Source organism: Hevea brasiliensis, chromosome 11 (genome assembly GCF_030052815.1).
Source record: "Hevea brasiliensis isolate MT/VB/25A 57/8 chromosome 11, ASM3005281v1, whole genome shotgun sequence".
In the NCBI taxonomy this organism is placed as follows: domain Eukaryota; kingdom Viridiplantae; phylum Streptophyta; class Magnoliopsida; order Malpighiales; family Euphorbiaceae; genus Hevea; species Hevea brasiliensis.
The window spans coordinates 12594194-12666282 of record NC_079503.1 but is presented as its reverse complement, the minus strand read 5'-3'; the positions used below and the strand labels follow the sequence as shown (position 1 = coordinate 12666282).

General features: G+C 30.8%; 4 protein-coding genes across 7 annotated transcripts; 2 read left to right on the top strand and 2 right to left on the bottom strand.

Annotated features, from left to right (window-relative positions):
* Positions 1-19580: 19580 nt before the first annotated feature.
* Positions 19581-23410, top strand: LOC110649344 (bark storage protein A). The gene is given in 7 exon segments (XM_058129893.1): positions 19581-19833; positions 19836-19988; positions 19991-20035; positions 20113-20180; positions 20285-20440; positions 20546-20792; positions 22972-23410. Coding segments are annotated over 7 exon segments (1059 nt in total). The 5' UTR covers positions 19581-19808; the 3' UTR covers positions 23337-23410.
* A 61-nt stretch (positions 23411-23471) lies between these two features.
* LOC110649343 (protein NRT1/ PTR FAMILY 1.2) lies at positions 23472-27575 on the bottom strand. Its single transcript, XM_058129892.1, has 4 exons — positions 27421-27575; positions 27111-27328; positions 24597-25150; positions 23472-24502 (listed from the first exon to the last, which is right to left on the bottom strand). Exons 1-4 carry the CDS (start codon positions 27539-27541, stop codon positions 23623-23625), a joined length of 1773 nt encoding a protein of 590 aa, XP_057985875.1. The 5' UTR covers positions 27542-27575; the 3' UTR covers positions 23472-23622.
* Positions 27576-52709: 25134 nt separating this feature from the next.
* On the top strand, positions 52710-55666 carry LOC110649649 (VAN3-binding protein). 4 transcript variants are annotated; one of them, XM_058129889.1, is made up of 8 exons: positions 52716-53062; positions 53155-53423; positions 53761-53826; positions 53901-54276; positions 54615-54770; positions 54886-54935; positions 55155-55212; positions 55295-55666. In XM_058129889.1, exons 1-8 carry the CDS (start codon positions 52996-52998, stop codon positions 55525-55527), a joined length of 1275 nt encoding a protein of 424 aa, XP_057985872.1. In that variant the 5' UTR covers positions 52716-52995; the 3' UTR covers positions 55528-55666. The 4 variants fall into 4 exon arrangements, with proteins under 4 accessions (XP_057985874.1, XP_057985872.1, XP_021660007.2 ...); XM_021804315.2 differs by having other exon boundaries at positions 52718-53062; positions 54606-54770; XM_058129891.1 differs by lacking the exon at positions 54886-54935 and having other exon boundaries at positions 52710-53062; positions 54606-54770; positions 55295-55358.
* On the bottom strand, positions 55541-59395 carry LOC110649652 (probable lactoylglutathione lyase, chloroplastic). The gene is made up of 9 exons (XM_021804316.2): positions 59141-59395; positions 58331-58535; positions 58107-58231; positions 57881-57945; positions 57393-57605; positions 57218-57265; positions 56822-56929; positions 56526-56666; positions 55541-55811 (listed from the first exon to the last, which is right to left on the bottom strand). The coding sequence occupies exons 1-9, from the start codon at positions 59331-59333 to the stop codon at positions 55770-55772; spliced, it is 1140 nt and encodes a 379-aa protein (XP_021660008.2). The 5' UTR covers positions 59334-59395; the 3' UTR covers positions 55541-55769.
* Positions 59396-72089: the final 12694 nt, after the last annotated feature.

The following is a 72089-nucleotide window of genomic DNA, read 5'->3' as shown; positions in this document are numbered from 1 at the left end:
GCATGGTATGGACTCAATCTAGGCCCAGAAATGCCTAAACTGTGCTCTGATACCACTAAATGTGACACCCCTTACCCGTCTACAGTGTAGCCAAGCAAGATATGTCACACAGTGTACCGGAACACCCTATTTTAATTCAATCATTTTTATTCTTCCTAATTTATTTTTTTTTCATAGTTATGGAGTACAATTTGTGAAATATAATTCATTTTAGTTATTTATTGAAATCATAAATTTATTTGAGGTTCCGTAAATTTTATAGAAAATCCGGTAGAGTACTGGCTAAAAATGGAGAAAACAGTTCTTCGGAACCTGTGAAAAACACTTCCAATATTTTCAATCAATCCCAAACTCCATTTCATCAACAAAATCTCAATATTTTTTTTTTCAACAATATTTCCATTCTCAATCATTCATCTCATATGATAATCATGTAAAAGTCATAAATAAATATTCACTTTTTCATTCATAAACACAATTTCCACTATTTACATTAATACCAAAATACATTACATAAGTTTCAATTACATATGAGAAAATAAAAGTTAATTACAAAATACCCAAAATGAAACCTAGTGTCCTACCAATGCACTGACGTCGGTGAGGTGACACGGACACTATGCAGAGCTGCAGAAGGTCTCACCCAGTCTGTGGTCTACTGGGCTCTCGGTCGGTCTCTCCAGAACCTACGCGTGGCAAAAGCAACGCGCTAAGCAATAATGCTTAGTGGTGCCAATAATAAAATAAAAAGAAATAACAGAAAATAAATATACAGTGAATGTATTGATGTCTCATTTCAAACAAATTTTCGATGAGTATTTGTAGTCTTACTTATTTTGTATTTGTTATATTCATTATTTCATTAAATTTATCCACTTTCATTTTTGGTTGCCCAAGTAACCTATACTGGATGACTGGACTGGATAAACGGGTAAACTGGCACTGAGTATCAAGTACCTCAGGCCGTCACACCATCGGTCACATATGAGTCTCCCGGTGTGCAACAGAACAGCTAATAAGCTGTAATAACATTAGGCACAAGGCCAAGTCTAAACACAATGTCATAATGGCTAAAAGCCATAAAATCACAGAATGGCATAATGCCATGTGCAGTACTGCTAACTGAACCCAATTGGCATGCCAACCTATCCAAACCAATTTTGCTAGGTGTACTAGGGCATGTTGCACTTTTAAACTTTACAATTCTTGAAATTTAAGTTTAGGTGTTACTATTCATTTCATTAGTCAACTAAAATGTTGACTTTTGCATAGACAATAGGTACATTGTTTCTAATACTCCCAACATACCACATTTTGCATTCTAAAATTATTGGTATTGGTTGCCAATACCATTTCTAAGCTTAGTGTTAGTTGTTCAAAATTTTCAGATTTCAAGCCTTGTGTTTACTGTTCCATTAGTTATTTTTACAGTAGGAATTTGGCAAAATTGTCTTCATGAAAGTTGTTCCTTATTTTGTCTAATTACATTTCCTTTTTTGAATCACTCCATTTGGAGTTTTGTAGCTCAAGTTATGGCCTAAACACCATAACTGGCCGGATTGGACAGAATCTAAAATTTTGGACAAAACTGGTTCTGCTAGATTTGGTAACCTAAGTTTGGTTGGCAATTTGACTATGTTATGATCAGAATTTGGATTTGTGTTCTTCATGAAAGTTTTAGGTCTATGTCTCAGCTTTCTTCTGGTAAAAGTTCAGGTCAATTGGACCTTTCTACACTGAGTTATGACCAAATAAATAAGCATTGTTCATTTAGTCATTTTGCCCAGGCAGAACGCAAGTCACCCGGATTAGGGCAATTTTTAGGTTGATTTAGTTTGGTTTTCTGGGCAGGGTTTCTTCACTAAAGTTGTGCCATTATGTGTCTAGTTTCATGTCCAATTGGTCTTGCACTAATTGAACCTCTACAACTCCATTTATAGCTACCCAAACTTGCTAGACTCATTCTCAGTCCTGCAGGTCAGCCAAGGCAGCTCACCCATACACAAATGCCAAGCCTCAACTCACTTCAATTCCTCATCATACACAGCCAAATGGTCACTAATTGACCATTTAAACTTTCATTCACCAACACATGAACAAAATCCAAGTTTGTGCCTCAAACCCTAACTCCAACAACTAAACTTTTTATACACATACAATCCATGAATTTCAACACCAAAATCATGTTCAATGGCAGCCATACACAAAATTTTTAGAAGAAATTGGCACTAACCTTGACTTAGGCACTTTCCAAGGCTTCAAAACTTCACCTTCTTCCCTTCTTTTTGCTGTCCAAAGCTTGCTCTAGGTGTGAGGATGAGTTCTTGTGAAGGGAGGCTAGGGTTTTGAGGTAGTTTGATGGGTGAACCAAAGCTTGGAAAAGCTTTAATGGAGTTTTCCTTCCTCTCTCTCTCTCTCTCTCCACATTTTTTGGCTGCCCAAAGGTTGAAGAAGCAACTGATTTTTTTTCTTTTTTTCTACCCATTAAGTCATTTTAAATAAGTTAATGACATGTGTCAAAGTTTGATTGGGTGGGAGGATTTTTAATGACATCATAATGATGTCATAATTCTAATTCCTTTAATTTTCTTTCCTTTTCTTGTCTACTAAATTTCAATTTAATTTTTAGCAATATTTATTCACATATTATGTCATAATAATTATTTATTTAACTGGACAAGTCGGCCAAAAATCATCTCTGAGGACGAAATGACCAAAATGCCCTCCGTTTGGCTTATTGAGCCAAAATTGTCTGTACCGATTGAAAAATTTTTCTAAGCATTTTCTTGGCATTCTAATGCCATAGGAACCTCAATGACCCTTCTTTGGAGTCCCAAAAATTATTTTATGAATTTTTCCCCGGGTCTAGGGCTCTTAATTGTGAGAACCGCAACTTCCTACTAGGTTACCCATCGCTAGGGCACCGGCTCATTTAACTTGGTTGTATTTTATTTCTAAAATTCTTCCTAAATTTTTCTTATTAATATTTGAGTTAATTATGGTTCCTCACTTTATTTTAAATATTTTTCTGGACGTTCTAATTGTCTGGACCGACACTGGTCACCGGAATAGTAGAATGTACGAAGTTGCTATAGGGAGGGTGTTACAAAGGGAATGCCTCTTTTTCAACAAATCCTCAACAGGCAGCTTATATTGACAGTACAGGAAGCTGTAGGGTTGAATACTCACCCTATGGAGATGAATATATGGGAGAGCATGTTGTTTATGCAGGTGGCTATCCATAAAAGCAAATGGGGAATCCATATTCAAACACTTATATAACAATATGGAAGAACCACCCAAACTTTGCATGGTCCAAACAAGGCAACCAAGCTTAGAATCTAAGCTATCCTCCTCCACAATAACATTTTCAATAAGCTAGACCCCCTCAGCAAGGATTTCAAACAAGGAACTCTAATCCTCCCCTACCTCCACCTCCATAAGAGCAAAAGTCAAACTTGACAGCAATGACGGAGCAATGCTTAGCAGGGCAAGGCAAGTGGGAGAGCAAATATGAAGAGGATATAAGACAATTAGATCACTTAACAAGCAAGTAGTTCAGGAACCAAGCTAATAGGAAAACTGCCAAGCATGCCTGAGAACCCAAAGGAGTATTGTAAGGCTATTCATTTGAGAAGTGGGAAAATATTGGAGAGTGAGAACAGAGAAAAAGAGTAAGTTGAGGAAAAGAATGAAGTTGAGAAAGAAAATGAGATAAAAGATAAAGAGGAAGAGAGAGTTAATGAGAAAACGAAAGAGAGTGAGAAAGGAGTTGAAAAAGAAGAAGAATATGTGGCACCAAAAGCTTATAGGCCACCACTTCCATTTCCACAAAGATTCCAAAAGGCAAAGCTGGACAAGCAATTTGGAAAGTTCTTAGAAGTCTTGAAGACCTTATATGTGAACATTCCTTTCACGGATGCTTTGGCTAAAATGCCAACTTATGCAAAATTCACGAAGGAAAGTTTATCAATAAAAAGAAGGCTCGAAGATTATGAGACTGTGGCCTTGACAGAAGAATGTAATGCCATCATTCAAAACAAATTGCCACCAAAGCTTAAGTATCCAAGGAGTTTTTCTATCCCCTTTGTGATTGGTAATTTTTCTATAAACAAGGCATTATGTGATCTTGGAGCAAGTGTTAGTCTCATGCCTTTGTCAATCTGCAAAAACCTAAATGTTGGAGATTTAAAGCCCATTACCATTACACTCCAGTTGGCTAACAGGTCCATTAAGTAACCCATTGGAATTATAGAAAATGTGCCTTTGAAGGTTAGAAAATTTTATGTGCTGGTTAACTTTGTGGTATTAGATACAGAAGAGGATATTCAAATCCCAATTATTTTGGGTAGGCCATTCTTAGCTATAGCTGGAGCCCTCATATATGTTCAAAATGGCAAGTTGACATTGAGAATTGGAAATGAAGAAGTAGAGTTCAAGGTTTTTTTAGCTTTAAATAAGCCAAGTGAAGTGGATGACTATTTGAGAGTGGATGTTACAGATGAATGTGTAAGGAAAGTTTTTCAAAAGGAATATCCAACCCCCCCCCCCCCCTCTCCTTGAAGCTTGTCTTGTGCATAATGGTTCGGTTACAAATGAAAATGTGGAAATTACATCTACAGCTCAATTATTAGAGGTTTTACCACCAATTCCACCATCTCAAGTACTTCATGTTGAGGAGCTCAAAGAAGATGCAAAAGATCTATCATTACTTGATAAGAGGAAGCTCCTAAGGTTGAGTTGTAGCCATTACCTCCCAAACTCAAGTATGCATATCTTGGCTCAAATTCTACTTTTCCTGTCATAATTGGTGCTGAATTAAATGAATTGTAAGAAGAAAAATTGCTTAGAGTATTAAAGTCACATAGAAAAGTTTTAGATTACACACATGATGATAATAAAGGAAGAAACCCCTCCATTTGTACGCACAGGATTTATATGGAGAAAAACTTTAAACCCTCCATTGAACATTAGAGGAGGCTGTCCTGACCTATGTGATTAGTGTATTTTTGTTGCTTATTGATATTTATACCTCTTTAGAATGAATGGAAAATGCTTACTGATGGGAGGGTGGACATGGTAACAAAGGAATTCACTGGATGAGTTGGGATAGATTTAGTATGAGGAAAGAGTTTGGTGGTTTAGGGTTTTAAAAGGTCAAGGGTTTCAATGTTGCAAGTTTAGCTAAAAAATGATGGCATTTGCTTCTTTCATTAGATTCTTTTGTGGCGTGAATTTATAAGGCATTCTATTATCCAAATTGCCATTTTTTTTATGCACCTATTGGTTCTAACCCAAGTCATGCTTGGCGTAGTATATGGGGGGTTCGAAATTTGTTAAAGTTTGGATGTTATTGGAGGATAGAATATGGGAATGACATAATAATTTGGCACATGCCATAGGCTACCTAAACTCTGATGATTCTTCTGTTCACATTAGGAACAACTCAGGAAAGGAAGATGCTATAGTGAAGGACCTTATACTTCTTAATAAGTGGGGTCGAATTTAGAGCTTATACAGGACATTTTTAACGATCATGATGCATAGCTCATCATGCAAATTCCCTTAAGTAGTGGTCATTTGAGAGACAGTAGGATGTGGTTATGGGACCAAAAAGGTAATTACTCGATTAGGAGCAAGTACAGATCGAAGCTCAAGGGGAAATGGTATATCACTTGTATCTTGTATTTTTAAGGAGGCGTGGTCTCTTCTTTTAAAAGTGCAAGTGCCCGTGAAAGTTAAGCACTTTTACGGTGGGCTATAATTGGTATTATTCCAGTTAAAGTTCATTTGAGAGTTGATATTACTCTAGAATGTCCCATTTGCGGCCTCCATGATGAAATGATTTTGCATAGTTTACTTCTGTGTAATGTAGCGTGTCGTGCATGGTCTTGTATTAGCATTGGCCATATAAGTAATGTGAGTACTTTAAATAGTGGGTGGAGGATCTATTGTAATGTAGTGACACTAACTTACATGAGTTTTCTTTTATGATTGTTAGGGTCGTAAGGTGCAATAGAAATGTTAGAATCCAAGTCCAATTGAAATTAGGAAGTATAATTAGTTTTGAAAGTTTAATAGAATTTAAATTATAAAGTTTAATAATTAGAGTCCTAAAAAAACTAGATTTTAGTGGCCTATATATATGTGTGTATAGTTGGTTGGCCATTATATGAAATGCATTGTAGAGAGCTCACGAAGTGGAGAGGTGTGTCGAATTCTTTGAGTTTTTGTTTGAGCGATTTGTGAGAGTGAGAAAAATAATTAGTAGTTGTAATTATTTTTCCTTGACAGTGAATTTGTTGGTAGAGTAGGCTTGCGCCGAACCATGTTAAATTTTGTGTTTTTCACTTTGTGTGGGTGTGATTTTCATAACAAGTGGTATCAGAGCTGTGGTTTGAGATATCAAAGATGGCAAGCACAAAATTTGAGGTGAAGTCGTTCGATGGGAAAAATAATTTCAGTCTGTGGCAAAGCACCATGAAGGATGTCCTTATACAACAAGGATTAATTAAAGCATTGAATGAGAAGTAACCGGTAACCATGAAAGATGATGATTGCGATGAGCTTCAACAAAGGGGTTGTGAGTACGAATAGATTAACGTTAGCCTTATATGTAAAGTATAATGTCTTAGAGGAAACTTCACCGGTTATTCTGTGGAAGAAATTAGAGAGTTTGTACATATCAAAATCACTCACAAATCGTTTGTACTTGAAGAAGAAGTTGTACCAACTCAGAATGGATGAAGGTACTAATGTGAGGGATCACCTTAATATTTTTAATAAATTAATTACCCAATTGGCTAGTGTTGGTGTGAAGGTTGATGAAGAAGATAAATCCCTCTTGCTTTTAACCTCTCTCCCACACTCTTATAAAAGCTTGGTGATAGCTCTAACAGTTGGAAAAGAGACTTTGAAGATAAAGGAGGTTATCACAGTTATCTTAGATGACGAGAAGTTTAAGAAGACAGGTAGTAGCAATGAAGGTAGAGCTTTTGTTACTGTTTCTAATTGTGGTAGAAGCAATGCACGGGGAAACAATTGGAGAAAGAATAGTAAATCAAGCTCGAGACCACGAGTAGACCATGAAAATAGAGAATGCTACTACTGTCATGAGAAGGGTCACATTCAATACCATTATATGAAAATGAAAGAAGATCTCACAGAGTTTAAACAATTCAAGAAGAGTCGTGAAAAAAAAGAAGAAGAAACTACTACAATTGCAATGGATGATGGTGTTGATGGTGAATGTTTGAGTGTGGATGATGATAAGAAAAAGGCAAAAGATCCATTTTAAGATGAGTGGTTAATAGATTCTACTTGCTCATTCCATATTTGCTAAAAGAAAGAGTGGTTTGATGTGATTGAAGAGAATGAAAGTGAAAAAGTGAAGCTAACCAATGGGAACAAGATGGAAGTTGAAGGTGTTGGAAGAGTGAAGATCAAACTGCATGATGTTCATGTAAAAGTATTCAATGAAGTGAAATACGTTCCTAAATTTGAAAGGAACTTAATTTCCTTGAGTAAGTTGGATTCTTTGGGTTATGGGTGTTCGATTCAAATTAATTTCCTTGAGTAAGTTGGATTCTTTGGGTTATGGGTGTTCGATTCATAGTGGAGTCATGAGAGTTAGCCGAGGTGCTCTTGTGACCATGAAGGGTGAGAAGATTGATACAAAGAATCTCTACAAATTGGAAGAAAGCACATTGATTGGAAGAATGCAAGTAAAAGCAAGAGACAACATCAACAATCAATAGTGCAAGGAAGTACCGAAGAGAAAATTGACTTTTGTAGAAATTGTGAAGACTAATTCTATTTGACTTGGAGGTAGAGATTGTTAGAATCTAAGTCCAATTGGAATTAGAAAGTATAATTGGTTTAAGAAGTATAATTACTTTAGGAAGTTTAATAGAATTTAAATTATAAAGTTTAATAATTAGAGTCCTAAAAGGACTAGATTTTAGTGGCCTATATATATATATGCGTAGTTGGTTGGCCATTATATAAAATGCATTGTCGAGAGTTCACGAAGTGGAGAGGTGTCAAATTCCGTGAGTTTTGTTTGAGCAATATGTGAGGGTGAGAAAAATAATTAGTAGTTGTAATTATTTTTTCTTGATAGTAGATTTGTTGGTAGAGTATGCTTATGCAGAACCACGTTAAATTTTGTGTTCTTTATTTTATGTGGGTGTAATTTTCATAACAAGAAATGACAAAGTCTGGAATGATATAAGTATGGATGCAGTTCAAATTGTCTAATTGGCAACGTCTGCTCTTTTAGATTGGAAATCAGTTAACGAAGCTCAATCCTTCATTTGCCAAAGCCAAATGTTGTGCATTGTGCTAAATGAAGCCCGCCGACGCTTAGTCATCTAAAATGTAATCTTGATGCTGCTATGGACATATTTATTGGGAAAACAAGTCTTGGTTGTATTCTCTAGGATGATGATTGTTCTTTTGTAGGAGGCTGCATGAACATGGTTGTAGGAAATTTTAAAGCTTCGGAGGCTGAGGGCTTTGTCAGCTCAATATACGTTACCTTGGTTGAAGAGAGGTGACTATGCTCGTATTCACATTGAAACAAATTCACCAACTCTTGTTCAAACCATTAATAGCTCATGTATTGATAGGCCTATTTTGGTGCTTTGATTTTTAATGTAGAAGCTCTTCTAAATGAGCTTAATATTGTTAGGGCCTGTTTGATTTAACTGTTGAATACAGCTGATAATTGTTAGCTGATAACTGTTACTGTTAGCTGATAGCTGTTAGCTGATGATAACTGATTTATATTAAGTGTTTGGTAAAACTATATTTAACTATTGCTGTTGATATGTAAAATAACTAATAAGGGTATATATTATATAATTTATTTTATTATTGAAATAAATATAAAATTATAAATTTATTATATTATATTATTTATTTTATTATTAAAATAAGAAAATAATTAAATTTTTTTAAAAATAATTAAATAACTTTAAAAATATAGATAAAATAATAAAGTAATTATTATTGTTGATAAAGGAAAAACTTATAATTAATTTTAAGTTTTTAGATATAAATAAATATTTTATATTTTATGTTATTAATAAAAAATATTTTAACAAAGATGAAATGTGTTAATTAAAATGTTAAAATTATAAATAAAAAATATAAAAATATTAATTTTTGAGTTAAATAAAAAAGAATAATATGGTCAAAATAAAAAATCAAATCAAATCAGCCATTCGCTTATGAGAAACAGCTTTAAAAATAGTGCTGATATAAACTGCAAATGATGGGTACCATATCAGCTATCTATCAGCTATCAGCTTTATTTTTTAAAATTTATCAAACACTTTAATTCACCTGTTTGGGTATCTATAAGCTATCAGTTGCACCCAACCGGTGAACTAAACACCCCCTTAATTTTTCTTTTGTTTATAAGTCAGCAACTCTAAAAAAGAAGAAGAAGAAGTAGTAGTTAAAGAATCAGTCGGCTCATGTGTTAGCTCAAATTATTGCTCCTATGTCTAGCTTGAATAAGTGGACTTCTCCATCACTCTTATGGATATTCTGTGTTTTGATTTCAATAATATATAATTCATTTTAGTTGGTTTCGAGAAAAAAACTAAATAAGCTCAAAATATAATGTAGACACCATATTTTGGCCGACCTCCGAAGTCAAGGAACTTTTAAACTTTTAACTTTATTATCCGCTCTCAACCGATGTTCCCAATCACGAATAGCTTTACCGGACTCACCGAATGCTCGTCCCTGGAACAAATCGATGTCACGCTTAAGTTAGATTGTTTTTTCGATCTTGTAGTCTTTATTAGATGAGTTCGAATCTACATTGGGTCTCCGGACCATCCGATTTATTCTCTGATCTCTCTGTACAAATATTGCAGAACTTCATTTGGCTAATGTTGTGATCGGACTTCTTGCTTGAATGCCCCAGATATTCCTTAAAATGAAGTTAAGGTTTCTGTCCGGTCTAATAATAGTTCCGATCTTAAAAGCTCACAATCAATGTCAAAACTTTGCAATTTTAATATTTTAAAGTTTCATCCGATATTTGGTCATGACTTAGTTCGATCTCATGTTCACATATAATGTTTTTTCCGATCTCTTATCTTCTGATTAATAGTCGCTTTCAAGTTTAATGATCAACTACATTCAATCAATTAAGTACTCAGATCAGACAATTTGGACGCTTTCCGATCTCATCAAGAAATTGAACAAAAAAAGAGCTTCAATTCATTTCAAAGTAAAAATTTACAAGTCATTCAGCAGGAGGATCTCCCCCAGCCTGCTCCCCAGATACATTATCAGTTCTCTCATCCCTTCCCTCTCTCTCAGGCTCCTCATCGCTCTCCTCTTCAACCTCTGGGATGAGCTGATTCATCCAGGAGAAGTCCTCCTCAAGCTAACACTTCCTCAGCTCGGCCAGGAGGTCATTATGGGCGTTCACATATGCCCCAGCCTCTTTTGTTATGTTTTCCTCTTCCTTGGCCTGGAGCTCCTCTTCCTTCGCCTGCAACTCCTCCTCCTTCGCCCTAAGTTCCTTGGAGAAACGAGCTATATCGGCAGATCGACCAGCTTGAGAAACTTCAAGTTCCCGCCCCACTTCGGTTATCCTCTCCTCGCAATATTTCACCCAATCTTCCAATCTGGCGATGTTATCATTGGAGGAGGAGAGCTGAGCCTTTGCAGCCGAGGCATCCTGAACCACCTTAAGAATCTATTTCCTTAAGGCGTGGGCTTTTTCTCTGATCACATGCTGATTTGCAATAGCCTCCAAGCCCAAACTCATTGTTTGAGTTAAAATATTGTCAATGCTCTCCTCCGTCAATCTGTTCCAATCTTCCTGGAAGCAGATTGAGGCTCCCATGACCTTGGCTAGGCCAAGATTCCCTTGAGTAGAATGATTCCTTTCCAGTGATTGGATGAGAAGTTGAGCTCCCCGCGAAAGCGTCCTAACAATGGGACCAGAATACTCCCCTTCCATATTGGAAGAGATCGGAGGAGGCGGACATTCAATCTGCCGAGGTGGAGAAACGGCGACCTCTACTTCAGAGACCGGCTGCTCTTGAGGTCGAGGAGGGGAGCTCGGTATTTCTACCAATTCTCACTGAGGAGTCTAAGCAGTAATAACAGTGGCCTCCTCATCGCCCGTACCTTTTGGGAGACCTCCCTCTTTCGCTTGCGGCTCTCTTTAGAAGCGTCGCCCCCCACCATACCTGCACAAAGAAGAAGTCAGTGAGTTCGCTAAGATTTAGAGGCTAGAGATATGGATTGTACCAAGACCAAGGTCAGAGAACTGAAGCTCGTAGTCCTCGTCGGTGATCAGCCGCATCATCCACCACTTTAGTTTGGCCATAACCGCATCTAAGCAAGAGAATTTGTGGGTGGACGCCTGAGTCTTTAACTCTTTTACCATGGCATCTTTGTCCTTATATAAGGTGATCTTCTTTGAAATTGAAGCGACTAGGTGTTGCCAACTCCGTGGGATACCCTCAAAGCCGTTCGGAATCTTGCTCCTCAATATAAAGAACCGATTTTTCCAGTTCTTCAGCAAAGAAGGGAGATCGATGAAGAGCCCGCAGTTCGGCTTTGCCTAAAAGAACCAAAATTCGTCATCCTTCCTTCGGGCAAGCCTATGCAGCTCGACAAAGACTTTAGCCGTGGGCTCTAGTCTCTTGGCTCAGTAGAGGCCCCGGAAGGCTACTAAAGTCCATCAGGAGTTCGGATGCACTTGAGCTACCAAGACATGGTGGAACTTTAGGACGGCCTTATAAAATTCATCCAAGGGAAAACGGATCTCGGCCTTCAGCTGCTCTTCGTATACCATGATGAGATCGCCTTTGTCAAAGAAGTGATCGGCTCGAAAGTCGCTATCGCATTTGATCAGTTCAAAGGAGTCAATTCGCAAATTGTACTCCTAACTTATGGATTGGAGATCGGTTTCTCTCAGGATGGATGGTAGCTCATCAACTGGCAGATTTTCCCTTCTCGAAGAGGTTCCTCATTTCGGTCTGGTAGCCGGACCAGTAGCCGGAACGATGGCTGTGCTGGATCGCCTGCCTGATCTGATCACATCGCCTTCTTCCGAGGTCCACGAAAAATGGACAGAAGGCAGTCTTGCAGCTCTTTGACCATCGGTGCCGCTCATTTTCAAAAACAAAAAGGAAAATAACTAAGAAAAGATCTAAACCCTTACCGAAGTCTAAATCGGTGCCTGAAAACTTTTGAAAACGAGAAGAAATGCTGAAATTGCTAGAGGAAGCTCTAAAATGACATAAGGAAGCAAATGAGTCACCTCTCCCCTATTTATACCCGTTTGAGCATTAAATGCTCACGAAGTCCTTAGTGACACATCGATTAGCGGAACCGAGTTGCTTCTTTAACACGTTGCAAGAAGGTTCCAGAAACACAATAAAAAATCGAATAAATGAGGTTGGTTAACCAATGGTCATCAAATTGAACAATTTTTCAAACCCCCGGATCGGCGAATGGCGATTCGTCTAGGGATCAGATCGGATACGCTTATCAGATATCAGAAAAATAACTAATTCAATAACAAAACAAAAACATTCAAATAAAAATTTCATTTTATTTCCAAAAGATCAGATTACATTTGGGCAATCTCAAAAGATCGGATTACATTTGGGCGATCTCAAAAGATCGGATTACATCATTTGGGCTATCTTTCAAATCCGCACTACATTCTACCTAGCTTAAGGCTACTTCGAATGTTAGCCTATGTCAAAGCCTAGTCTTGTGGCTGAATCAAAAGATGTGTTTGATCAGAAAGCCAGCCACAAATATTAGATAGATGTGCAACTCAGATAGGGTGACTATGACTCTCATGATATTGAGCGGAGTCATCACCAATGTCATCGACCAGAACCGAGCTGCTGTCGGGACACCCGATGTGGTTGGAAGCCAAATGAACTTCAAGAGGCGGTCATCAACATTAAGATTGAAATTAGCAGTCCTCTTGTCCAAGATCAGTATACCGATTGTACCAATAGATCGATTCGAGATCGGCACGGTCGTCACTGTCAATCTTGATCAGCAAATTAGTCTGGTTCCCTCACTATCATTAGATGACGCTTTCCTAGTTCTCCGATCGCCGGGGTCATAAATTTTCAGACGAGGGGTGAAAGAAACAGTCGGAAAAAGATCAAAATGGCCATCATAATTAGAACTATCACCGGAAAAGCTAGAATTAGGGAGGTGGTGCATTGAAAATGAACTGAAAAAGGAAAAGTGAGGTGTGAAAGTGATTTCCCATTTGCTGCATATATATAAGGCCTTGGCATTTATTGCATATAGAATCCGAAGCAGATGCATCGGTAACTGAAGAATTTATTACTTTGACCAATGTAAGAGGAAAGATCTAAAATGAGAGAGATCGAGAAATAAGCGGGGACCCGACACAAGAGATAAAGATCGGAAAAGGGAATGGTCATAATAGGGAGATCGGAAGAAATAGGAGACGACCTATAGAGATCGAAAAATGTAGAGGGATTAAATAACTTTTAATTAACTCTCTCCATCATCAGATCCAAGTTAGTTAAAGAATTCGCAGACTCGATCAGATCCTCGCTGCACATCTCATCTGCAGAAATGCCCACCTAGTCGCCAGACGCCAAAACAGTTAAAGCAATCCTGTACATCTCGATCTCCACCGTTGATCACAATCGTAAGGATGGATCCAGAGCCCTCGGATCAAAAAGCGGATAACAGGTTCAGCGCCTTTTATTCCCAGCCTTTGGATCCATTTTGTAAGGCAAGGCCCTGAGCCATTGGATTAAGAGAAGAAAGGACGGATATTCTGAATGGAATCCCGACCATCCATTTTGATTCTCCTTGATTCTCAGACATCAGATTATATCCTTTTGAATCTAAACCCTCCATCTCCCCCTGGCAAGATCCTGACCCTTCATTAAAGACACCCGTTCCCTATAAATACCTACATGCAATACTGTAGAGGGGACGAAAAAAAAAAATGAGAAGGTAGTGATTATAGTGGAAAGACTCTGAAATTTGATTCAGTCTTTAAAAACCAGTTTCTGAGCTTTCAAAGCGTGGAAAAACTTTAAAAACCAGTTTTCTTAAGTATTTTCATCAAAAGGAGCTCTAAGTCCTGAAATTTCCATTTTTAGTTTCTGTGCAACCATTTTCACATCACCTCATTCCCGCCGCTCTAGTATCTGGCATTACCTTCCGAGTTCAACTTCGTTCTGACCTATTCCCATTACTTCGGGTAAGTTCGAGTCCTTCGGCCATCAGCTTTCACCTCTACAAGATTTGTGGATTCCGGAGTCAGCTCATCTGTCTCCTCAACTTTCCACAGGTAAGCGTCTAAACTGTTATTTTTTCGAATATCCTTGTTTTGTTTTCTCTAGTTTTCTTTTGAAATTTCTTTTATATCTAGTCGCACTAAATCTCAAAATAGATTACTAGGCCAATAGTTATTTCTAGTGTCTTTTTTTATTTTATTTGCAAATTTCATTTATCGTCATTTAGTTTTCATTTCCTTCGAGAGTAGAAGTTCAAGTTGCAGGCAACTTGTAAATACTCAAAAGAATATAGGTAGGGGTATATCGATATGAGAACTTTCGGTCTAAAAAATAAAAATGACAAAGGAAGATAGGTGTAGCATAGGTCAGGCAGGTTGGAAACAAGAATAGGTCAAACAAATAATTTGTGAGGTCGGGCCAAGGAACGAGCCCAGGTGATAATATAATAGATCGGGAATCAAGATAAGCTCGGATCCCGAGCGAGCAACTAAAAGAGATCGGATCAAAGAGATCGGATAAAGCGATCACGCGGAAGATTAGCAAGGAGTTCGGTCTTTCATCCTCCCTCTAGTCATAAAGTCCCGTAGGCCAAGAAGAGCTTTACACAAGTGTCCTATGTCTTCGGTACTTCATTCCCAAAAAAGAGGGGTCAAGAGAGACCCTTTACTTGAATCCTTAGTTTCAAAGTTCCTACAAACGCTATTCTAATAAACACATTAAGAGATCGGGGGAGAGTTCTTACCCGAACTCAGTCCAATTTTTAAACGTAATACATTAAGAGTTCGGGGGAGAGTTCTTACCCGAACTCAATCTAATTTTTAGCGTAACACATTAAGAGTTCGGGGGAGAGTTCTTACCCGAGCTCAGTTTAAACGCAATAAATTAAAGAGACCGGAGGAGAGTTCTTACCCGAGTTCTCGATTAAAATTCTCAATACTAAGAGATCGGGGGAGAGTTCTTACTCGAATTCTCGACTAAAATCTTAATAAAATATGTCGAGATCGGAGAAGAGTTCTTATCTGAAATCTCCCGCTTAAATTTTAAACAGAATACACTAAGAGATCGGAGGAGAGTCCTTACCCGAATTCTCGGCTAAAATCTTAATAAAATATGTGGAGATCGGAGGAGAGTTCTTATACGAAATCTCTCGCTTAAATTTTAAACAGAATTTACTAAGAGATCGGGGGAGAGTTCTTACGCGAATTCTCGGCTAAAACCTTAATAAAACATGTGAAGATTGGAGGAGAGTTCTTATCCGAAATCTCCCGTTTAAATTCTTAATAAAATACATCAAGAGATCGGGAGAGAGTTCTTACCCGAATTCTCTTTACTTAAATCCAAACTAAAATATCATAACTTCAATATTCGAATTAATCCCCAACAAAATCCACTACACAACACCTATTTACTGAAGGGTCATTTCATGTACTCGTGTTATTGGGCAACCCTAAATGGTGAAATATCAAATATTCCTTTCATCCGTACAAAGGATTAACATCGTCACTCCAACTTCCTAATTATCAATTTTAATTTATAAAGAGCGTAACATTAAATCTGCTCACCCTCCTTGAGGGACGAGGCGGGTGGCCTAACACCTTCCCCACCCGTATACGGGCCCCGAACCTAGAATCTCTGTCTTTAAAGTGGTTTTTTTCAATTTACCTTTTTTTTAAAAAAATGGTTTTCTTTAATTTCCCTCAAAATTAAAGTGGTGACTCCTCACTTTTCTCACTTCAGTGAGTACTCGTTCAGGTGACAGCAAAAACCCTTACGACATGTAAAATAGATATTTGTACACAAATATATAATCATTAATTTAATATGACTTATATTTTAAATTAATTAAATCAATCAAAAGCTTAAACAATTAGAGGGTTTTAAAACGACTCTTAATGAAATAATAAATAATACTTCTTCAAAAAAAAAAAATAATAAATAATACAATAATATTGTTTGCATTTGATTATCTAATAACTTAAATTTTGATATGGGTTTATGGGATATCTACTTATAAGTGAAAAGTTACAACTTATCTATTTATTTTAAAATTATTTTTTATTAAATAAAAGATAATATTATCTTAATAATTTTAAAAAATATCAATAGTGTTCTTATTTTAATAATTACAACATTCAATTATTCTTTTGGACATTTTAATAAATTAAGTTACTTTTAATAATTTTTATTAAATAATTATTTATTTATTTTTAAATTAATTTATAAATTAAAAAATATATTTTAAATTAAAAATAAAAAATAAATAGCTAAGCTAAATACTTTATAAGTGCTTTTTTAATATGGAGGATTAAGCCAGAATGAACTTCAAGTGTTGCATTAATTTAAAGCTGACTTAGGCTCCGTTTTTTACAGAAAATAATTTGTATATGAATGAAAATATTTTTCATTTATTTAATTATAATGTTAAATTAATGATATATATTTATTTCATGTATGTATAAGTATGTTAACATTTTAATAAGACTATTAAAATTTTGAAAATGAAAATGACTTCTTCTTTTAAAAAATAGAAATTATTTTTTTTAAAAATGATTTAATTTTCTCTTTAATTAAGAAAATATTTTTCTTTGATTAATTTTTCTAAATACTCTAAATATAAAAAGTATAAAAAATTATTTTCTAAAAAAATATTTTTCGTTAAACAAATGAAGCCTTGGCTTTTAGATTGGATGATAAACTTTTTTTTCTTAATCAAAAAGCTCAATATTCACATGACTTAGAGAAAAGATACACTTTCTAGTAAAATCATAAAAATTTTATAAGGACGTGTTAATTTTTGTAAGTCACAATATTATTAGGACGTGCACGTTTGTCAAAAGTGGGCCAGGGTCCAGTTGGAATTTGTTTTCACCGGCCTCAAATGTCTTAATCTAGTCCATACACAGGTAGCACTTGCATATCTACACAGAAGTGGGCCATGATCCATTTGGAACTTTTTTAATTGGACTCGAATCTCTCAATGTGTCCATAAATTTCAGTAATTATATGCTAAAATAATTTATATGAAATAACAGATAAATATTACAATTATAAATCAATATTGATAGATTCAACAAAATAGTTATTTTCTTATATTTTTAATATTACAATTATAAATCAGTAAAAGAAAAATAATTTTAAAAGAAACACTATCATTTTTTTTTTAAATAATTAAATAACTTTTAAAATGTAGATAAAATAATAAAGTAATTATTATTTTTGATAAAGGAAAAACTTATAATTAATTTTAAGTTTTTAGATATAAATAAATATTTTATATTTTATGTTATTAATAAAAAATATTTTAACAAAGTTGAAATGTATTAATTAAAATGTTAAAAATTATAAACAAAAAATATAAAAATATTAATTTTCGAGGTAAATGAAAAAGAATAATATGGTCAAAATAAAAAATAAAATCAAATCAGCCATCAGCTTATGAGAAACAGCTTTAAAAATAGAGCTGATACAAACTGCAACTGATGGGTATCATATTAACTATCTATCAGCTATCAGCTTTATTTTTTTAAACTTATCAAACACTTTAATTCACATGTTTTGGTATTTATAAGCTATCAGCTGCACCCAACTGATGAACTAAACACCCCCTTAGTTTTTCTTTTGTTTATAAGTCAGCAACTCTAAAAATGAAGCAACTCTAAAAAAGAAGAAGAAGAAGAAGTAGTTAAAGAATTAGTCGGCTCATGTGTTAGCTCAAATTATTGCTCCTATGTCTAGCTTGAATGAGTGGACTTCTCCATCATTCTTATGGATATTCTGTGTTTTGATTTCAATAATATATAATTCATTTTAGTTGGTTTTGAAAAAAAAAAAAACTAAATAAGCACAAAATATACAATAGATATTTATACACAAATATATAATCATTAATTTAATATGACTTATATTTTAAATTAATTAAATCAATCAAAAGCTTAAACAATCAGAGGGTTTTAAAACGACTCTTAATTAAATAATAAATAATACTTCTTTCAAAAAAAAATATAATAAATAATACAATAATAGTATTTACATTTGATTATCTAATAACTTAAATTTTGATATGGGTTTATGAGATATCTACTTATGAGTGAAAAGTTACAACTTATCTACTTATTTTAAAATTATTTTTTATCAAATAAAAGATAATATTATTCTAATAATTTTAAAAAATATCAATAGTATTCTCATTTTAATAATTATAACATTCAATTATTCTTTTGAATATTTTAATAAATTAAGTTATTTTTAATAAATTTTATTAAATAAATAATTATTTATTTTTAAATTAATTTATAAATTAAAAAATATATTTTAAATTAAAAATAAAAAATAAATAGCTAAGCTAAATACTTTTTAAGTGCTTTTTTAATATGGAGGATTAAGCCAGAACGAACGTCAAGTGTTTGTATTAATTTAAAGCTGACTTAGGCTCTGTTTTTTTACAGAAAATAATTTGTATATGAATGAAAATATTTTCCATTTATTTAGTTATAATGTTAAATTAATAATATATATTTATTTCATATATATATAAACGTGTTAATATTTTAATAAGACTATTAAAATTTAGAAAAAAAAATAATTTTCTCTTTTAAAAAATAGAAGTCATTTTTTAAAAAAAAGACTTAATTTTCTCTTTGATGAAGAAAATATTTTCCTTTGATTAATTTTTCTAAATGCTTCATACGTCAGAAAATATGGAAAATATTTTTTTCCTTCAAACAAATGAGCCTTAGCTTTTAGATTGGATGATAAACTTTTTCTTTTTTTTATCAAAAAGCTCAATATCCACGTGACTTAGAGAAAAGATACACTTTCTAAGTAAAATCATAAAAATTTTATTAAGATGTGTTAATTTTTATAAGCCACAATATTATTAGGATGTGCACGTTTGTCAAAAGTGGGCCAGGTCCAGTTGGAATTTGTTTTCACCGGCCTCAAATGTCTTAATCTAGTGGGCCATGATCCATTTGGAATTTTTTTAATTGGACTCGAATCTCTCAATGTGTCCATAAATTTCGGCAATTATATGCTAAAATAATTTATATGAAATAAATATTACAATTATAAATCAATAGTGATAGATTCAATAAAATAGTTATTTTCTTATATTTTTAATATTACAATTATAAATCAATAAAAAAAATAATAATTTTAAAAGAAACAGTATCATTCACTTTTTTTTTTCAGTTTTTTATATTTTTAATATTAAAATTTATCAAAGATTCATCCTGAATTAGAACAACAAACATTTTACAAACGCATATATATACCATTTGAACTTGAAAGTTTACTCAAATTACCACTCACTTCTTTTTATTTAATTCTTTTACATTTTTTAACCTTTCACTTAAACACATTATTTGGACCTTACATATATTAAAATAAATAAATAAATAAATCTGCCAGTGGTATGCATAGCATATACGCTCTATAAATTCTAGTCCGAAGCTCTAAAACTCCCAATGGTATCTAAGGATAGTCGATAGAGTGTCTTCCTAGCTTCAGAAGAAGAAGATGGCTGTAGGTCTGAGAGTTGCTTTGCTTTTGTTTATGCTGTGATGATGCTTAGTGATTTTCATCAATTAGCAAATGGAGCAGTAGCATCTGATACACTAGAACTCATCAACAAGGCCAACGAGGACGGCCCTTATCTAGGTTTGGTCATTCCAAACCTTTTTGAGATGAACCCTCTTCTTAATCTCCAAACTTCACTGCCAGTGATCTCATTATTGATTTTTCTGGTAATATATTTACATGATTTAATAATCTGTTGCACGTTCTAGTTCTGCTAGCTAGCTGATCTCTCTTTATGCTTTAGGAAGGAGATTTCGCTTTGGAACCATAGGTGAAAAGAAGGTGATATTGGTGATGACAGGATTGAGCCTGGTAATAATCTTCTAAGCTTGTCTTTCTAGCAGATTTACAATATATGTGCGTCGTTTTTAATTACTTCCTTCTTCTTCTTTCTTGGGTCTGCACTGCACATGCAGATAAATGCAGGCATAAGTACACAGCTTTTACTAAGCTTTTTCAACATAGAAGGGGTAGCTCACTATGGAATAGCCGGAAAAGCAAACCCATCTCTCAATGTCGGAGATGTAACCATTCTCCAATATTGGGCACATGCCGGCCTCTGGAGCTGGCAGGTATATATAAATATTTGGACTTTTCAAGTGTTGGTGTGTTGGTGACCTTAACTAGCTAGCTCCTAGCTATGGAGTTTGAACGCTATGCGCTTGGTAATTGAGCAGAGGCACGGAAAAGGTCCTGAAGATGAGCTTCCCCTAGAATCAAATGGCGACTATACAAGGGATGTTGGGAATATTAAATTTGCAAACTACACAGTAAATGTCACTGGCTGTAGCTCTTACGATAACTTGCTAAACAACGTCTGGTACCAGCCTGAAGAATTTTTCCCTGTAGATGGAACTCCTGAGGAGAGACAACATGCCTTTTGGGTTCCTGTTGATCTTGCTTACTTTGAAATTTCCCGGACTTAGAGGTAACATTTCTACTTTGCATACACATATCAGATCTTGTGGAACAAATTTATTATAAATATATATATATATATATATATTAGAAATTGAGATTAATTTAGTTATTAACAAATGAAACTTAAGAGATATAATTATTTTAAATTAAAAATAATAATTTTTAATTTCTAATAAATTTAAGAAGGCAAATTTTAGTTTATTAAATTTTTTTTTTCCCTTCCTGGCCTCTTCTTTCTAGCATGGAAAGGAGCAGCGTGCTTTCTTAGTTTCTTGCATATTCTTTTATTTTTCATACTTTATTCATGTTTCAGTCAAATCCATTTTATATTATATATTCATGCTTTATTCATGTCTCAACCAAACAAGAGAGACTTTTATTTCATTAGGCTCCAACTGAGATTAAAGTTTTAAATTGAATTATAGCTTTAAAAATTATTTTAATATTATAAAAATAAAATTTATTAATAAAAAGATTATTTAGTTAAAGTTACATTTAGATGCAAGACTCTAAAAAAAAAAAAAATTAATCTTTAAAAGAGGATTTCATTTTCTTCTTGCTCTGTATATAAAAAAAAAGAAATTCTTTTTTATTTGATTTTCTATTTAAATAAAATTTTTAACTCATATATCTATCTAAGGGTTAATTGTAAAAAAAAATTAAAATTTATTAATTTTTATAATTAAACTCTAAAATTTGCATAATTATCAATTAAGCAATTATATTTAATTCATGTATCAAATTGACCTGACTATCAATAAACTATTAGTATACTTAACAGAAATTTCATGTCATCTGTCATATTATCTATTACTAGAGAAATCACGTTAGAAACCATAAATTAGGGTTAATTGTAAAAAAAAAATTAAAAAAAAAAACTATTAAGTTTGTAACTTTGTGCAATTTAAATTTATATAATTATCAATTAAACCCTCACATTTAGCTATGATTAACTAGGACAAATTTATTTTATTACTTTTTGATTCAAATGTCTAAATTTGTCCTTATAAAAATAAATGGTCCAGATTAAAATGTATCTAATTTTGTTTTTATTATTATGGTCAAGATTAAATTCTAAAAACTTTTGATGGCTGTGATTAATTTTTTTTTTCTTTTTTTAAATTAAATTTAAATTAAAGTTGAAATAAAAGTGCAATTTAAATTAAAATTAAATTTCAATTAAAAATAAGATGAAGTAAAGTAGAAAATTAACGTTAAAATTAAAACTAAAATTAAAATATGAAATGAAATTAAAAATTAAATTAGAATTAAAGCAAAAAAAATGAAAATAATCATTTTTTAATTTCAGATTTTTTTTAAAAAATTTTTTTAAAGTTAAACGTGAGAATTTAATTGACAATTATATAAATTTTAGGGTTAATTGTAAAGATTTGCAAATTTTATGATTTTTAATTAATCCTAATTTAGATTTTCTGGTGTAGCTTTTTTAGTGATAAAATGACAATTAATGTGGAACATCCGTTAAATATGCTAATGATTTATTGATAATCGAGTCAATTTGAAGAATCAATCAAACTTGAGAGATTAATCAGTAATTATGTAAATTTTAGGGTTTAATTACAAAAATTGATAAATTTTAAATTTTTTTATAATTATCTAAATAACTTAATTAAATATAGATGAAAATGGTATTAACTTTTAAGCATAATTTTATAATTTTGCTTGGGAAAAAAGCATAATTTTCCGAGGTTATTATTAAAATTTATTTTTTTTTAAAAAAATTTAAAATAACATTCATAAATAGTTAGCTAACTTTTAAATATTTAAACTACGTTTATATAGCAGAAAATAATTTACATATAAAAAAATATTTTTTAATAAAAAATATTTTTTATTCTTAAATTATAATATTAAATTAATAATATATATTTATATAATATATAAGTGTTTTCGTATTTTAATAAAATTATTTCTACTTAATAGAGGAGTTTTTTATAAAAATACTAGAAATACTAAAAAATAGATAAATATTTTTGGTAAAACAAAAGGAGCCTCAGTGTCAGTTCTATTATTCTGTATAAAATTTAAGTGAAGCAAACATGCTCAAATAAGAAATATTAATATGCTTTTTCAAAAAAAAAAAGAAATATTAATATGCCAAAAAAAAAAAAAAAGTATCGTATGATCATGAATTTACAGGCATATCTGGTTGCTTATATTGATCAGGACTTGAAACTAGAAAACTGCTTGAACTCGACAACGTGTTTATCGGTGGCCCCAAAAGTGGTGACAGTGGCACGAGGAGTAAGTTCAAGCATTTACCTGGATAATGCAGCTTATCGAAGCTTCATATATGATAAATTCAACGTAAGCCCTGTGGAAATGGAAACTGCAGCTGTTGCTTTGATATGCCTGCAGCAAAAGATTCCTTTTATAGCTTTTAGAGCTGTCTCTGACTTGGCAGGAGGTGGATCTGCCCATTCTAATGAGGCTGACACTTTCACCTCTCTTGCTGCCAACAATTCTGTTGCAGTTGTTTTGGAATTCATCAAGCGTTTGCCTTTGAACAAGACCTACGATGCCTAGAGATGAATATGGATCCTCCTGGTTCTTAGCTTCAGGTTTATTTTACGGAATAAAATTTGCTAGTTGAATCTTAAGTTCTTTCCAAACTTAAATATCACTCTTCATGTGGTGGGTTCAAATTAGAATAGAGAGAAATGTCAAGACTAAAACTAGCTATAATCTACATATTCCTAAACAGAAACAAAATAATTATACAAAATTCCTAATCCAGCCACCATAGAAAGCCAAATATTCAGTAATCATGCTAAACTATTGATGAACAACTTCTGTTCCTAGACCTTAATAACTAATCAATGGTCATCTCTCTTGTAGCTTCATCAGGGTTATTATACCCTTCTCCCCTGCAAGGACCATAAGCCTTGCTACAAAAGAGATAATATGAGAAGTTAACCAAGCCCAGACTAGCAAGAAGCCAGTAGTAATAATCATAGTGACCCCTATTAATATTGCTTGATACCCAACTCTCCTCTCCTCCTCTCTTAGTTAAACTATCAACACTAGTCATTATAAAACTTGCAACAATATATGCCGCAGAAAATCCCATTTCAGCTAAAGTGACAGCTATACTAGACATGGATTTGGGCAACTCAGTGTAGTAGAACTCGTTCTGTCCAATTGCATTGAAGGCCTCTGCCAATCCACCTAGGACATGGTATGGCAATAACCACAGTGCAGACATGTGCACCACAGCATTAGGGTCATCTGAAAATCCTTCCCTGATTGCAGTTTCTCGCCGAATGCTCTCTGCCATTGCTAATGCTGCCATGGATGTGGAAGAGAGTAGAATCCCAATTCCCATTCTTTGTTTCAAGCTGAAACAAACAGGTTTTCCCTTGAGTTTTGATGCTAGAGGGATAATTACACGATCGTAGAGACTAATCCATAAAAAAATGGAGATAACCATGAAAACGCCGAAGGAGCCTGCAGGAACTTCAAATTTTGAAGTAATGTGTCGGTCCATGGTAGATGCCTGGAGTACTGGAAACGAGCCTGGGCTTATAGTCACAGACATCATCATTCCTGTTGACCATATTGGGATTATCTTGATAATTGCCTTTAGCTCTTCTACTTGATCTACTGTACAAAGACTCCATGGATCTGAAGCGCTTCCATCTGGGATCAGGTCTTCTTGAGGGTTTCTGATAATGCATGCTTTGTTTAGATACCTAAGACAGGGTTAGAAAATCCCATTAGAAGATGCTTAATCAAATTTTCGGTTTAGAATTGCATTACAAGAAGCAGTTTACTATTTGATGATACCTGAATTTCTCACTTGGAGCAAGAAGCAATGTATCCTTCCTACTATGGTACACTTCATTGGTGGCTTGGGTTGATGATGGAATGCTTCTATTTTTATAGGCAGCAACAAAAACTTGAGCAAATCTAGTAAGCAAGCTTGACTTGGGTAGTGATGACTTGACATAAATGGGAGAAGCTAAGAAGAAAGAAAGAGCTGACATGATCATGAGCACCACAGGAACTCCAAACCCCACCTTCCACCCCATCACTTGTTGAACGTAAACAACACAAGTCATGGCAATAACTACAGAAAAAGAGACTATTGCATAGTACCAGCTGAAGAAGCTCTCTCGGATTTGTGCATTTTTAAGGTTCTCTCCCTTCCCTAGTTGATCAGCCCCAAAGGCTAAAGAAGAAGACCTTACTCCACCGGCTCCAATGGAGATGAGCCCAAGAGATGAATATAAAAACAGAAGCTGTAATGTTGTGGCAGAAGGGCAACTGTCACTGAATTGCACACAAGGGGCTGGCCTTGCTTGTGGAATCACAGTTGTTAACCATAATAGAAACATTCCCTGTACCATGAAATTTGAAGGAAATTATATATGAAGCCCAGATTGAACAGAAATTAAAGGGTCCATGGATCACCATTCCAAAAGAAAGAAAGAAAAAATCTTTTACCAAAGAAAACAAATTAAATTGATAAAAGGAACATAGAACCCAATTGGCTGGAAATAAAATACATATTACATATCATATGAATTCATTAATTACCAAAATACATATATATAAATTCAATGCACACATCATATCACTATATTAATTACTATTTCGAAAATTGAATTTGACAAGTGGCCAACTAGTTAAACTGAAATTGAATTTGATTTACCAAGTTTGCTATTTCAATTTATATTTTAATTATTCTGACATAATTAATATATTAATTTTAAAGTTTTAGTTATGGCCTAATGACAATAAATTAAAGATTTTCTATGCATTTTAAATTTTATCTAAAATTTTTAATTTTATCCATTTGATTTTGAATTATTAATAGTTATTTTAACTTTAACAATAAAATTATTTAATAATATGTTAGTTCCAACCAAATATAAAAAACGATAATTTTAATTTCCGGTTAAAGTATTCTAAATTGAATTTATGTGATCCGATTTAAAGATTTTTTTTTTTTTTAAACACGATCTGCAGATAATTTGAAACCAGAAAGATTGTGATTTGTGAATGAATACGGCTCCACCACTTGTCATTTTCTTTTTTTTTTTTCTTTTTTTTGTGAGAAGGTCTAGCCATTTTCATTTCAGCCATTTTTTATTTTATAATTAAATAATAGCCCAATCAAAATAAATATCAAGAATAGAATCATTACCTCTCAAAAAATATATATATATTCGTCCTTTCGTTTTTTAACTCTTTTCTCTATCAATAAATTTTTCTTTTTTTTTTTTTAGATTATCATTAATCTTTTCATTTCATTCCATTTCTCTTTTATTTTTTTTTTTCAATTAGTTTATTATTAAACTTATTTTCTCTATTTCTCTGAGATTGATAATGTGGTGTTTATTAATTTTATATAAATTCTCAAAGTTAATTTATCATATCATGTAACTATTTACATCAAAATTACTTAAAATTTCAATAATTAATATAATTTCTGTTATTGTTACTATTCAAACTAAAGTGAGATTTTTGATGAAACTGCACTGTCTTATCAAATTTTCATAATTATTTGAAAGAAGCTAAAAAAGTGTATAGCTAATACACTCAGTATATGACACACTCACATTTTCTAAAATGTTAGTCAGTCAAATTATTTTACAAGCAAACACTAATATTATAATACTAATTATGGTAAAAATTTTCAATCAACAAAATAATAAGTATCATAATACTTATCGTGCATGGAAATGTAATAAATTGATGGTAAAAGTGAAGTGTAATAAAATTGGGAAATTTTTGCCTGAGCCAAACTCAAGATAAACATTTGAAACTAATTAATAGCCCACCATCATATATCTTGTTTAATCGATGGTAAACCGGGTTAGATAATAAAAATCTAATAAAATAATAGTGACCTAAAATGAAAAGGAATGAAATATAAAAAAAATTAAAATTTAATTATTATTATTGGTATATAACATAGTGACCTAAAATGAAAAGGAATGAAGTATAAAAAAAATTAAAATTTAATTATTATTATTGGTATATAACATAGTGACCTAAAATGAAAAGGAATGAAGTATAAAAAAAATTAAAATTTAATTATTATTATTGGTATATAACATAGTGACCTAAAATGAAAAGGAATGAAGCATAAAAAAATTAAAATTTAATTATTATTGTTATATAACAATAACAATAATTTTAAAGTCAAACTAAATAGTGTATGACTATTTATTAACGTGACCTCACCTACTGTTGAGACTCCATTAAGTGTAATTTACTGGTTAAAACGAAGTCGGTTTAGAAATCAGCTGGAGTGGGTGGAAGTGCAAACTGGGATTAATTAAATTGAATTACCAGGAGGCTAACAACAGATCCAAATCCGATCATCGGAAAGCGACCGACGTAAGAATCAGCGAGAAAAGCCCCAATAATTGGCATGAGATTGGTGGCAGCTGACCAGAAGAAGAGGATATTGGCTCCCGTAGCTGCCTCCAACCTATACTCTCTCGTCAAATACAGAATCATGTTTGGCAACAGCCCGAAGCTTGCCACCTTCTCAAATGCCGAATTTGCTGCCACAAAATTGAAATCATCAACAAAATTCCATGCAGGTATATACGAATTTTCTTTTTTTTAATTTCTTGAGAAATATGTATATACGTACCTACAATGAAAGGCAAGGCTCGGAAGCCGCCCTTTGGCACCTTTGGGTTGCTCTTGTTCGAGATCAGCGGCTCTGTGACGGTGATCATGTTGTTGTTGTGTGACGGTGATGGAGTTTCCATTTGATATTCTTCTGAACACTTGTCTTTCAGTGAGGAAGTAGGAGGGAGTGGGTGGATTTCAGCGCATGCAAGGCATCAGGAAGTGGGTGGATTACGAGGTCTATGGCCATTTGGCGGATCAATTTATGGAGAAATTCCGTCCCCACTCTATGCATGGAAGAAAAACTTATTTAAATGTAGACAGATTTTTATTGGTTAGACCCATATTAGCATTAAGCTCAATAAGTCTGTGAATTATATATTTATATTTTAAATTTATGAGGTATTAAATTTAAATAATATATATATATATATGAATGAGTCCCTAATAATATATAATATTTTATAAAATAATAAGTAATTAATAATTTTTTTTTTTGAAAATATAAAAGTAATTATTTATATAAAAATTATTTATTTATCTGCCATTTATATTAAATGTTGAAGAAATCACAGTGATATCTCTAATTTATGCAACAGTCTTTGCATGTGTTACAAATGTAAATAATAATAATATATTACCTTTTTTTAATAAACATAGAAAGTTTATTTTTTTTTTCTCGCTGTGATATTCCTTATATCCATTTTATAATTAATATAAGATTGATCTTTTGGAATTCATGATTATCTTTTTAAATAATATTTTTTCTAAAAATTGAATATGAATTCTCCCATTAAAAACATATTATATTAATGAAAATTATTTAATTAATGAAAAGAGAGCAAATAAGAGGAAAAAAAAAAAAAAAACAAAGATGAATAGTCCAACCCATACACCCAAGCCTGAAAAACTAAGAGCCAATGCTGATGAAAAAACCCTATCAGCAGTAAAAAACAGAGGAGGAGTCCAATAAGTTGCCGTTTGTGCGGTTAAGTACAAATATGAGTTGGCTATTTGTGAAACTTACGCTAACGAAAACATCGGATGATCTTGTACCACTAATCCCATAGGGAGAGAAAGTCAGCAACGTAAACAAAAAAAGAATAAGGTTCAAATTATTTTGTATTTATTGGGGGGTTTAATTTAATTTATTTTTAATTTAATTTAATTTAATTTATAAATTTTAATTTATAATTAAATTAATTTAATTAATAAAAAATTATAATTATTTTTATATTATATAATTAATTAATAAAAATAAAAATATTATTTTTATTATTTAATATTATTAATTAAACTGAAAATATAAAAAAAAATATTTTTATATTTTTATATAATTAATTAAAATTAAAAATTATTATTATTCCAATTAATAATATTAAATAATAAAAATAATATTTTTATTTTTATTAATTATAAAATAGAAAATAATATTGTAATATTAAAAAATGATTAAATATTAAATAATTTATTTAAATAAATTATTTGATATATAAACAAATTAATTAATAAATTATACAATATAAAAATAATATTTTAATATTAACAAAAGTCATTTTTTAATATTATTTAAATATTTTTATTTAAATAATATTAAAAAATGACTTTTGTTAATATTAAAATATTATTTTTATATTGTATAATTTGTATAATTAAAATATTAAATAAATTATTTTTATATTATATTTTAATATTAAAAAATAATATTTTTGTTAATTATAGCAATTTAAGCATAAATCAAAATTTATAGATTAAATTGAATAAAAAATGAGCTAAATTAAACCTCCTAATAAATACAGGGGTCAAATTGAATCTTATTTCTAAACAAAAATGGATTTGTCATTTTGAATGAGATTTAATATTAAATATATAGGAATTTTAAATCAATGGAATTTTCATAGGAATCGACGGGATCAATGGTATTCAAAAACTTTAGATGGGATATATAATTCGCAAAATAAAATGTTGAATTTAGTCCTGGGAAAATTTAATTTAATTTATTTTTAATTTTTTTATAAATTAATTTGTAAATTTTAATTTAAACTTAATTTAATTTAAAAATTAAATTTTATAGGGTAAATTTCTTAATTTAATTTAAATAAAAAATAAAATAAAATTAATTTTTTAATTTTGTGATTAAATTTCTTAATTTAAATTTAAAAATTAAAAAATTTAATTTCTTAATTTTCTTAATTTTTACGTTAAATTGAGTTTAAATTAAAATTTATAAGTTAAATTAAATAAAAAATTAAAAATAAACTAAATTAAACTTATAAGTAATTAAACTTTAAGTTATATATAAATTAAGCAATTCACTAAGATTAAATAAATGAGCGAAAAGTCTATAAAAAATTATGAAAAGAAAAAAAAAAATATATATATATATATATATATTGATGTAAATCTATCTTTATTTAAAAATTTATTAATATTATTGATCGATCTCGAGTTTTTGTCTATTCCTTCAAGATAATTTATTATATTTTATTTTGTAATGATTTGATATTTTCTCCATAGTGAGATTTGATATTTCCTACTTTGAGACGATCTATTTTTCTTTTTATATGTTTTATATAAATAATTTATCTTATATATTTTTTTATACAGGATAATAGTAGTATGAAATTTTATATTTCAGATTTATATTCTATCATTCATTTAATAAAAGTCTTTCTATTTTTAAATTTTTTTAATTTTTATTTTATAAATTTTAATGCAAAATTTATTTAAAAATATAAACTCAATCGTTAAACTAATAATTCAATAAATCAGTAATTTTTTTTTTCTTCAAAGATTGGAATTCATTGAAAAGGCATTAGAATGACAAAGAAAAAAACAATAGGTATTGAGATGATTATTGTAGATGAAAGAACAAATTAAACAAACAAGTTTTAGTTTTCTATCTAAAATAGTTTAATTTTATACCTAAGCCCATAATAATCTTTTATCTATCTAAATTGTAAATTTAATTGTTTTGGTAAATATGACAGAGCGAGCAAAAACGAACCAGTAAACGACAATTCGTATATTTCTTGAGGCGGGTCGCATGTCGTATTGGCTGGATGGCTTGCTTGTCCTGCCATCTAGAATTAATTGGCCTATAAATATATATGTGGTCATTTTTCTTATGGCATGGCACGTAGTATTTATCATTTTTTATTGGTAATTATTTATTAAATTTTATAATTATTATTTAATATATATATATATTAAAACTGAATCTAAAAAATGGATCTATAAGAATCTACCATCTAATTTAAAAGGATGCTTCAAAATATTGTCATGTGTTATAGTTTATTTTTTTTATCTTTATTTTTATATTTTTTTATATAAAACATTAACTTATCATGCTAAATTTAATTTTTTTAAATATTTTCAAATTTCAACCATTAAAATTTTATTTCATATAAAAATATATATCAATTATTTAAATTTTTTTTACTATATCTTTTAAGAATTTTAAAATTTCTATGGTTATAATTTCAGACTATAAAATATGCTCATTATATTATATATCTCTAAAAGTTTTGTATTTTTTTAATTAAATTTTTAGTCAAACTAGAAAAAAAAGATGAATTATTTTTTCAAAATTATATATATATATATATATATATATATATAATTATTTATAAAATTTAAAAATTTATTTTTAAAAACATTTATTATATTTAAATCTAAATATTTTAATAAAGATACTTTAAAAACTATCACGGGGCATGTGTTTTTTTTTTCTACTTTATTTATTATTTATCAGTATATGTCAACTAATTTAAAAAAATAAAAAATAATATATTAATTTATTTATTTATTTATTAATAATTAAAATAAAATTATAATTAATTAAAACTTTTATCATTAATAAAATTTTATAACATAATTATGAAAATATAAAAAAATACACATTAAATTATATTATTAAAATAAAAAAATAAATAATCATGATTAGTTATTTTTTGAGAGATAGCGATACAACAAGAAACCTGATACATTTGCACATAATAAATTCTTTATATATACAGCCATAAAGCTAGATTCTAGAAAAATAATTGTGGATTTTAATTTTTCTTTTAAAGTTTTATACAACTTAACATCAAACATATTGTCACCAAAATTTGTTAATTTTCAAAAAGATTTTATTGTTTATCAATTTATTAATTATACATATTTTAATTCTTTTTATACATATATTAATAGTAGTTTTCATGATTATTTAATTTAAAATATAATAAAAATACTTTATTCAAAAAATAATTTATTTTTTATGAAATTTTTATATTTTATTTCATAATTTATGTAAATTAATATTTATTTTTTATAAATTACAGAAAATATATTAAATTAATAAAAAAATAATATTATTTATATAAATATTTTTTTTTGTTGTTAATATAATAAAAAAATTAAATTACTAATAATGAATTGAATTATCTTATTTTAATAATAATGAAAATATATAATATTATTATTAATTAAAAATAACATATTATTATGATATTTTTTAAAAATACTATATCTAAGTTTAAATTCTTTTTTATTAATATGATACATTTTTATAAAATAATTCTTTGACAAAAATAATTATCACTTTACATAAATTTGTAATATAAAATAAAAAAATTTTATAAAAATTCAAATTTTAAAATATCATCATTTTCTATTAATATAATAAATATTAAAAATGTATACTATTTTTTAAAAAATAGATTCTATAATTTTTATACTGTAATTTTATTTGTTTTTAATCATCTTTATTTATAACTACATTTTTTATGTAATTATATTTATAATTTATCTTTGGAATTCTACTTCTATATAAAAATATAATTAAGTGATAATTTATGTATAAAAATATAAATATTTAATTAAAATTTAAAAATAATTCTATTAAAAATTAATGATAATAAAATATAAATAATCAAAATATTAGTTATCATTGCATTCAGTATATAATTATAATAAAATAAAATATTCAAAAGTTTAAGAAATATTAAATTAGAAATTTATAAAAAAATTAATAATTAAATATATTTAAATAAATAAATTTTGAGAATGATAACTAATAACTTTAAAAGAAATAATAAAAAATTATGTAAATCAAAAAAAGATTTAAGAGAATTTAGGTAAAATGAAAATACTTAATAAGAAAAGAGTGCTTGATGTGTATTAAATGTCTCGTATGACATACTATATATAGACAAATAAATGAAAACTATTTAAATAAAAAATTAATTTATAATTAAATATTATTTAATTAAAAAACAATAACAAATATTCAAATTTAATTTTTATATCAGTAAAATATTTTTTATTTATTTAGCTATTTTAATTAAATCATCATAAATTGACCATAATATTAATAATAATAAGCATTAATTAACTTTCAAAAAGTGAAATAAAAATAATATTAAATTATTAATATAAAAAAATATATACTAATTATAGATAAGTCAAATCTCTATATTTTATTTTTATAACTTTTTATATAAATTACACTTTTTATCGCTTAAATTTTTTAATAAAAATAATAGAAAATATAACAATATAATAAAAATATTTATTAAAAGTATAAAATAATTTAAAGTTGATTAAATTATATAATAGTTGATTATGAGATCACAAACTAATAGTCAATTTTCTTTAAATTAAGCCATCAATGACCTTTATTATTATTATTATTATTATTATTATTATTATTATTATTATTATTATTATTATTTTAAATTATTATTATTTTAAAGGGTAATATGTGGTAAATAATATTTTTACATAAATGAGTTTATAAAAAATATAATATTAATAATTTTTAAATATTAAATTTAATCATAAAAGGTGTTATTTTTTTTAAGATTAAATTTTAAAGAAAATAATAATTTAAATAAAAAATGTTAAGATGGTATTATGAATAATAATGATAATTAAAAGAGAAATAAAAAAATTAAATAATAATTAGTATTTATAAAATAATATAAATAATTTTTAAATATTATATTTATTAACAATATGTCTTAATTTTTAAAAAATTAAAATTTAAAATAAATAATATTTTAAATTATAAATGTTAAGGCAGTATTATAAAAAATAATGATAATTAAAAGAGAAATAAAAAAAATTAAATAATAATTAGTATAAAAGAGAATATTTATTATTGATTATGAGATCACAAATTAATGGTCAATATTTTTTAAACTAATAGCCATTAATGACTTATTATTATTATTATTATTATTATTATTATTATTATTATTATTATTATTATCTTTTAAACTATTTTTTATTTTAAATTATTATTATTATTATTATTATTATTATGAAAAGAAATATGTGGTAAATAATATTTTTGCATCAATAAATTCATAAAGAAAACTAACATAAATAATCTTTAAATATTATATTTAATCATAAAAGATCTTAATTTTTTAAAATCAAATTTTAAAGAATATAATAATTTAAATCATAAATGTTAAGGTAATATTATAAATAATAATGATAATTAAAAGGAAAATAAAAAATTAAATAATAATTAGTATTTATAAAATCACATAAATAATTTTTAAATATTATATTTAATTTTAAAATATCTTAATTTTTAAAAATTAAATTAAAAAAATAATAATTTAAATCATAGATATTAAGTTAGTATTGTAAATAATAATGATAATTAAAGAGAAATAAAAAAGAACTAAATAATAATTAGTATAAACGAGAATATTTATGGAATGCAACATGCAGTAAAATTTTTAAATAAAATGTCATGTATCATTTCCTAGAGAATATCTCTTTGCTTTATTTATATATATATATATATATATATATATATATATATATATATATTGATTTATTTATTTATTTATTTATATAAGCATGAAAACTTTTTCCTTTGCTGATCAAATAACAAAAGTGATCTTTGATAAGATTATGATATTTCCTTTTTCTTTTTTATCAAAGATCCTATTAGTTTGGCTTTTATTAAGTTTTTAATATTTTTAATTTTTAATTATATTTTATAAATATAAATAAAAAAATATAATATTAATAAACTTTCTATTATTTTAATATTTTTATATTTTATTCTATTAGATTTATATATTAATTACTAATATATATATATATATATATATATATATATATATACACTCTAGCCGTGTCGATCTGGATGAGCTTCTCTGGATATCCATGCAAGCACCCACTTGTTGGATTGTGGGTTTTGAGTGCCATGTGGCAAAGCCCAATTTGGGTATGAATAATTGAGAGGCTAATTGATTCGTTCTCTTTATCTAGGTTTTAAATCATAAATGACCCTACCATCTCCATCAAGCAAGCGGAGGATGGTGCTCATGACCTGCCAATTGGAAGGGTTTAAAGTTCCAAATCCATATTTGCAGCTGCTCTGCAAATTACACAATCTGCCATCAGAGAGAGCCAATCTTTTTGACCATTGAGAAAAGAGGCAGTTGGGCATATTTGATATTTGAAGGCTTGAGCCCACCAAATAAGATGAGAAGCTTGTTGAAGACAATTAGACGTGGGCGATGATTAAAAGTAATATGATATAACTAATAGGGAATAAAGAATTGAAACCCTCAGAAATCATAACAAGTATCATTTCCTCTCAATTTCAACCATGAAAGCTGCAGATGATTTGTGTAGCTTCTCATGAGAGTTTTAAGTTTACTAATATTATTGTACAATAAATAACAGATTAGAAGGGCCATCTAAGACAACTACAAAAATAAATTAAGCTCAGATGCCTCCAACCCATGAATCAGCCGACAGAACTAGTTGTTACAACTGTTGAGTCTATCATTGTTTGATTTTCCTATCATTTCTACTTCTCTTTCTATATTCTCTCTTCTCCATGGAGGACTGCTTCTTAATTAACAAATTGCACATTGCAGTGTTCACAGCTTCAGCAGCTGCTAAAAAACATTCTCCTCAATTGAGACACTTCCCTGCAACTTCTCTAGTAGTTTCTCTGCTCCAGGTAGTTCGTCATCTCTCATCATAGTTAACTCATGGCCAACAGAATCAGGATTACTTCTCTTAAAACCAGAAAGAACCCTCACTCGAACCAAGGAGTTGCAATCAGAACCACTCAATTTAAAGAAACCAGTTACCATCCATAGTAATTCTGCATGAGAGCTACTCTCCAGGCTTGTAGGAATGAAGCTCTCTCCCATGATAGAAACCGCCTATAAGAGTCATATCAGCTGGAAATAGAAAAACCTTATCTATGTCGTGTATTTCATGCTTATACATATATGCTCAGAATTTACTATTCAGATTCAGCCAAAGATTTTTCAAATTCATTGATGGACATCAATGCAAATATTAAGCAAATCCGTCTCCAAGGAATTCAAAAATTTACAAACTAAAAAATAGCATCTATGCAGCTGTATAGATGGCAAAAAAGATGAGAGCTGAAGAACTGGACAAAGGAATCAGTGATGTCTATTAAGATTACTACACTAACACCAAAATGATAATTGAAATTTTAGGGTTTAGAATATATTTTATTGCTAATAGTACGTTAAAGTCATTACAATTTTTATTAAAAAAAAAAAACCATTGTAATTCTTAGGATAAGCCTAATTAATAAAATGGATGAATGAAATTTTTTTCCAGATTAATGGTATTATTTTCTAGTTCAAAATAAAAATATTAAATATTAGCATTTAATCACAATTGGGATTTAGGTGCACTAGTTCGCGTTACCCCTTTCTGACTTGAGGTTTCAGAGTTCCATCTCCACTGATGCACATTTCATTTCAAAAATTTTTAATTTGGTAAATGTGGCTTCTGGTTCTGCCGCAACTACCAGCTATGATGCACGGAAACTGCAAGGCGTGGCGTTTTCCGGTGTCGAAAACGTTTCCGACACGGAAACGGCGAGACACGGCTGAGAGGCGTTTCGAGGCTGTTTCCGCAATTTTTAAAAGCCGGAATCGCGTTTCTTGAGTTGAAAACGCGTTTCTTGAGTTGATAAAAAAAGAAGGTTTTACACAGACAGAGTCAATCTAGGAATCGCGCCAAAGAAGAAGAAGAAGAGGGACTTATCCATTAGCTTTTTTCTTACATGCTCTGCCTTTTATAGGTTTTTGAATCTTAAATTGTTAATCAATGGTTGGATTTTGTGGGTTTTTGATGCAAATGTTTTTTGGTGGACTCCGATCTCGTTTCCCGATCAGGTGAAGAATAAATAAAGGGTGAAGGTACATAATACATGCCATTCCACTGCATGATTGTGAGGCTCATGTTAAAAGTAACAACTTTAATAATATCTATATATTAAGTATATTTGTTTATAACTATAAAAGTTTGGATTTCATAATATTTTATTATATTTAAGATAAATAAAAACTATTACAAATAAAAATTCACTTAAAGTAGATTAAATTCAATTCATAAATGAATTAATAATTCATATCGAGTAGTATTAAAATATTTTTATTTTTATTAACAATAAAAATTGTAAAAGTAAATGAATAAATAGAAGCATATGACAAAATTAAATATATTAAATTATTTATTTTTAAAAATTTAAAGGTTGAAGTATTAATTTGAAGGAGAAAAAACAATATATATATATATATATATATATATATGTATATATATATATATTTTTTTTTCTTATATTTTTATTTATTATATTTTAAAAAATGTCGTTTCTCCATTTTTAATTCTGCATTTTCTTGTGTCCGTATTTCCGTGCTAGATAGACTACCAGCAATGAACTGCCCTGACCGTCTCAATACTTGACCAGGCAGACTAGTTCATGGTTCAACCAGACAGTTACTGGTTCGTAGACAGGTTCTCTTCTCTGGTTTAATAATAAACAGAACCAAAAAACCTGTCAGGTTACTAAGCTTTCCAGTGGAACCAGCCCATCTGGTTCGAGTTTTAAAATATCAGTTAGGTTCCTTACCTTGATGACATTGAGAGCCGGGGAAGAATGGTCACAGTGTAACAGAATTATTCCTTGCAAGCTAACATAAGATATGTGTAGTTTAATACATTGAATCAACAGGCTCACATTTCAATACAGAAAAAGGATTAAAAAGAAATGCAGAGTGCCTATTGATCGGTGATGAACGCCACTACATTGACAAAACTAAATGTCAAATTATAAAGGTGGAATACAAAATGACAATATATATAATATATGTTAAGTTAATTTATTAAAATTGATTAAAAAATGTAATTATCAATTAAATAAAAATAATAAATAAAAATCAAATTTATTTTTTTTTCTTATAAATATAACTCCTTAGTTAATTATTTTATAGATAAAATCTACAAAATTAATTAAAATTGTCTACAATTTATTTAAAAATAATTTAAAGTTAATAGATTGTGGAAACATATTATAATAATATAATAATTTTAATAAATTATATTTAGCACATCGAAACATAAACGTAAAGCAAAAACACATTTTTCTGTTTTTGAATTTTAACATTTTTATTTATTGAGTGTCTATAATTTTATCTAGTTAAATTGAGTCCTAAAGATTTATTATTTTTATTATTTACCTTTTTCTAATGAAAATTAACCGTGTGTAATGCATCGACTGTACGAGAGTGGAGGAAAAAAAAATTATAATTAATAATAAGAGTGAGCAATATTTAGTTTAAACCGTAAAATTAAACCGAATCAAATCAATTTATTTCATTCAATTTAATTTTTAAATTTATTCGGTGCGATTTAGTTATTTATTTTAAGAGTTTTGGTTTTTTTTCAATTTTTTAAATAAAAATTTGAGAAAATCAAACCGACAAATTTATACTCTCCAATCCACTATTATTTAACACCTTTGGTATCAAATCAAAATTTCCCTATCTTTCTTCCTCATTCAGCCTTGCCTTTTCCCATTCCCTTGTTCTTCTTGCTTCTTCGTCTTCTTCCATTTCTTTCTCTTGCTTCTTCTCCTCCTCTTTGTGCTTAGTGAGATCTACTCCTCATCCCATCACATCTTGTCCTCGACTCCCCACCCTCGCATAGCAACTTGTGAGCCTTCAGCCCTCTTTGCTCCATCTCTCTCTCTAATCACCCAAGACGCAATTGCTCCTACCAATCAAGAATCAAATATGGAGTGGTGCTTGCGTGCAACCCATCCTTGTAGTAGGTCACCCTCGATGAAATCTATGTATTGCGTTTCTTGATTCTACTACTGTATGGAAAGATCAAAGAATTTGAAAAGATCAAAATCCTACTAGGATTTTGAGTTATGATTCTAACAATCTCTATTTTAACTCAAAATCATAAACCATTACATACCTCAAATTCTTGGGTACCTTCAATCATCACATCTTTATGCTTGAGCTTGAACCATTCAAATCATCAATCTCTTCAATCTTCATCTTGGCTGTAACTTGCTCTTTTTTTGAAAAATCTTCGCGTCATCAACTTTCTTAATTTTGCATCAAGAGCTCCACCTTAAATTCAACTCTCCACCATATTGTGACTTTCCACATGTCGTAGCAGCTCCACATTCAACTAAACTCACTAAGATCATCCCATGCCCTGATATCAATTTATTGTACATCGTTGAAGGGTATAAACTATAAAAAAAATAAAGCAAACACATAAAACACTAATATTTATATGGCTCATCCTCTCAACATGGGGCTATATCCACGGACATGCTATCTTCCACTATTTTTAAATAATAAATCATCAATTATAAACTCAAATTATACTATCCATAAACCTAATTATACCAAAAAGAATTCACATTACATCAAACTGCTCATAGTAAATATATTAGTTAGTCATTCTTAGTCTCCTCTAAATATAACCCAATATATTTACTATTTTAACTACTACACCACAAAGGGTGTCTTCAACTATATGGACAAAAGTCCTCTCACTAATGGACAAGAATTACTTTCTCTTGAATTCTATGCCCTTTCTTCACCTTAGGCCAAAGCCTCTTTCCCTCCATAGGACTGTAATGGGCAGAAGCCTCACATCAATGGGCAGAGCCAAATCTTCAACAATTGATAAAGCTCCTCTCTACAATTAGCGATAACCTCACTCCATGAGCTGAAAGCCAAATAATCTTTTCTACCATTCTCATTCCCTTAATCCTAATATGATTAGGAGTCCCACTCAATTTAAAAATATGTAGAAGTTCTACTATATATAGGAAATATTTCTCTATCTTATTAAGGAATATTTCTCTCACTCAAAGTACGAAAATATCTCTCCAAATCCCACTAAGATTTTGAGTCATAATTCTAACAATTATTGTGGGGCTTTCATCCGTTGTCACTACCTCTTCTCCTTTTGTTAACACTTTATGGAATTTTTCATGCTTGACCATGTATATTTCCCTTTGGCAGATATTTTGCGCTTAATCATTTTGATATAAAATTGGTTAATTGATGACTGCAAAGTCATTGGTACAATTGACGCGAAATGAGGATAGTTTATTAAATACCATTCTTCCAATTGATGTAATGGATTTTGGAATCCTCATGTCCTTGCTGAGGTAATTAATGTATTTCAAATATCTTTGTTACAACTTGCTGTGAATGATGAATTTGTTCTGAACTAGATCAAAATTCTTTTTTCTGCCATGATCAGCTGTCTACTGTAAGTTAATTTATTATTTCTATCAATTTTCAAAGATATCTGTGTAAGTGAGAATCATTTGTGATGTGTATTTCAAGTAGATTTTGAAAGTTGAAATTGGTCCTTGCAACTTGGAAGCCGTCAGTAGAATAGCTCTCATTATTTAAAATTGATGCTTGAAAATGGAAGATTGGCAGGCTGTTATTCAGTGAGTCAATTAGGGTTTCCTCTTCTTTTTTGTGGGGTCGGGCGGGGGGTTTGTGCCATGTGTATCTGTTGCTTACCATTTTCTTTATCAATGAAGCATGCTTCATTATTATGTTCATGAGTTTGTAACTACAGAATTACAGTATTCAAAAGTGACAAATGAGCCAAAGAAAGATATGCAAATTACTGCACTGTGGCTTAAGCTTCTGTTTCTTCTTGTAGAGGAGGCTGCTGATTGGATTAGGGAACATATATTAGTTAGTTGTTAAATAAAGCAATGGGTTGAATCAACCGAAGTGATTTATTTTGTGGTTGAATCCATTGCTCAATGGAAGAACTTTTTAATGCCAGATCAAGATGCTGCTGGTTTAGACCCAGCTGAGTCTTCTCCCATTGCTAATGATTTATATATATATATATATATATATATATATATATATATATATATATATATATATATATATATATAACCCTGGTATTGTGGACTTCGCGTATGTACTTTTATTTCGTGGAAATTCGATCGTCGTTCGGATCTGCAATTTCGGGCTGAGCAGATAAGCTGTTGGAACCATTTCAGAACCTGGTCAATATTATAGGCTACCCCATCATTTTTAGACGTTCTAGACGCATTCCAGTTGTCAGATTTGGCATAGGTAAACTCGAACTCTACATTACTCAATTTTTGCCTTGTACTGGGTTAGAATAAAATTTATAAAATATTCGTGGATGATAAGAAAATTACGATTCCTATTGCAATAGCCTTATAATATTGTTAAGGACCGCGAGACAGGTTTATAGAATTTTTAAAGTTAGTTTGGATAGTTTTTGAAAAATATTAGTTTTGAAGTTTTATAATTGAGTTATCTGATATTGTGATTATTGCTTAGTTGAAGGGCCCAAGAGGGGCCATATGATGATGATGAGATATGGGTTGAGTTTAGAAGTGTTATTTGAACCATTTTGCAAGTTGGATAGGTCATAGGTAGAGGGGAGACTCTGCTAGATTTTTAGCACAACTTAGGGTGTCTTTGGTATTTTCTAAACTTGTATTGAGTCAAATATATTAAATAATTGAAATAAAATTGTCAGGTGAGTCGGAACAACCTTTCTCCTCCGCCCAGCCACCACAGTTACCTCGGTTCAAGTTTGTGAGTAAAATATTAATTTTAATTGTAATTTCGATATTATTATATGTTCAAGCATACCCATGCATCACTTATAAATATGTATCTATGTAGTTAAACACTTGGCACATTTTATATTGCATTCATAATTGTTGAAGTGCCATGGATGTTGTTTGTGATAATTTCGAGCAGTGTGTGTGCATGGCGTACGTGTGGTATGGTATTGGATATGGACAGGATGGGTAGATACGGCTTGAGAGACACTTGCTGGGACCCAGTCCTTCGGGGTAGACACAGCTTGAGAGACACTTGTTGGTACCTTGCATTTGGTTTATGAAGCGAAAGTCCGGCTTGAGAGACACTCGCTGATAGAGGTTGGATTAAGAGGGCTGTATAGGGGGATCAACTCCCATATATGTATTACTTGACAGTGTTGGGTGTGTGAGTGCTCCAAATTGCCTTTTTATTTTTGTGATATGAGAATTATGACGATGTTTCATTTTACTCCACAGGGTGCATTAGCTTTAGATAGTTACAGAGATTATGATTAAAATTGGTATTTTACTCTCTGAGTTGAACGCTTACTCCTGTTCATCTATTTTTCCAGGCTACAGGAGGATTATTTGTTGTGGCTAACCTGCTCTTCTTCTTCGCAGGTCCATTAATAGTATTTAATGTATTTTGTACAATTGAGTTAAATTTTAGACTCCGCATGTATTAGAAGCACTTATTTTTATTTTGGGCCTGTATTATAAAAGTTATGTTGGACCTGTAAAATTATTAACTATATGCATGATGGGATTGGATGAAGGAGCTGAGCTCTCCAATTTATTATATATTGTATTTACAGGTCGGGCGAGTCAAAAACTCTCCGTTGAATGGTCCATTTTATGGTCGGACTCTGTCCAGTTAAATTCTTGAAATTGGGCCCAATTGGGCCTTAGAGTTGGGTTGAGGAATAGTTAGACTTACTACGGGCCTCGGGGGCTTTAGGCTAGCCCAGGTCCTAGTGCCGGTCTGGCCCATAGGTTAGGTCGTGATAAAAGTGGTATCAGAGCTTAGGCTTTAGATTCATGAAAAAGTGTGCACCTAGAGTTGTCACATGCAGAGTATAGGATTCTGTTTCATCTTTTTTCTGTAATTCTTCATTTCTAGATTCTGAGTTATTCCTCGGTTAATATAAGAGTGCTTCAGTTTAGCACCTCAGTTTTGTGAAGTACATAGAAGTGTGAAATAGAGTTAGCAGACATATTGAGGTCTGCCATGGAAATACATTCTCCAAGAAACACTATATTTCTATCAGTATGGGCCTAAGTGTTGTGCCTATTTGGTGCTAGGCACGAGTACATAAAGGTAAGTTTTGATAGTATAATTGCACTAGATAAGGGTGAGGATACCACTGCTGGCAGTCGTCAGTGGATGACCCATTCAGAGTAAGTTTATGATAATAATATATTCAAGAGAGATAAGAGATTAGGAGACCTAGTCTGTCAGGATGTATCATAGTAACTATACAATATTCTCGATATCTGCTCTGTACGCTGCAGATTACAGTACCGACATGAGATTATTATGTAGAGCTGCGTGTATCCCCGTGGTGCTCTATAATGGGAGTGTTTGCGGATGGCCTCTGTTTTGGTACAATTATGCCAGAACAAAGTTCTATATCTACAGAGGAGTTAGGAACTCTTGCTTAGGGATCTAGAGCTAGAATATTGAAAGGTCACAGTTGGGTGGTAACTAGAGTCAGTAACTCGGTTGCCCTAGCATGAGCTCGAGTTACATCAAGAGTTACCATCAGACCAGAGGTTGTAGATTAGTTGCAAAGTAAATGTGACATCTATAAAGTGAGACCATTTGGTCTTCGGTATGGAATTTTGGATGGTTTTTGCAGTAGGACAGACATTTTGCTTAGAGCTAAGTGAGAATAGTATATCTTGTGTATATCAGCAAGGTGTAAAGTACAACCCTACTACCTAGGGAAGGTCGAAACTATGAACTGATATTTACAGAGCTATGATATGATAAGAGAGTCATTAATTTGACATGGTTTTGGCAAGGTGGTAAATGTAGTACCTTTGTTGCAGTAAATTAGGGTATAGTCCTATCTTTTCAGAAGGGATCGAAGGTTATTACTGATAATGATGACTTAAGGAGTAGTGTCCCAGGTGGGATTGTAGAGTGAGATAAAGAGTTGTTAGCTCAGGTGTTCTGGAGAGGGTACAAGTTCCATGTAGGAATTATAAGATGTAAGATCAAGATGTATGTAAGCCTTTAAATTGAATGACGGGTTTGGATACCTAGTATTTTAAGTTTCAGCTAATTAAATGGATATGAAAAATTAGAGTTGCTACAGATCCTCTCCCTAAGGTAGTAGGGGGTAGTATGTAGTCCAAAAGGGTAAGAATAAAGATAACGCAGGAGAAGTATGACTGTTATTCCCTAAGTTTATCCTTAGCTTCTTAATGCTTAAGACTAAAGTATACTCCAAATAAAGTAAAAGAAAAAGAAAAAAGTTAGCATCGATAAATCATAGAATATGTATATATATATATAAAGTGCGGTTCAAATGCAGTTGGAGAGATAGCTTGAATACCAGTAGAAGTCAAGCTAGGGTGGTTAGAGTATCAATTCTGAGTAACATTAAGGTATAGATGACGTGGTAGGGATAGTGGAAAGGTATAAGTTTCTGATATGACAATCAGGTTCAAAAAGAAAATAGAGCTAAAGGATGGAAGAGTGAAAGTTTGGATTTGAGTAAGATAAAAAGAGTTGGTTAAAGAATAAACTGGAAAAATATATTAGGATAAGATTACGAAGAATAGAGCCAAAATACCGAGGAGGTGAATGTGCTTCTAAGAAGGGTAAACGAGATAAACAAAAAAAAAAAAAAGGACAGAGAGCGTAGAAAAGGATGGCATTAGGAAGAACATTGTTAAGTTATGAAACCCAAAAGTAAAGGATTTAGAGCAGGTCATAATTGATGTAGTATTAGGAGCCTGAGCGTAGAGCTTAGAGTTACAGGATCTGGATTAGACCTTATTTTTTTTCTACCCCCAAGGTAGGATAATGGGGCAATGACATAAGAACACTTTTGGTTGTTGACAGTGTAATGGAAATTAGCTGAGGTGCAGGACCAAAGTAGGTAGTAACTGTTGAGCGTGCTGTGGTAACTTGAATTGTATTGTCAGATAAAGATGCAAGATCAGTAGGAGTAAGTTAGATAAAAGTCAACATAAGGGATATAAATATGCAAGATGAGGGATAATGTCACAGAGGCTTGATACTAAAAATTAGAGTGGTGAGACCTAGAGTCAAAAATTAGAGTTAGATATATATTTTCAGTGTGATCGATAGAATAATTATGTAAAAAAAAAAGAATAATAAATAAATAATAATATGATAATATGTAGCAGAACGCTAATAACGGTCAGAATAGGATAAGATAGGTATATGTGTAATTATAAGATATTGAGAAGTACATGGATTAGAGAAGTGATTGTTGGTAAGATTGGAGTAGATCTGAAAGAATCTGTGAGTGCTTTTATCTTCTAGAATATAGCTAAGTATAAGGAGCATTGGACAAATAATTATAAGTATGGAAGACAAATGGAGAGTAAAAAGGAAATAGTAAATTCTAATATGATATGTCAGGCAGGACAACAGTATAACAAATGATAGATGCAACTGATATCTTATAATAATGCACAATAATTACAAAGAAATAATGAAACAAAAAAGGGAGACCAAGTGGTATGAGCTAAATCTTATTTATCAAACAATGGTATATCATAAATGGTGGGAGAAAATTTCTTCTTTTTTCAAATTGGCTCGTGTTTCGATTCTAAGAGATTATGTTAAGAAGAGAGGTCATGTCAAAGTGACCCAATTAATTGAAAATTTTATGGGCATTAGTGCATATCCAATCTTTTGAGGCGAAAATAATGATAATGGTGCACCTAATGTTAAATATGAAAGAATGATCAGAGATGTGACAGGAGTTAAATCGAGCTAGTTACTAGGGCTTACAACCCTTTTGAACTATAAGCTGGAGGAAGTGCTATTTGCTAATGAGTTAAAGCGAATGAAATTGTTGCTAATGGAAAAAGTTGAGGCTGAAGTTTGGAAAGTTATGGACAGTATATATGATTATATTAAGAGAATGAACACATGAAGTATCTTGTTCAGAATTAAGGCATGGCACATATTTCCCACAGCCGTGTTAGTTCAGATGGTACTTATAATTCCTGGGGCTCCTATCCATCCAGGATGAGCAATTTCCTACTAAGGCTGGCAGGAAATGATAATGTTCTGATAGGTAAGTTGGGAAAGGGGATACAAAAAGAATTTTCTATGGTTAATTACAAGTGTTACGTAATGCGAAGAATGTGCTGGTAGGAGTCAATCATAAAGTTACAATTCTCGAAGTAATGGAACTAGTAATCAAGATAAGACTAAGAAATATATATAAAAAAAAAAAGAAAGTTAAAGTTGATGATGGGATGGACATCCTTGAAGGAAAAGGTATAAGGGTGAGATAGGACTAAGATTAAGGAATAAATCCAACATGTTGAAAAGATATCAACGATAGCAGAAATAGGAAAAGAAAGTGGATAAGATCCAAAAGACAGGAAGAAAGCTCGGTAGAGCTAGTTATAATGATGAGGATAAGAAGGAATAGGTATGCTAGGAACACACTAAGAGATGTTTGAAATAAGTTATTATGAGATGATAGATTAAAGGAGTAATAGAGCCTCGATCTGAGTGCCAATGTGTCAGAAGTAGGCCACATACTAAGAAGCTTTAGGAAGAAGTCTAGATATTTCCATTTCAGAGAAGGAGTGGGAAACGATAAAGTTGCATTAACTGGGTTATCAGGGAATACAAATACATTTGTCCTATAAGGGAAGAGACCCAGTTCACTTTCCAATATTAATAAGTGGTGTAGGGTACGCTTGACACTTGGATGGAGCTCTCCATAACTAGTTACATAATATGGACAAGAGCTGGTCTAAGGACCTTGGTAATGAAACAAAAGAGATTGAAAATTTGAAGTATCATGGGAGTGAGAAGATTTATAGGTATTGACCATTGAGGTCATAGGACAAGTAAAGGTTTCGAACGAGATGTATATGATAGGTGCTACAGGAAAGCATTCATAGGATACTATAGGATAAGGAACATAAGTCATGTTTTTGGGAAACAGAGATTATTGAAATAAAAGAATGAGGACTGAAGTCACCAAGAGACATGTTGGGGCATAATAAAAGTGAGGTAAGCGCCAAAGTTGATTAAAGTTATCAGATATCAAGTCGAGAGTAGTGGAGTTATAATGAGTACTAGAGATGACAAAAAAAAAAAAAGAGGGGTAAACGAGTAGTCAGATGTGATGGTTTAGACTCAGAAGGAGGATGGTAGCTGGCATACTACGACAGGGGTAGATAGACATAAAAATTTTTAACCATCCATGCAGATCCAAGGCAGAAAGATGTAAAATTTGCAATGGGTGACCGTGTTCTTGAAGGTTTCTCCTATGAAAAGGGTTATGAGATTTGGAAAGAAAAGGCAAATTGGCACTCCGTTATATAGGACCTTTTAAGATCATGGACAGAGTGGGAGCAGTTGCCTATCAGTTAGAGTTGTCATCAAACCTTTTTCATGTCCACCCAGTATTCCACATTTTCATGCTTAGAAAGTATGTTCCCGATGCTTCTCATGTGCTGTGACCAGAGACAGTGGAGTTAAATGAGAATTTGATCTTTGAGGAGCAACTAGTAGCCATAGTAGACTATCAGATGAGACAACTTTGGTCAAGGCAAATCCCTATGGCTAGTCCTATGGAGGAGTTAATCTATGGAGGAATGCACTTGGAAGTTAGAGCGGGATATGCGCAGTAAGTACTCATAAGTTTGATATGCAACTACGTGTCATTGTTCTGCCTTGTGTAAAATTCGAGGACGAATTTTTTATGAGAAGGGAAGAATGTAACATCCCTAATTTTCAAATTATTATTATTATTATTATTATTATTATTATTATTATTATTATTATTATTATTATTCTAACCCTGGTATTGTGGACTTCGCGTATGTACTTTCATTTCGTGGAAATTCGATCGTCGTCTGGATCTGCAATTTTGGGCCGAGCAGATAAGCTGTTGAAACTATTTCAGAATCGGGTCAAAATTATAGGTTACCTCACCGTTTTCAGACATTCTGGACGCGTTCCAGTTGTCAAATTTGGCATAGGTAAACTCGAACTCTACATTACTCAATTTTTGCCTTGTGCTGACTTAGAATAAAATTTATAAAATATTTGTGGATGATAAGAAAATTATGATTCCTATTGCAATAGCCTTATAATATTGTTAAGGACCACATGACAGGTTTATAGAATTTTTAAAGTTAGTTTGGATAGTTTTTGAAAAATATTAGTTTTGAAATCTTATAATTGAGTTTTCTGATATTGTGATTATTGCTTAGTTGGAGGGCCCAAGAGGGGCCATATAATGATGATGAGATATGAGTTGAGTTTAGAAGTGTTATTTGAACCATTTTGCAGGTTGGGTAGGTCATAGGTATAGGAAAGAGTCTGCCGGATTTTCAGCGCAACTTAGGGTGTCTTTGATATTTTCTAAACTTGTATTGAGTCAAATATATTAAATAATTGCAATAAAATTGTCAGATAGGTTGGGACAGCCTTCCTTCTCCGCCCAGCCACCGCAGTGACCTCGATTCAAGTTTGTGAGTAAAATATTAATTTTAATTGTAATTTCGATATTATTATATGTTCAAGCATGTCCATGCATCACTTATAAATATGTATCTATGTAGTTAAATACTAGACACATTTTATATTACATTCATAATTGTTGAAGTGCCATTGATGTTGTTTGTGGTAATTTGGAGCAGTGTGTATGTGTGGCATGCGTGTGGTATGGTATTAGATATGGACAGGATGGGTAGACACGACTTGAGAGACACTGGCTGGGACTCCTCATTTGGTTTATTAAGCGAAAATTCGGCTTGAGAGACACTCGCTGGCAAAGGTTGAATTAAGAGGGCTGTATAGGGGATCAGCTCTCATATATGTATTACTTGACAGTGTTGGGTGTGTGAGTGCTCAAAATTGCCTTTTTATTTTTGTGATATGAGAATTATGACGATGTTTCATTTCACTCCACAGGGTGCATTAGTTTTAGATAGTTATAGAGATTATGATTAAAATTGGTATTTTACTCTCTGAGTTGAACGCTCACTCCTGTTCATCTATTTTTCTAGGCTACAAGAGGATTATTTGTTGTGGCTAACCTGCTCTTCTTCTTCTCAGGTCCATTAATAGTATTTAATATATTTTGTATAATTGAGTTAAATTTTAGACTCCGCATGTGTTAGAAGCACTTATTTTTATTTTGGGTCTGTATTATAAAAGTTATGTTGGACCTGTAAAATTATTAATTGTATGCATGATGGGATTGGATGAGGGAGCTGAGCTCTTATTTGAGTTATGACATTTTGATTATGTGGAGGGTGAGCTGAGCTCCCAAATTTATTATATATTGTGTTTACAGGTCGGGCGAGTAAAAAACTCTCCGTTGAATGGTCCATTTTATGGTCGGACTCTGTCCGGTTGAATTCTTGAAATTAGGCCCAAATGGGCCTTAGAGTTGGGTTGAGGAATAATTAGGCTTACTACGGGCCTCGGGGGCTTTACACTGGCCCAAGTCCTAATACCGGTCTAACCCATTGGTTGGGTCGTGACATATATATTTAGTAAAACTGGTTTAGATTGATTCATGTTTTATTTTTTGGTTATTTTTTATTCATATTTTAATTTTTCTATCATTAATAGAAAGAAAAATAGCTTTATTACTTATTACAAGGATTGTATAAAAAATATATTATACCTAAAATCTATCTATAGTTTATGCATAATCGATGAATCTATATTTATTTATCTATAATCTATCCTTAATTTGTATAAAAATACAAATGACAGGGCTAATTTAAATTTACTAGGGTTTGAATGCGCTGATGAACATTATTAAATTATTTATTCTGAATATATTATACTGACTTAATTTCAGTATGTACTCATCTATAAATTTTGGATGTAGAAAGGAAAATATTAATTTAATTTAAAAAAAATTACATAATAAATAACTAATTAAATCCTAGTAGCCAAATCTAAGTTGAGTCCACTTAAATGAGATCACACCTTTATTATTATTTTTTCTAAAAAAAAAAATTTAAGTATTAAGGACGTAACGGTTTTAGAGTGCAATTAACCTTAGTTTTATGGTTTCATTGGGTCAGTGCCATGCCAATATTGTCATCAGGTTATTTGTCAGGTTGAGTAGAGACTTTTGGATAATAAAAATGGATTTATGTGAAAAATAATTTGTATATAGAAAATATATTTTATAAAAATTATTTTTTTAGAATATTTTTTATTATTTAGGTTTTATTTGTTTTTGTATTTTTTTAGTATTTAAAATACTCAAGAATATTAATTAATGAAAAATATTTTTTACTCAAAATAAAATTAAATTATTTTTAAAGAAAATAACTTTTTTATATAAAAGAATATTTTTTATTTTTTAAATTTTAATAATTTAATTAAAATGTGAAAATATTTATATATAATCAAATAAGAATATATCATTAATTTAACATTAAAACTAAATAATGTAAAATATTTTAATAAAAAATAATACTTTTTATATATAAGTTATTCTGTATGAAATAAATAGAATCTTAATTGTAATATAAAATTAATAATATATATTTATATTATATAAATATTTCAATTTTAATAAAATTGTCAAAAGTTAAAAAAATAACTTTATGATAATTTTTTTAATTAAAAAAGTATTTTCTGTTGATTATTTTTATAAGTATTCCAAATATTAAAAAAATGTTTTTTATAAACCGAACGGAACTTTAATATATGGTCCTGTAGAGATTTGATGATGCTGATGGATCATGGGTTTTCTACTTTTCTTTTCCACAAGAAATAAAAGAGATTTGTTGTCGGTCGCAGAAGATTGATATTTGGAAAAAGGTCCAGAAAACAGGGGAGCATGGTGGGAATCAAATCCTAGTCATTGAATTAATAATTTTTTTATTTTTTTATTTTATCAATAAAATGGCTAGACAGTGTACACATAGTTTAATTAGTATTACATGCTGAGACCTTTGATAATATATAATGGGCAGCATTATGGGTGAAAATTAGGATCTAAAATAAGGGCAATTGCATGTATATAATATTATTATTATTTTTTAGCCATAAAACATAATAACCCTTACCAGCCTTTTTGAATGCCAAGGCGAGGGTAGGGGAGAGCAGTTTTTCGTTTAAACTGAAAAATCAAATCGAATCGATTAATTCGATTTAATCAGTTTGGTTTTAAAATTTAATCGGTTCGGTTTATAATTTTAATAATTTCGATTAATCGGTTTGGTTCGATTATTTTTATAAAAAATCAAAAAAATTGAACCGAACCGAAATTATTAATATATATAGGAAATTAAAAAAAATCGAATCAAATTGAATCGAACCGAATCGAACCGAACCGAAATAAAAAACCGAACCGAACCTTAAGATTTTTGAGTTTTGATTTCTAATTTTTTTTGTTTTTATGTTTTTATTATTTAGATTTAATGTTAAAAATATAAAATTTTATAAATTTCGGTTTGATCGGTTTAAAACCGAACCGATATTTATCGGTTCGATTCAGTTCGGTTTTCTCTTATCAATCGATTCGGTTCGATTTTTAAAATTTTTTATTTTCGATTTTTGGTTTTATCGGTTCGGTTTGGTTCGAAACCGAACCGACCGATTGCACACCCTTAGGCGAGGGTGGATGTTGAATTGGCTAAAATGGGAAGTGGAGGATAAACCATTCTAATTGTGAATTAGATTGAGATCATATTGGAATAATAGTTTTGATTCATGAACTGATCCAGAATTGAAGTATAGGAGGTTGATTTTAGTTTCTCACTCTTTGACTTTGAATCGAAAGTTTCGAATTAAAATTGACTCTATTTAAAAAATTATTTTTTAATGTATATTTAAATTTAAAAATTAAATAAATAATGTCTAAAAATTTATTATAACTTGATAATACCATATAATGGATTGAAATCATATCAGACCGTAATGAATTAAAATCATTTCGAATTAAAACTGATTTAAACTATAAAATTGGCTAAATCAACCGTTCAGCCGAAAATTAAACAGGAATTGGCCCTCGGCTAGGTCTAGTGGAGGAGATGGGTTAATTTCTAAGGTAATGAGAAGCGGGTCCTTTGGTATGATTAATGTGTTAGACATGATGAAAATTCCAGCAATGATGAAAAGTATTTGCAGGAAGATAGATCTCCTCTTCTTGTTGGTAATGGTGGGTCTGCCTTCAATTTCACAAAACTCTTCAAGGTATGATCCCGTACAATGCTTATTATTATTTTTTTAAGTAGAAATTGAGAGAACAGATATTTAAATTTTATTCTATTAAGCAAGTAATATATTTTTAACTACTGAATTAATCAGTTTAAGCTTATGTTCATTTAGAATTTTTTTTTTCAAATTTAGATATTGATTTTTATCACAAACTTGAAAGAGGAAAAAGAAAATATGATATTAATATGAAGTAGAAATATAGATTGGAAGTGGACATGGATTCCTGACATTGTTTCCCAATTTTGAGTCCTACCCTAGACCTCAAATTCAGAAATGTTCCAACTCCTTCCTTCTTCTTTTTTCCCCTTTTTTCTGGCTGCGACAGAAAATACTGCCAAAATTTTCATTCTTTTCTACTCAAAAAGGTTCCTTGGGTATATGAATGGTTAAAAGAAAGCAGAAAAGCTTTGAAGTTGAGTGCTTTAATTAATAATTACTTTGAAATACTTTTTTTTTACTCCTTTTTCTTGGATGTATTATTAAGAACCTAGCAAGCAGGGATTTCCTTTTGTCTCAGAGACTTGCAGGTATGGGTCTATGGAGAGGGTCCCATACCCTGTAGAAAATCCTGTAAAATTAATAGATAGTGATGGCATTGGAAAAACTCCTAATGGGTCCTTCCATACTAATAGAAACTCCCTTTAGTCTTACCATAGCCATACATACATAACAGAGGCATTAACTAATTTGTTTTAGTGCAATGCTGCTAAAATTATTTTCAGAATAGTCAGATTACAGAGTTAAACTTCAACAGAATTCAGTAAAATTAATATATTAGGGGCATTATTTTATTGATGTTATATTTTTTAGCTTTATCAAAGGGTATATGAAGCAATACCCATAAGTTTTAATAGTACTAGAGTCATGTTGGTGTGGTTTTAAGTTTGAGTTTTAATGAAAACTAATTATCATAAAGAAGGGTATGTGAACAGATAATGAAAGAGGGATAAAGATGACGAAGAACCATAGCAATGATGACCCAGCCACTCAAGAAAATTGATTTTTAGCTCTTTTTGTGTAGAACATCCAAAGCATATACTAGAAGCTGAGGACAAAGATGAACTGCTCTTTAACAGAGGCCACTTTCTCTAGTACATAATATTAAATCTTCACTTTTTTCTTCACTTTCATTTTCCTCATTAAAGAAATAAGCAACTTCACTTCATTTCCCATGTTAAATATCCAACTATTCTCCTTCTCTTCATTAGCTTTCTTTCCTTCTTAGCATGAGAACTTGCACAGAAGGCCTAAGTGCAGAAGAGTCTGAACCTAGTGGAAATAGCAAGCTCAGAAGTAAGCTTCTTTTGATGATTATAAAGCTAGCTGTTTTGGTGTAAATGGAGCTCTAATTGTATTTGTTCTTTTCATGGGTTTGTGTAGTTCAGTGAGCACTAGCAGCACAAAGAACTTATTACAAAAGCTGGAGAACATTGATGAAAATGGTCCTGCTTTTTGGCAACCTGTCTCATGTGATGCGCCTGAAACTCCTACTGAGTCCATGGAGTTTCTTGCTAGATCATGGAGCCTTTCAGCCATGGAGCTCTCTAAAGCACTTTCCAACACTCATGTAGCTTCTGAAAACGTTAAGAAGCAACCTGGGTTCTCTGCTCAAGCTGAAGAGCAAGGTGCAAGTGCTAAAGAACCCAAAGAAACTGTAAGATCCTCTAGCTCTACACAACTTCTTGTTCTCTTTGTTTTCACCGACTTGGATGGAACAGGCAACATGCCACTAAAGTCTACAAGCTGCTGTAAATTTTATCTAACGTGTCCATATCTACAACTGTTTGAAGGGAACTTTACATCATTTCCGCGACAAAAGTAAAGGGAACCCAATGAACCATGAGTCAACTTATTGATCCACAGGAACAACTCCATAGCATAAAATCATAAATTCCTGCTTAACTCAAGCCTGCTTTTATGAGAATCAAGCATTCAATTGAATAAAACTGTTTAACAAAATATTACTTTTAAAAGCCTTATAATCTATGCAGGAATTGTTTTTACTTCATCAATCACTCAACCCAGAATTCCTTTCCAGTCGACCGCTCAAAACTGGGGTATCTCATTATTCAGTGTTGTAAAAATGATTAACAGTATCAGTGTCATCTTCATTGACCTTAATGTTGTGCAGCTATCCAAGAGCATAGTTAAAGGGAGAACAATGGGAAGATGGTTGAAGGATCAAAAAGAGAGGAAGAAGCAGGAGATCAGAACTCATAATGCACAACTGCATGCAGCTATATCCGTAGCAGGGGTTGCTGCTGCTGTTGTTGCAGCTCTAGCTGCCTCAAATGTGATGTCAGCAGAAATGGCTTTCAACCGCCAGAAGATACATTCCAAAAAACCAGCTGCAATGGCTTCAGCAGCAGCTCTGGTAGCATCTCACTGCATCGAGATTGCAGAGGAAATGGGTGCTGATCATGACCAAATCATAATGGTTGTCAACTCTGCAGTTAATGCAAGGACTAGTGGAGATATCATGACCCTAACAGCTGGAGCAGCTACAGGTATCAGAAAACTTCTTCAATTACTTCTAAAACTCAGTTATTCTATGATTCATATGCTCAGTTAACACAATGTCAACCAAATTTAGCAAACCAAACAACCTTACCAAATGGTGCTGCTAGAAACTATGGACAAAAATATAAATAATGATTCTAGGTAGACTAACAAGACAGACTGAAAAAAAGGTCAGGCTTGAATACAAATTGAACTACTAAAATGAGAAAGCAGGAAGAAAATGAAGCAATGAAGCATTAATTTTTCTTGAGATGTTTCTAATAACTAGACAATAGAGAATTGTCTAAATTAAATAGAAATTTACATGAGCTGGCAGCCTTGCTAGGAGCTAACACTCAAAAAGCGAGGCTGCAAAAGAGGCATGGAAGTACAGCCTTTGCTCTGGTGGAGGAAAAGGTTGAAGAAGGAAAAGAATCTGACATCTTGGCAGCATTGAACTTCGTGACTAGAGGGGGAGAACTGCTCAAGCGTACAAGGAAAGGTACATATTTTCACATTTATACCATATGGATTCCTATGTAGAGGTAAAGTCACATTACCAAAATACATAAAAGTGAAGCAACTGCCACTAACCATCATGTAAATGTTGATGGCAGGAGCTCTCCACTGGAAGCAAGTTTCTTTTAACATCAATTCAAATTTGCAGGTACACCATGAGACACTTAAACCACACAATTACATCAAATGATCAAAACTAATGAATTTCAGCAATTTTCAAGTTTAAAGAGGAAATAAAAGCTATCTGTAAATTAAAAATAGCTCCAGGAAGTTGAGCTACATAATGAAATAGATACAGTACTTCTTTTTCTGTGTATTTTTATTCTCAGAAAAATCAAGTGCCAACTAGAATTTGTTATATAAACAGGTGGTAGCTAAAATGAAAAGCAAGCACATGGCAGGAACATTCACAAAAAAGAAGAAGTGTAAGCAACCTCTCAAATCCATAGCTATAAATACCTCTCTCTCTGTGCACGTCCACTGAATCGAGCCATGCTGTGATTACAGGTGTAGTCTCTGGAGTATACAGTGACATACCAGCACGGCCTGGAAGAGGGAAAGAAGACTGCAACGAGGAAAGAGCTTACTTTGGGATAAAAACAGCTGAAAGAGTGGTAGAGTTTGAATGCAGAAGCAAAGATGACAAGCAGATGTGGACTGATGGGATTCGGCATATGCTGAATTGCTGTACCAATATAAAATCGGAGGCAACTTTCAATTGCTGCAAAACTAGCTTTTGACTTTGCAAAGTGATTAAAAAGAAATGCATATCTCGTACTTTCTTGAAATTGAAAATGTAAACGCACTTTTAACTATTGTTTGTCATATACAAAGCTGAAGGAAGGAAGGGCCTATTGAATGAGATTGGCCATGGGCAAATTCTAGCAAAGGGCTATTTCTTGCGACAAAAATGCCTATTTCCTAAAAGGCAAATTCCAAAGAGACAAAACTGTTATGAATCTTCCCATGGATTGAGACTTGATCATTCCAGTTCCCTGAGAAAATCGACATTATCAACCAAGACCTGCAAAGAGGGGGCAATAGCAAGCTTATGTGGTTAACCATTGAAAAATAATAATAATAAAAAAAATAAAAAAAAAAATTCTCAAAAGAGTTACTACTGAAAGAAAAAAGAGACCAAACTATTGATATTAAGTTGATTTTCTTCACATTAAAATCTACAACTAACAATTGATTCAAGTAAAATTCTGTTCTGTTGTTCACAGTTAAAGACAAAAAATATCAGCTGATGTGGAATTTTTGGAAACAATTTCATTACTAGGGTATGACACATGCTCCACTAGATTTGTGAGGTAACAAATATAGCCTTACCGTTGACTCTATCAAGGTTGAGCTCAGAACTGATATCCACAATTCTACAAAAAGCTCAAAGCTCATTAGATTTTAAAACCTATAATCATCTAACAGATATCAGAATTGATATCTACAATTCTACAAAAAGCTCCAAGCTCATTAGATTTTAAAACCTATGATCATCTAACAGATACCTTTCCTTCTAAATTTGCTAATTATCTACAGAGAAGTTTCAGTTACTTTTAAAACATTAATTCAACCAAAGTAATAAATAGTGATGCCAAATTGCCAATTAAGAATAGAGAGGACTTTTTAAATGGTTATAGAAGGAAAATAAACCCTTTGTCAGCAATATTTAGGAAAAACCCATCACGAAGAGGATTGTGAAAGTTCAAGAAAAAGCCTCGAAAAGCAGAAGTTATACCGATTTCCAACCATCAGGGTCCAAGCATGCAGTAATCTTGGTATTAATCCCTGGTAAAGGTCCAGGTTCACGAATAATGCTTCCTCCACAGAGTTCAATCGCTTTGGCACTCTTATAGACATCATCTATGCCTACTGCAATCTGGTAAAAAATATAAAAATTCAGAATAATAATAATTCAAAAAAAAATCCAAAGAAGAAGACAAATGTATTGCCACAACATGCACAATAGGCAAGAATGACATGGACACCATACAAATTAAATTATTGAACTTCGTAGCAGGGAAAAGAATTCACCTGTGTATAACCATTTCCTTTGTCATATTCTGTGATCCCATAATTATATGTCAGCTCCAGCACGGCATTTTTATCTTCTGGACCATACCCCATTATGGCTATTGCATACTGAAAAGGTCAAAATAACAAAAAATTCAATTAGAGTGGCATAATATATGTCCACATATAGACAGGAGGACAAGGAGAAAGATTTTTGTAGAGAAGAAATTGGTTATATCAAGCGATGCTGAATCAATGGCAGAGTTGTTGAAAACCATGAACTTTTGGAAAGAAAAACCAGTGGCTCCATAACTTAGATTAACATGGACAATTCATTCTACAGGCATAACAAGGCAAAAAACTTTAAAAAAAAAAAAAAAATCAATGAAATTTGTAGCTAGACAGGCGTCAAATTACCTCTGATTCTGGGTTCTCTCTTCTTTGAAGAAGCTGCATGCCAAAGGCCTTCAAATTCAGGAAAGACAAGTATCAGAACTCCAGGCAGTTTATGTTGATGACATCTGAAGAAGAAAGTACGACTGCTCTAATTTCAGTTTGCAGCTACTGACATCATGCATTACTGTTTAATTACCTTCTTGTAGAAATTTACAGCGCGATCAAGATCACCCACTCTAAGCATTACTTGGCATAGAGGCTCAGGTGTAAGCCCCCTCTCCAAAAGCTCAAATTTATAACCATCTGGATCTTCAACAAAAGCAGTCATAATACTCCCACCTTTAACAAGACCAGGTTCTCTAGTAACTTTGCCCCCCTTTGCTTTCACAAGATTTACTGTCTTGGCAACCTAAGTTGAAAAGGATCAAGCACATAAATAAATTGTACTGTGCGAGGTTCCAACTTCCTATGAGGTGAAATGGCAAATATTAGTTGAATATAGTTATCCGAAATGAATAGCCATTGCCAAAGCATCGCTTTCATTGGAAGTTTGAACTCTCAGTCACTCAAAAGGAAGAACGCATGGTAAGAGACAATAAAAAGAAAAGTCCAGAGCAAAAGGCAATTACACTAAGGAAGTAATCAACCACTTCTACTTAAAAGCTTCAAGGAAGAGGAACTTACATCCTCAACTGCAATGCCAAAATGGCCAAATCCAGTTCCAATGTTGTACTTGTCAACTCCATAATCTGCATATATTATGAATTAAAAAAATTAAAAAAAAAAAAAGAAAAGAAAGAGAAGATCCAAAATCATACACGTGATGACCACAAAATATAGGAGTGCATAAACTATTACCATACAAATTGAACATATAATACAATCAAATTGATAAAGGATAGTGTCTTACTATAAGTAAGTTCAACAGTGAAATGAGAATCTTCAGGTCCATATCCAAGAAACGCATTTGTATATCTCTCCTCTGGTATGTCACGTTTTCTTAGCAGTTTCATCCCCAAGCATTCAGTATAAAATCTGCAAATTTCCAAAGGTTAATTAGCATCATGTACAAACCCTACATCATTGGATTAGAAGTATGAATTGTGACATAAATGAAGAAGAAAATAGGCATACTTTATTGTCTTCTCCAAGTCACCAACTCGATAAACAACATGAAGCATTCTTCTTTTGTCCTTGTTAACCCACTCTAATGCATTTTCCTCAGCAACCGCAGTGTTCACTGGTGCCATTTTTGGAGAGGTGCTAGGTTTCATCATATGTACATCTCCGCTTAACAATTTAGATGCTTTTACACCCAACAAGTGGGACTCAGGGATAGCTGGATAACCATTCCAAGTCTATTAGCACAGAAGAAAAATCGACTTCAAGCAAGTATCTAAAGCTGGACTGAACCATAGACTACCGAATCAAGTTGAAGTCATCAAAAGTTATTACCAGAAATTCAACATAAGGCCCAAGTTTAATATACTCTTATTCAATATCTACTATTTTCTCTCACTCTCAATTTTATCAGAAGCTTAACAGGGGTCACCCAAAAATCTAAATCCTTTCTAGATTCTATGGTGTAATTCACAAATAGCTCATCAATCACGCTGTACAAGTTCTATGAACTCCAATTCGTCCATGCTATGTTCATTAACAAGAAAACATGTAAAGAGAGAAACAATCATCATTGAACCGCGAAGAAAGAACCCACCAAGATTAACAGAACCACCCCGCTTATTTGAAATACGTGACTTTATAAAACCCAAACAAAACAACTCAGTAGATAAATATCAAGACACATCCTCTACAGACTACAGTTCCCTTCTTTGGTATTCTCAGCAGCAAAACAGATAATTTGAACACATATACAGTCATTTAGTAGTTTACAGACTACAGTATTTTAGTAAGACAGAAAGGGCAGGCCTTAGAGTTGCTTACCGGCACCGAGTTTTAGGAGAGCAAGTCTTCTAGACGGATTCTGATTGAAAGAGGCTACATTATTATCATTGGTATTGTTTCCATTCTGCAGAGAAGAAAGCTTAAAAGAATGTGAGCGAAAAGAATCTTTCTTTATCTGCGTTGACACGCTGAGAGGAGGAGCAGGAGGAGAAGAAGAAGATGGTAGAGCCATTGTCCTTGGCGTTTTCTTCCTACGGCTGTATCGCTCTCTGTTTCTTGCCTGTATTATCTGCTGCCAGATAGATTCAAATGAAAAGCCCATATTAAAATCTATTTTTAATATTTTCATTAAAAAAGTAATTAAATTCAAACAAGTTATATAAACCAATATTTTATTTTAATATTTATTAAAAAGGGTTGATAATAAAATTTATAAAGAATATATATATATATATATATATATATATATATTTTAATAAAAAGGGGTGAATTCACCCTTTTTTTTTTATGGTGATCCGCCACTATTAATTTCCCTTGATGCTGAATTTACTAGAGTTCTCCAGTTAAAAGTGATAATGTAGATGAGAGAAAATTGTATGATAAGCAAAATTATTTCTTTTTTAGCCACATTTAGGTTTTAATGTATAATTTAAGATATTATTTTATTATTTTTATGAATTCCACACAATAAAAATTAATTGATTCTGGGTCTAATTCAGTTAAAATAAAAAGTTAAATAACTTAATTGGGATAAAAATTTAGTTTAAGGATCCATTTCAGTTTTACTAAGATTTTTTTTTTAAATCACCATGTATCTGAAATTTATTGGCCCAATTAATTCGAATTCAAGTCAAATAAGTCTAGATGTGCAAAATGCTCCCTTCTAAGTTTTAAAAGTGCTCCGTACCTATAATTTGAATTCGATACCATTAGTTAAAAGATAAGGGATCCTTACATTTTACCTCATCTCTTAGGAGTTCAGTTTTACTAAATTTTGATGGGCTATATTGACTCTTTTACCATAAATAATATTTTGTTTTTGAAAAACTTAATACATATGGTTTAGATATAAATGAAAATAATTTAAAAAAAAAAAACCTAGTTTTTAATATAAGCCTAAGGGTGTATCATTACACTTATAGTGGTTGGTAAGGAGAGACTCGAAGTAGGCTGTATAACTAGCTAATTAATCTAACACTTATAATTTTACATTTATTTTGTGTTTAGGTAATAAAATTTGAAATAAGGGATTTAAATTTAATTTTAATATAAATTTTTAATAAATTGAGATTTTAAATATTATCATTCTATTAATTAAGAAGAACTTATAAAATGAATTTGAAATGAAATTATTTTATAAATTATTTCAAGTTCATATCTAAATAAGATGTTTATCACATTTATAAGTCTAATATATACTCATGACTTCAATCAATTAAACAAAATATATACTTTTATCAAATCCTAATATCATATTTTAAATTCTCTCATCCAAACACAAAATTAAATTTTCAAGTTAAAATCCTTGATTTTTATAGGATGGCTCAAATGGACTTGCAAGGCTTTGATCCATGAGCACCCCATAATCAAAGTCTATTTTGATGTGTTAATGAGCTTCTTTTTCAAGATTTACTTGTATATTTCTATATGTTGGTTTACCATTCACATAAAGATTAATTATAATTGCCTCTTTAAATAATACATTTTTCAATGATTAAATATAAGTTTTTTCATTGAAAATGTAATAGATTTTACGATTACACCCAACACTTATTAGTATATAATAGATAAACTTTAATTCTTGAAATTATTTTTAAAATTATAAAATCTTTAATTAAATTTTTTTATACAGAGAATGCATACAAAATTAGGACAACACATATCTTATAACAAAATAATGATAATTTTATGAAAATATACTAAATTATATATCTTTTACACAAACGTTCCTTTTATAAGCAATATGAAATTTTAAAAAATCAATCTCTGCGTGTGCTGAGACACTCAGGTGATAATATACAATACCACATTATTCTAAACTTTAATTCAAATCATAATAGATTTAATTATAAAAAAAAAATTAAAAAAAACTATTTCCATGTGAGTATGGGTAGTGATCTGGTAATGACCTGTCATCACGAGGCTTGATGTGTTGTCAGCAGTGACGAACAAAATTTCTTGGACTTTTCTCATTGACTTCAATCGGAGAAACGTATTCTTCTTCTGCAAAATGTTTACAAATAAGCTCAATAATTGCCGGCTTTAATTTTCGACCTCCTTTCCTCGATGCTGATTAGGAGAAGATCTGCAATTTCCGATTAATACATAAGAAGAATCAGCTGCAATCAATAAAATAAGTATTTTATATTCATAATTTGCAAATAAAATTGATTAAAGTAATAAATAATTAATTAATTTTGGATGAAAATTGAGCATACTCTTTTTATTTATTTTTATTTACCGTTTAAAATTTTTATAAAAAAAATAATTAAATTATTTAAAATATAATAAAATATTTTTTCATTTAACTGAATTATTTTTTATTTTTGTTGAAAATCTAAATTTGATATTGAGAATAAATAATAATTAAAGGTGAATATAAGTAATTGGATTGTAATAGTTAATTATTTTAATGTGTAAAATAATTTAATCATTTATATATGTTTAAATTAAAATAATTTAATATATATTTTAATGACACTCTCTTCAAATTTAATAATTTTATTTAATTAAGAGAGATATAGAGATGTTAAAATAAATTTTAAAAAATTATATAAGTAATTATTATGTTTTATAGAGATATGAGTAAAATTGAAAAAAAAATAATAATCATGATTTTCTCAAAATAATAAATAATTATAGATAAAATAATTTTTTAAAAATAATAAACAAAAATAATAAAATTTAATTTTAAAAAAATTATAAAATTATTTAGAATTCATCAAGTTGATGTGGAAAAATATAATTTTAAAACTGTTTTAAAAAAAATAATTTTTAAATATTAAATAACAAAAACATGTTCAAGATTTTAAAATATTTTTAAATGAACTTGATTTATCTTTGAAAAAAAATTGAACTTGATTTATCATAATCATAAGCATAAACATTTGTTAAATATTAAGTGTATATTATAATTTGATAAAGTGATATTGATTGTAATAAAATATATTTAAATAAATTTTTATTTCATTAAATCAATTTAATTATATTAGACCAAATATATTCTAACTGCGTCCAAAATTTTATTCCCTTGTGGAAACTTCCATCCTTTTGCTTTAGAGATGGCTTTTCAATATGGTTAGGCCGCGCAGCCAAGAAAAAAAAAGGTCAAAACCAACGTGCAACCTTTAATAATAATAATAATAATAATAATAATAATAATAATAATAAATTAAAATTTTTCAGACAATCTAAATTTCAAGTTCACTTAATTTAAAAAAAAAAAAAAAATTCGCTTAGATTTATGATACTAGAGCATATATCCCCTTTGTCCCATAAATATAAGCTTCCTTTCTTTTTTTTTTCTTTTTTTTTCAAATTATAAGTTATTTTCTTTTTAAAAATAATAATTATTAATTAATTTATTAATATACTCCTATATACATGTTCTAATTGTTTAATTTTTAATGAGGTAATATGAGTAGAGAGTGTATTAAAAAAATGCTAAACAAAATTTATTACTTTAACTATATTAATTATATTATTAATCAATGAGAAAAAAGAAGCAAGCTTATCTTTGTGAAATTGAGGAAGTATTTTTTTTTTATTTGACTTTTATTAAATTGAATTCAAAATATTAGGGTAATTATCACTTGATATCACTTAACAATATAAATAATTTTATAAAAATCATTCAACTTTAATTTTTTTTTGTTAAAACTTATTTAACTTCAATTTTAGTATCATTAAAGTCATTGTGATCGGCTATTACAAATTTTCAAATTAAAATATATTAATTTTTTACTTACAATTAATCAATTTTAGATATTTTTTTAATATCATCACTCAATTTTAATTTCTTTTTTAAAATTCAAAACTCCAGTCCTTAATTTTAATTTGAGTAACATATAGTTCCTATTACCTATAACTGAAGATTTACAAGTTTCTATGTAATACCTCAGCAATTTCTTAAATATATAATTTATTAAATTGATTATTTTAATATTTTTTTAATATATATTAAGATTTATTTTAAAGTTTAAAATTTAAACTTTTATTATTGAATTTGAGTGTATTTATGATAATACTATTTATTTGTAGTTTGAAGGAAAAAAATTAAAATAATTGGTGGCAGCATGTAGAAAATATAATTATTTCAATTTTTTCCTTTAAATTACAAATAAATAGTATTATACTAAATATACTCAAATTTAATAGCAAAAAATTTGAATTTTAAACTTTAAAATAAATCTCAACAAATATTAAAAATATTAAAATAATCGATTTAATAAATTATATATTTTTTAAATCTCTATAGTATTACATGATGTAGTTAGTGTGAATACATTATTGTAACTGTAAATATTTGAAATTTATTAAATTTTTATTAGAAGAAGTGCAATTATGAGATTTGTGAAGAGGGAGAAATATATTTTTTATTTATGATAACCTATAAATCTACAATTATAGGTATTACAGACTTTAGGTTTATTTAAATTGAAATTTTGTGAGTTTTAAGTTTTAAGAAATAAATTTAAGTTTAGTGACAATACTGAGAAAACAAACTTAAAGTTAAGTGATTATAAATGAAAAATTTGCTCATTTAACCTGAAAACTTGCAATAGCTGATCATAATAACTTTAATGATACTAAAATTGAAATTGAATGAGTTTTAAGAAAAAAAAAATTAAAGTTGAGTTACTTTTATAAAATAACTCATAAAATTAGGTGATTTTGATTAATAATTACTCCAAGATATTACGGTCCTTAAAATAATTTTAATATTATTAAATTAAAATTCATCCATAATATCAAAGTATTGTTATGTGATTTTAGCTGGCAGAAGTAATTATAATTAATTATTTTTGAATAAATAAAAATAAATAAATAAATATATAAAACGAACAACATTAAAAGTAAAATTTAGAACTCTAACCATTCGAGACAGGAATTAGGGATTTGCAATCGATCTGTTCATTTATAAATTAAATTGCACTAAGAAAATAAAATATCAAAATGTATTTTTGGAAAAATTAAATCGAATAAAAAAAAATTAATCGAATTGAATCAAAGCTAAATAAATCAATTCAGTGCATCGATTCTTTAAATTTTACAAACCAAATAAAATCACAACTTTCTACAAACAAAAAAAACTTCAGATTTCAACTAAATCAACCTCACAAATCACAATATCCACAATACCCTAACCTAAAACCCATTTCTCACTCACAAGGATACTAAATTTATTGAAATCATTTTTCAATAGGTGAGTTCTTTTCTTCTTTTTTTTTTTTTACTTATTAAAGCTCAATTTAATTCTCTTATTATTTTGTAGTGATTCTCGTGATGTGAGAATTTGAGAGAGATAAGTTTTGGATTATATTAATTAATCGAGTTTTATTTTTCAAATTATAGTTTTCATTGGGTTCATATAAATGTGATTCCTATTATTGGTATTCTTTAAGAAATGAATGTCAAGAGTTGGTGTTTCCAAGATCCTAAGAATTTTGATGCCTCAATATTTGAAGGAAAAGGATCTACTCCTCATTCATATGTGTTTACACCAAAAATAATTATTTTTAGGCCTAAGAGTTAATTAAATTAATTTTTGTGAAATTAATTTAATTAATTTTATTTTATTAATTTAATTAATTTTTGATATGAGATAATTAATAAGTAAATTAATGGTAATTACTGAATATTTATCTGAGATAAGGAAGTTGACGACAGTTTATAGCGGCTCCAAGCAGTTCAAAGGAGTGGACAAGTAATTAAGGGCAATCGCAAAATGAGACAGAATGTGTTTCAGAGTCTTCCAGGAGTCTTCTAGATACCTACATGGCAATTTGTAGCGGTTTCAAGCAATTCCAAAAAGTGGGCAAGTGACTACAGGTAATCACAAAAAGTGACAGTGGGTTCTAAAGTCTTCTAGGAGTCTTCTAGATACCTGTAGGCAGAACTATAAAAGTCAGATACAATGCAATCTGAGAAGCCCAACACCAAACAACATCATACAACAACAACAACAATAACAGACTCCAACAGTCTTTTATCTTTATTTTATCATTCCCTTAATTTTTCAAAACTCTTGCATTTAATTTCAAACCTTGTACTTTCCTTTTAAGTAATCAAAGCATTCAATTCTAGTTCACTTGCCTTTAATTACTTGTTATTTGTGAGATTAACGAAGTTACGTATAGTAGATTCAGTTCCCATAATCATTTAATCCGAAAAATCAAAGAGTAATTCCATCTGGCATACTTGCGTATTTTCTAAGCTGTTAGTCTCCCAAATTATTTTTTGAGGAAACAATTTTTGGCACACCCAATGGAACACATCTCCTACAGTGTCAAAACATCATTCTACACCAATTTCCATTATTCTTGGCCAAAAATTAGCAAACAATTTTTGGCATGCCCAGTGAGACGATTCTCATGCTTCACTGCTATTCACATTCTTGATGGGGCGTTACGAAATGCCTTATAGTGATGAAGAAAAACTTGCATCAACCATCACTGATGCATTGGAGAAAGGCATAAGAAGGCGGATGGATATAGCTCTCGATAAAATTAATGTAAATACAGAGAACATTATTTTGTTGATTCAATCATTGGCTGAAAAGTTTAATTTGTCTATTCTATTACTTTTTGATGGCCATACCTCTAAGCTAGAAGAATTTGACATAGTACCTAGAGGTACTAGGGAGCCCGAGAGGCAGGTCCAGTCTTGAACTCTTTAAGGCAGTGCAGAGGAAAGCCATGCCAACAGCGAGGAAAGATACCAGCCACCCCATAGGAGAGAAGAATAAATGGCTAGCCAAACAAGAATACCAATTCAACTTAGCCACAATAACGATAATTTGTTATTCCCACCTAAGTTTTCAGTAACACTAACCTGATCATTTGCTTTAGTGTTTATGATGCAAAGGTAGTTGCAAGTCTTCAGGTGGTACTAGCCCCTCAGTAGGTGCAGATTCTCCAAGTGACCTTTGGCTCGTTTGGCTCAGAGAGCAATAACTTCAGAGGGACTACATTGTCTGTTATGTAGGATCTCCAAACAACTGCACCAATGTCCTAGGTGATGGAGGGAAAATTTAGACTTCAAGTTCTCACAACTTCTAATGACTAATTCCTTAAGTTGGAGGAGCCAAACTTGACTTCCAAGAGTATTAGAGAACACGGGAACACCAGCTCAAAATTACCCTAAGGGGCAGTATAAGAGGAATCAATATTCCCATAGTCCATATTTCTTTTATAACAATCACAATTGCTCCAATTTTTAAGATAACGGTTCAAGTAACGCGATTCTGCAAGTCCAAAGTCATCGCACCTTGCAGAAAATCAATGGGATAACACTAATCAAATAACAGTCAAGGTCGACCTATGGCCTCAAGTCGACTTTATAGCTTTTCTTAAGAACCCTGCAAAAAATGGAATAGACAATGCCGACATAATGGCTAAAGTGTAATTGAGTAGACATTGTTGCCACTTATGCAAAATAAATAGAGGAATAATATAATAAGTAGACTTCATGGCCACTTTCATTAATAAATAAAAAGTGAAAATATGACTTATTGTTCAATAAGTACCCAAGTGATCAAATGTATGCTAAATTTATTACATCAAAATACAATGATTATAGCATGCAAGAAAGTTCTTGGAGGAAGCTTTGAGTCAGTAAGTAGCTCTAAAATAAGGCTAGATAGACAATTCCCCAGTATTTGATACTCGCACTTGATGAGGAAGCACTAGAGACCTACACTTACATTCTCTATAAAAACAAAAATGAAGAAATAAAGTGAGGCACCTGTGAAAAGCACATGAGAAAATTAGCTCTTCAAGTATACAATGGTCTTAGGAGACCACAAGTAATGATAAGAACCTTAATAAGAGCAAATGAAGGTTAAACACCTACAGAAGTACCTGTAGAGCTATCAAGTTCTAGGTACTTGCACCTGTAGAGACACTTGTGAGTCAACAAAGGTACCTGGTCAACAAAGATTTTGTCAGAGTCTTCTCTGCAATACAAACATCCAAAAAATTAGCTTTTCAATATTTAGCTAATTTCCAACACAATAATCAACACAACTTGCAGAGGAAGCACATAATATAAAATGGAGCAAAATTCATTCATCAGGCATAGAAGTGGCAGAAGTACTTGCACCAGATGCTAGTATTTAAATGCAAATGTTGAGGTATTGTAGCAAGGGAACTGGTACCTATGAAGCTGTAAATACCTGCGAGGTGGTAGTTACCTAGGTACTTGCTGGCACTTGTGAACCAGAAGGAGGGTCTAATGCCATATCTACAAATATAATAATATAATGAGCATTCCCAAGCAACAATAGTAAAGCAAGAAATGTAGGTACTAATATACAAGTTTAAAATTAATACTTATATTTAACAGATACAGACAATTTACAGGCACCGATTGTAGGTACCGACTAATGATTTATAGGTACCTGCGAAATTACTAATTCTAGAAGCAATCAGCATGGCCCAATCACATTCTCAACCATCATTGAACATCAAGAATCTCAAAATTACCAATTCAAGCAAGATTAGTAAGGAGAATACCTTGAATCAATCATAAGAAAGAGGAAGGAGAATCAGCTAGGGATGTATCGATCAATGGCCGATGAGGTATGGTGCACCGATGATGAATTGATGAGTAGCCAATTGGATGGTGATGCACCGACAAGATAAAGCAAGGGAAGAAGCTAACCCAAACGACAATTGGAGTGCCATTCCAATCCAAGAATCGACAATGGGGAAGGCAATCAGAGATTGAAATTTTGGCAAGGAACTTGAATCGCACACGGATTGCGCGGAAGAAGAAAGGAAAGAGAGAAGAGAGAAAGAAAGAGATGGAGTGCCAGCAAGGATTTTGAATTGCACAGTAATAGCATGTCGAATGGGAGGGAAAGAAAGGAGAGAACAAGAGAGAAAGAGGGAGAAAGAGAGAGAGAGACAGAGAAGGAGAGAAAAGAATTGGGTCCCTTTAAGTGATAATTAAGTTAATTAAAGAGATAAGTGTGCAGTAATTAAGAGGTTTACAGTGATTAGAAGTCTGTGGGAATGATAATTTACAGTGATTAGAGTTCTATTAGAAATTAAATTTTTATTGGATAGAGTTAGCTTGAATTTCAAATTTTCAGGAGGTTTACAAGTGATAATTGATTATTTTTAATTTTAAAAATAAAATCTTGTCCACTTGGGGGTAATTGTTTATATCAAAAATAATTATTTTATTTGTTAATTATTTTTAGGCCTAAGATTAACTAAATTAATTAATTAAATTAATTTTTGTGAAATTAATTTAATTAATTTTATTTTATTAATTTGATTAATTTGTGGCCTGATATAATTAATAAGTGAATTAGTGGTGGTTACTAGATAGTTATCTAAGATAAGGAAGTTGATGGCAGTTTGTAGCGGTTCCAAGCAGTTCCAAAGAGTGGGCAGGTAACTACAGTTAATCGTAAAATGTGATAGAATGTGTTTCAAAGTCTTCCAGTAGTCTTCTAGATACATGCATGGCAGTTTGTAGTGGTTTCAAGCAGTTCCAAGAAGTAGGCAGGTGACTGCAAGTAACCATAAAACTGTGGCAGAGTGGGTTCTGTAGTCTTCCAAGAGTCTTCTAGATACTTGCAGGTAGAATTATAAAAGTTAGATATACTGCAATGTGAAAAACCCCAGCATCCAATAATAACAACAAACTCTACCAGTCTTTTATTTTTATTTTATCAATCTTTTAATTTTCTAAAACTCTTGTATTTAATTTCAAAACTTGTACTCTTCTTTTAAGTAATCAAAATATTTAATTCCAGTTCACTTGCCTTTAATTACTTATTATTTATGAGATTGACAAAGCTTTATACAGTAGAGTCAGTTTTCACAATTATTTGATTCGAGAAGTCAGAGTGCAATTCCAGGTAATTACTCAATATCTGGCACACCCGTACATTTCTTAAGCTATTACCCTGCCAAATTATTTTCTAAGAAAACAACATGTGCCCTTTGGAGGAGGACAAAGGTTGTGCTTGGAGAATGAGTTCACTTGCATGAAATGCTCACTTTTCATCAACTTTCCATATAGAAGGAAGAAAAATGAAACCTCATCAACTTTCCATATAGAAGGAAGAAAAATGAAACCTTACTCATATTATCACCCACCATCTTCTTATTCTAATTTAACAAACCTTGTAGCTATCATTGTAAATTATAGACCTCATAAGCAAAACTTCCCATCTATCTACATAGAAAATTTCCCAGATTGGTGAGATGCTAAAGCTATTCAAAATCCTTTTCCAGATTTGGTGAAATTATGGATTTTTTTATCCCACATAAATGTAATTGTAAAGGAAGGAGATTCAGTGTCATTAGAACTTCAATTATGGAAGAACTTTGGAAAATTTTGAAGTTGATTAATGGGTTATTGAGTGATTCATTCAAATGAAGAGCATTTACTTCCAATAATACTCACGAAACCTTCCTTACTCATGAGTAGAGGAATATCGTATCTTTTAGCCTTGTAAAGTATTCAAGTTGCAAAGTCTCATGATAATGAAAGAGAAGAGGAAGTTCCCTTCAAGCAGAAGAAATTTGTTGAGGTTTCACATAACTTTGATATATGTCTTTTAAAACCTCAGCATGAGAAAAAAATCCAAAGTCCTTTCTGGGGTGGGTATGTCGCCTTGGTTGAAGAAATTGAAACAAACTTGGAATGGCTTGCTCGCTCAATATTGCTATGATTTTAAATACAATATCAATTGGGAATAGGGGTGAGCATTTGATTCAAACTAAACCGAACTAAATTAAATCATGAAAACTAAATTATATATTTTAGAAATCAAACCGAACCGAAATGGATGAAAAATCAAATCAAACCGAATCGCTCTATTTCGATTCGGTTAGGTTCAAACTGGTCGATTTTGATTTTTGATTGATTTTTAAATTTAGACTTATTTTCAAGTTATTTGATCTAATTTTAACTTTGGTTTGAACCAAATAACCATTAATCATTGAAATTAAACAATTTTTATATATAAAATTACATATAATTTATAAATTTTCTATAAAAATAAATCAATTCAAAAATTAATTTAGTTCGATTTGAATATATAAAATTACTATTCAATTCATTTCAGTTTAACTGATTTTTTTCCTCTTCAAAACCAAATAGAACCGAAAAAATTGAAATTTTTATAATATAAAATCGAACAGAACTAAATTATTTTAAAAACCGAACCGAATTACCAAATTAAGGCGGTACGATTCGGTTCGGTTTATTCGATTTGAACTGAATAATGCTCACCCCTAATTAGAAACCTTCAGTAATATTTCATTGCTGAAGGTGTATACAGCATCAACATTTTATGCCTAAGTGGTGATCAGGTGCTATTAATGTTAGATTCAGTGGATGTTATGAAAGATTGTACGGAAGTCCAATTTGACTGGCTTATGCAATGGTCTTTTAGAATTCAAGCCACGTGAACCAACCCTTACTTCTTTTAAAAGACTGGTTTTGGATTATATTTCAAGGTATTCCCCTACATATTTTGACCAACAAATTATTTAATTGGCTCAATAATATTTGCAACATATTCATAGCAATACATATTTCTACTATTTCTAAGTCTTAGCTTGATTATGCCAAATTGATTATTGATGAACTTGACTCCTTCAACAAAGTCGTCACATTTGATTTGGACAGTTTAAGGTTAAGGTTTAACGTTTTGGGTATTGAGGAATCACCGGCTATTCTTTAGTTTCATAACCATGTCAATGTAAATTGCCCTATTCCCCCTTTTTATTGAGCATGTTTTAAACTAAGATGGGCCCTTTGGTGGTAGTAACCACTTTGTTCCTAAAGTTGCTACCACAGATTGAAGTAACATAGCTTCTGACTAAATCCTCTAGCCACCGAGGAACTAATCATCCCCTTGGATATTAATCCATTTCTGCACGAGGACTCTAGAAGGAACCAAGGCAACCACAAACTCCAGTTGTCTAGTTACCTCTTTAATCTCATTGCTTCGTGCTCCTTCCTTTTAGCTATTGTAGGCATTGATGATAAGAGTTGCATGAGCATTTATGCTTCATCGCTTAATTTCAAGAACAAAATGTTATTAAGAGCCTCCTTTAGAGCCCACTCGTGTAGTTAATCTAGATGAGTTTGAACAACTGTAGACCTCTTTGGAAGTTATAAATCTAGCCAATGATGGTCATAACCTTGAGGTGGTTGAAGCCAAAACTGTGTTGGATTTTGCCCCTTTTTCTAGCTTGAATCCTTTAGCTTTGGTTCATTTCCAAGCCCTAATATGTCTTCTGCTAGATCAATCCCAAGCCCAGCCCACCTATCCAAGCCTTTAGGCAATTGCCTTAAAATTTCTATCTAGAATGCTTAAGCGAAGAAGGAAGAATAGACTTTTGGCAAATCTTTATAATATTTCTCCAAAGTTAACATTCAGTAAGGAAAAAGAAAAAAAAAAAGGCAATCTAGGAAAAGGAAGCGCGTGGTGCAATCGGATGATAATGACATAGTTAGGATGAACTCCTTTCACATAAGCATAAATCAAACAAACAATCCCTCCTTCAATTCATTCAACGTTGAAGAGGAAGATTGGTATACAGTTACCTTGGGTAAGAAATTGGGACTAAAATTCTCTAAACATGATGAGACTATTGCACAATTTTTCATAAATCATATAAAAAATGATTTGGCTCTCTTTCATAACTTTAGCAACTGAGCTATACTATAGGTTTTATTTTTCGGTTTTGGTTCATTTTACTTAAGGAATCTCCAGTTCATTTTGGCTATTGATTTC

Bases quoted from the DNA above. Each gene is read 5' to 3' on its own strand.
- LOC110649343 (XM_058129892.1), bottom strand. From the start codon at position 27,541: ATGGAAACTCCATCACCGTCACACAACAACAACATGATCACCGTCACA. The intron at 25,151-27,110 runs GTAATTCAATTT...TTCATGGTACAG, and splicing joins GATCTGTTGTTAGCCTCCTG to GGAATGTTTCTATTATGGTT. The intron at 24,503-24,596 runs GTATCATCAAAT...ACCCTGTCTTAG, and splicing joins GCTCCAAGTGAGAAATTCAG to GTATCTAAACAAAGCATGCA.
- LOC110649649 (XM_021804315.2), top strand. From the start codon at position 52,996: ATGAGAACTTGCACAGAAGGCCTAAGTGCAGAAGAGTCTGAACCTAGT. The intron at 53,424-53,760 runs GTAAGATCCTCT...TAATCTATGCAG, and splicing joins CTAAAGAACCCAAAGAAACT to GAATTGTTTTTACTTCATCA. The intron at 54,936-55,154 runs GTACACCATGAG...TTATATAAACAG, and splicing joins ACATCAATTCAAATTTGCAG to GTGGTAGCTAAAATGAAAAG.
- LOC110649652 (XM_021804316.2), bottom strand. From the start codon at position 59,333: ATGGCTCTACCATCTTCTTCTTCTCCTCCTGCTCCTCCTCTCAGCGTG. The intron at 57,606-57,880 runs GTAAGTTCCTCT...TTTTCAACTTAG, and splicing joins TTGGCATTGCAGTTGAGGAT to GTTGCCAAGACAGTAAATCT. The intron at 56,667-56,821 runs GTGAATTCTTTT...ATTTTTTACCAG, and splicing joins AAGGAAATGGTTATACACAG to ATTGCAGTAGGCATAGATGA.